At 41.3% G+C, this 60,948-nt stretch overlaps 3 protein-coding genes across 3 annotated transcripts in view; 2 read left to right on the forward strand and 1 right to left on the reverse strand.

The window, feature by feature from the left end:
- Positions 1–9,696, forward strand: part of SPDYA (speedy/RINGO cell cycle regulator family member A) — an 11,656-nt gene extending 1,960 nt beyond the window's left edge. Inside the window, exons 3-6 of the mRNA XM_084624651.1 lie at positions 1–8; positions 3,128–3,299; positions 6,046–6,346; positions 9,416–9,696. The exon at positions 1–8 is cut by the window's left edge and continues 78 nt beyond it. Of these exons, the coding sequence (XP_084480777.1) occupies positions 1–8; positions 3,128–3,299; positions 6,046–6,346; positions 9,416–9,504 (570 nt within the window). The 3' untranslated portion in view covers positions 9,505–9,696. The remainder of the gene's footprint in view (positions 9–3,127; positions 3,300–6,045; positions 6,347–9,415) is intronic.
- A 13-nt stretch (positions 9,697–9,709) lies between these two features.
- Positions 9,710–18,403, reverse strand: TRMT61B (tRNA methyltransferase 61B). The gene is made up of 7 exons (XM_084624650.1): positions 17,172–18,403; positions 16,303–16,405; positions 13,420–13,610; positions 11,965–12,056; positions 11,313–11,551; positions 10,032–10,112; positions 9,710–9,832 (listed from the first exon to the last, which is right to left on the reverse strand). Exons 1-7 carry the CDS (start codon positions 18,051–18,053, stop codon positions 9,765–9,767), a joined length of 1,656 nt encoding a protein of 551 aa, XP_084480776.1. The 5' UTR covers positions 18,054–18,403; the 3' UTR covers positions 9,710–9,764.
- Positions 18,404–22,958: 4,555 nt separating this feature from the next.
- Positions 22,959–58,356, forward strand: WDR43 (WD repeat domain 43). Its single transcript, XM_084623760.1, has 18 exons — positions 22,959–23,240; positions 28,953–29,087; positions 32,489–32,610; positions 40,549–40,669; positions 41,745–41,884; positions 42,510–42,612; positions 43,593–43,657; positions 43,989–44,160; positions 44,673–44,759; positions 48,529–48,660; positions 49,199–49,336; positions 50,800–50,886; positions 52,855–52,886; positions 54,642–54,705; positions 55,651–55,764; positions 56,284–56,353; positions 56,994–57,046; positions 57,164–58,356. Exons 1-18 carry the CDS (start codon positions 23,013–23,015, stop codon positions 57,329–57,331), a joined length of 2,031 nt encoding a protein of 676 aa, XP_084479886.1. The 5' UTR covers positions 22,959–23,012; the 3' UTR covers positions 57,332–58,356.
- Positions 58,357–60,948: the final 2,592 nt, after the last annotated feature.

Below are 60,948 nucleotides of genomic sequence, written 5' to 3' on the forward strand. Positions count from 1 at the left end.
GTTGCTCTGTAAGTATTCTTGAAATATTTTTTTCATTTATTTAGTTCTGTGTTTATTCCATTAATGATTTTGATTTATAAACTAGGATTCTATAGGGGATAGGTTTCACATCACAACCCCTCCCCATATGAGTGGGCTAGAGAAAAATACATTTAATTTCCCCAGGTTAAAAACTTCTTGAAATCTTTTCTTTGAATAGCACCCCCAGGCTTTGGAGCAGGGACTTGAAATTTGGCAGGGGGATTGCCTTTGTATTAAGGGAGTGCCTTTTGCCATCCCTGTGAAAATCTGCTCAAATATGGCCAAATTATAAGCCTTTAAAAATTAGAGTTCATACATGTTGTTCAGTAGACACATCAATGTTAGCACCTGTAATCTCCAAAAATTCTGCTCTCATGAAGCAAGCTCAAGATTCTCACAGCTCCTAGCTGACAAGACTGCACCTGCATCTTCCCCACAGAGCAACTGAGCATGGTGCAGCATAGGGCTACAGAGCCTCAGAACAACTTTCCCTATAATGAAAAGGAGTACTTGTGGCACCTTAGAGACTAACAAATTTATTTGAGCATAAGCTTTCGTGAGCTACAGCTCACTTCATCGGATGAAGTGAGCTGTAACTCATGAAAGCTTATGTTCAAATAAATTTGTTAGTCTCTAAGGTACCACAAGTACTCCTTTTCTTTTTGTGAATACAGATTAACACGGCTGCTACTCTGAAACCTTTCCCTATAATGGCTCCTCCTGGCTTGGGGGTAGGACTGGGTGCTGGAACTGAGAGGAAGGGAGTCTGTCTCGCTCCTGTGCTCTTAGCATGCTCTTCCCCACCACTGCGTCTTTATCACAGTGCCATTCAATCTGTTGGGACCCAGGCAGCATGGAGAAAGATGTCTGATTCAAATGCAGAGGAGACAAACCAGACCTGGGAGAGGGAAGGAATAGATTGGGACAAGGAATGTGTGAGACTGGGATTGGAACGGGGAGAGAAACTGTGACTGAGAGTTGAAGGTGGGCAGTGAGGACTGGCTGGGCAAGGAGATTGGGAACCGAAGAGGAGAGAGCAGGCTCGGACTGGTTGAACTAGGAGGCTGGGATGGATTGGGCAAGCGGACTGGGAACAGGAGCCTTTGGGGGAAATGCTGGGGGACTCGGAGCCAGTTGGCTGGGGAAAACGCTGAGATCAGATGAGGAACTAGGGAAAGCGGGAGACTGGGACTGGCTGGACAAGGAGACTGGGACTAGGAACTAGTTGGAGGAGTGGGAGCAGGAGGTGGAAGAGAGACAGATCTGACAAGGAGCTGGGGTGTGGAAGGAGCATTAGGACTTTCTGGGCAAAGAAACTGGAAAAAGGAATCGGGGACAGGCAGAGAGAGAGACCAAGATTAGATGAGAATCCTTGGGAGGGAGACTGTAACTTGGATACAGCGGGGAGGAGGGACAGACTGGATGAGGAGCTGGAAGGGGGAACTTGTATTGCCAGGGCATGGGGGTTGGGGGGTAAGGAGTTGGGGCTGGATGGGGGAGAGCTGGGACTGTCTGGGTAAGGAGACTAGGGTAAGAAGCCTGAGGAGTGGAGACTGGATTAGGTAGACAGGGTGAATGGCACTGCAACAAGGATCCAGTGGTGGGGAAGAGACAGACAGGGCAGAAGGGGTCAAATTTCAGGGAAATGGGCAGAACAGTCTGTATCTTCTGGAGCACACTCCCTTCCAGAGCCTGGAATGGAACCCATGATTCCTGTGTCTCTCCATGACTCTGCTGTCAGCAAACGTGTGAAACCAAGTGGCAAAGATGGCAACAGTTACTGGAGTAGGGGGACTCAATTCTGGGTCTCCCACAATAGTGCCTTATCCTCCAGGATATAGAATCATTCTCACTCTCTTTCTGGCCTAATGACTATTTAAATATTTATCCAAAATGGACAGCTTCAACAGGAGAAACTGCAAGCAACCCACATCAGAATATCCCCTAGGCTAGTGGCTAAGACACTCTTCTGAGAGATGGGAAATTCCTATTTAAATCCTTTCACCTGATCAGGCAGAGGGGAGAATTGAACCCAAGTCTCACATCCAGAGTGAGTGCTCTAATCCCACTGGCCCTGCAGTGAAATAGGCAGGGGAACACTTATCTTCACCTGGTTAGAGGATGTCACTGGGACTTAGGTGTCCGGACACCTAGAGTGAGGCAGCAGTGTGCATGTCCAGAGGCAGAAACTTAGGCACGTAGAGGACTTTTACAGTGAAAATTTACATGCTGAGTGAATTTAGGTGCTTATTGGGTTAAGTGGCTGCTGAACCAGGGGTTTTGAGGACCTCATTGGTGCCTAAATTTTCAACTTAAGCACCTAAAGTGAGGAGTTAAGTGCTTCGGTCCTTTTGTGGACCTGGATTTCTATATCTGGACTGCTAAACATTCATGACCCTTTAGCAAGCTGTACTGATAGCTGATTGTGGTGGTTTTGTGGCTCTAGATAGGAGGTAACAATATTTGCCTATGGTCTGGAGGGGATAGGAGGGAGAAAACCAAGGAACAAGATATATAATTTTCTGAAAGAATGGAGAAATGTGGATGTTAAAAAAGTGGGTTCCCCTTACAAATGGTGTTGTACCTATTGTATGTTTTTATTTATTTTGCTGCTTTCTTAATGTTTAATATTTTTTGCTGCCTGGTTTCTAAACAGATGTGGTTTAGGAAGTACAACTTTTACATGTAGACGAGGCCTGTAAGGCCTTAGTTTTGAAGCAGATCTATCACTGACATTTTCTTTAAACTTTTAAACCTCAGACAATGTATTTGTGCCTCATATCCTAAGGAGTCAATCAAAAACTATTCATTTTAATGTGAGGATGCCCTGTTGATTTGGCAAAAGCAGTGAAACTGGATTATATTTCATGTATGTGCCCATCTAGTGGACGTTAGTACAAAGCCAATTTTTATGACTTTCACATGCGTTTGTATTATATAGATTGAAGTAAACCAGAAAATTCCTCTCATCCTGGGAGAAGTCTAAACTTTGGTAGCAAATTTCCCCAAACTAGTGGAAGTAAGGAATTATTTTAAAGGTGTATAAAGTTAAAATCGTGTGATGTGATGACTCAAGGTTGGAGATCCTTAATATATATTTTTGTAGGTATCTCGCAAATACAGTTGAAGAAGATGATGAAGAGTCAAAGTATGAAATTTTTCCATGGGCTTTGGGAAAAACCTGGCGGAAGCTTTTCCCTAATTTCTTAAAGTTAAGAGACCAGCTCTGGGGTAGAATTGACTACAGGGCTATTGTAAGCAGACGTTGCTGTGAAGAGGTAGGTAGGCTTTTCATGCATTCGATTCTTGAGCTATTTATACCAGTTGAGGATCTGGTCTGATATATATTAAATACATTTTCTTTAACAGAAATGTATTGATAAACCAGGGATTAAGGAGAACAAAGCAGTTGAAATTTAATGATTTGCCTATTCTGTTTTGAAACTGATTATTTTCCTTTGCATTTAATATGCATTCTTAGGAACTCTGGCCTGGCTTCAGAAAGGGACTTAGGCTTGCAACTATGAATATCATGGCACCTAACTTCTAGGTGCCTGTAAAATCACAGGAATAACACCATAATCCACAAAACCTAAATTAGGTGACTAGGGTCCCTATATAATGAATAGGAAGAGATAGATACCTTAAAATACAATCGACAAAGCTAACATGTTAGATGGGGAGCTGCCTAAGCTAGCCAATGAGAGGGGTATGCAAAATGGTGTCATGGAGATAAGTGCCTAAATCTGGGCTTCAGGGAAGCGCCTATCTCTTCCTAGCAATCCACATGTAGGAACCTGTCTCCTAGGAGTCAGGTGGCTTAGGTGCCTAAATAGTTTTTGGGAGGAATGAGTTAGGCACCTGCCTCACTCTACACAAAATGGCCAGAGGAGGAGATGGTGCTGCTCACCTTATAACTTTTATCACAGTGGTTACATCACTCACCTGGGATGTGGGAAACCCAGGTTCAATCCCCCCTCCCCCCCCCCGCAAGAAGGGAAGAGAGGATTTGAACAGGGCTCTCCCACATCTTTTCTCCCACTCTGGCAGAGGGAAGAATTGAACCTGAGTCTCCCACTGGGTGCTCTTACCACTGAGATAAATGTTATAAGCCAGGCACCACTACCACCTCCTCTGGTAGGTGGCCTATGAGCACACCTTCTAGATTGGGCCCCTCACATGATTTAGGGGGATGAATGTATATTTTCCCCTAGCTTGCAAATTGCTCTGGCACATAGGTAGGAAACAGGTGCCTGGATACCTAGTGTGAGACAGCAATGTGCATGCCCAGAGACAGAAACTTAGGCACCTCGGGAACTTTTACCCTGAAAACTTAGATGCTGAATGAGTATAGGCTCCTACAGGGCTTGGTGGGAGTTTTGTGGATCGCAGCGGAGCCAAAAACTGGGACTGAAGCCATTAGGTGCCTAAGTCTGGGGTTTTGTGCCTAACTACCTTTCAGGTTTCAGAGTAACAGCCGTGTTAGTCTGTATTCGCAAAAAGAAAAGGAGTACTTGTAGCACCTTAGAGACTAACCAATTTATTTGAGCATAAGCTTTCGTGAGCTACAGCTCACTTCATCGGATGCATACTGTGGAAAGTGGAGAAGATCTTTTTATATATGCTTTGTGTGTATATAAAAAGATCTTCTACACTTTCCACATACTTTCCACAGTATGCATCTGATGAAGTGAGCTGTAGCTCACGAAAACTTATGCTCAAATAAATTGGTTAGTCTCTAAGGTGCCACAAGTACTCCTTTTCTTTTTGCTAACTATCTTTGTGGATCTAGGCCTCTGTTAGGGTAAACTCCTGTTTCAAACTCCATATCCAAATTTTTAAAGATTTGCCCACATAGGCAGTCCACCTTGTACTTGGAAAGTTTTACGTTGTGCCATTGAGCATTCACTACCAAAGTTGCTGCATGAGTTTTTGCTGACCAGAGTGCTTGTGTTTTATATAAATACCCTATTTACTATTGGTCCTGAATGAAGGAATTTGCAGCAAAGAAGAAACTGATTATGGAAGTCACCTCATTCAGTTTAGAATTATTTCATTTTTCAAACTACTTGGAAAATTGTCAATTTTCATTATTCGATAAAAATCCAATACTTTGGGTGAAATCCGGGCCCAGGTGAACTCGACAGCAAAACTCCATTTGACTTCAGTGAGGCCAGGATTTTACCTTTTATTTCTAAAAATTAAAGCTGTTTTAACAACTGCTTAATTGCTTTTACATTATTTCATCCTGTTTTCCAAACCTGAGTTTAACAGAGAAAAAAAAAAAGTCACCCTGAAAAATACTGTTTCTTAGTATTCTGTCTGGATTTATTCCTACTGCCAGGAAGGGCCCTGTTATGACATGGGGGATTGAACTGTAGAAAGCAGTGAAATACATTTTGTTTGGATCTGGAAAAGATGGGAGCTTATCTATTTCCACTAAATATTGTGAAACTGCACAGTTACACCCTAGCACAGCGAGAACTGATACCAGATTTAAGACTGAGGAAACAAAACAATTCCCCAAACTACCTACTTTTTCTGTTAGGAAGCTCCATATTGAAACTATGGCATCATCAATTGTTGGAAAGCATGATACAGGTCACACTGGATAAGTGGAATGGCAGAAGACTGTTAAACTGTAAAGTTAAGGGAATTTTAATTGTCATCCAGAGCGGTTCAGCCAGCAAAGTGCACTTCTAACTTCCCTACCACTCTAAACCAATGATGTGTATTTCTCAGACACAGATATGATGGAAACTGAGTGTGGCTTTTCTTCCCTGAATCCCTACATCAATTAGAAATTAGTGATTATTCGGTCACCAAAAATTTTTTTGCACAGAGGAGCTATTTTCAAACTTGTTCTTTCCACTGTAATGTTCAGTTTCATACAGAGGTACCATCTTCCAGGATAAACGTGTACTTAGAAACAGAAATAGGTTTTTCTCAGTTTCAGTTGTATAGTATTTGCTTGTTGTTTTTTCTGACACTGGTTCCATACATAAGTAAGATTTTCTAATCTAGGTAATGGCTATTGCTCCATCACATTATATATGGCAGCGAGAACGTTCCATGCATCACAGTGGGGCTGTCAGAAATTACAGCAGAGATGAAGTGCAGCTGCCCCGCGGACCAAGCGCCACACCAGCAGATTGTTCGCTCTGTGGTAAGAAAGGAAGATTTGTAGGACTGGGATTATCATCCTCATCATCTTCGTCCACTGGGACTTTGGCGATGATGGAGCAACATGGATCTCAAGAATTGAAGGGTATTTTCCCAGTTGAAAAAATGCTAGTTGATCCTTCTCCTTGCTGTTATTCCCAAGGTAGAGTTTAGTTTTGTAAGTCACTTTCATTTAGTTGGTTTAGGTATATATTTATTACCTTGGAATCTGCTTTATCTGTATAGTATAAGGGGCCTCAAACTAGGGGTTGTGACCCCTCAGGGGGTCCTGACGTTATTACATGGGGAGGGGGTCGCAAGCTGTCAGCCGCCACCCCAAACCCTGCTTTGCCTCCAGCATTTATAATGGTGTTAAATATATTTAAAAGTGTTTTTAATTTATAAGGGGGAGGGTTGCACCCAGGGGCTTGCTATGTGAAAGGGGTCACTGTACAAAAGTTTGAGAACCACTGGTATAGCACATTTAATATATCAGCATTTATAAAGCACACACCTCTGCTGCAGAGTTCTGTACAAAGTGGGACTAAATTCCTCTGCTTTTCCCTTCTTCTGTATGTAAGAGATCTATCACTTAACCAACAACTTGATATAAAGTGAGAAACAAACCACTTCATATTCCACTTGCATGTCAGTTTTGGAAAGTATGAAAGTAGTGCTTGTGAAAGGAGACTAGAATCTCAATCGCTTTATTTATCTACAGAACTGGGATAGCACAGATAGCAGCAATAAAAGCTTTTATCTGCCCTGCCAAGGTGGCTTATCTCTAACCTGGAAAAACGCTGGCAGAGCAGTGTGGTGAAGCTTTTGTACTAATAAGACCACAGAGTAGTCTTCATGCCTATTAAATCCTTGGACTCTCTATTAAGACTCAAATTTATGGGAATGGGGGCTATATAGGCATCTAGGCAGAGACTGCCAACAAATGTGCTAATTAGTGCCAAGCATGTTTTAGTTATGAACATTTATTAAATCAATTTTCTTGACGTCCAAGGATTTAGCAGTGTTGTGCAGCCAGTGAACAATCCCATTTGTAACCAGAACTCTATCCAGATTGTGTGCTATTCTTAGTAAAATAAATGAGTGTATTTTGAGTAAACCCTTGTTAGGAGACAGCTCTGAGACGTTTTACTATCAGAAAGCGCATCTGTCTGTTTGAACAACTAATGTTTTATCTTAAGGCATATTTTGCAAAAGTATTGAGTTCCTTCCATGGTTCTTTACATACTTGCAATAAAGAGCAGTATGTTTTGTTTCACCAAATTATTCTGAAGTCGTGTTAGACAAATTTACTATCACAATAATACTATTTTTATGATTTTTGTTGCAAATTACCCTTTCTTGTTAGTACTAATCTAAACACTCTGTGGCTGAATGAACTAAAGATGTTCTAGGTTTATTGAAATTATCCTTGTCTACTTAACTAGATGTTGAAGGGTTCTCAATTCTAACTCTTCTGGGAGTTGACAAATCCTGTTAACTTTTATTCATAACTACTCACTGACTTCAGCATACTGTTGATGAATATATACTACGATGAGCAAGAAGCTGTCCACTATTAATTTCTCAAATTAATTCTGAAAATTCCTTTCTAACATTTCCTGTTTGTTAGAAGCAACAATAAGAATAAATTATGCTTATCTGAGTTAAGATTACTGTTGTGAGCAACACAAGTTCAGGGTTTAAAAAAACAAAACAAAACAGTGCAGCCCTCTATCATATATATATTCTGAACTCGATCACTTGTGAAATCAATTGTGGTGTGTTTTCTAACCCACCTCCCACCCCAAAATATTGGATAGCTTTTATTGTATCTGAGAAGTCTCCAACATAAAGTAGGTATTTGTTCATTTTTAAATTAAGTATTAAGACTGGATCATGCCTTAGATGGTTATCTTTTGGTAGATTCATTTTATAAAAATGTGTAAGGCCCAAATCTACCAAGATTTACACATGCGCTTAACCACTGGGCACTACTCACAGTGTGAAACATTAAATACATGCATATATCTTTGAAGGAGTGGAATTAATTTATCTAAATAAAAATTGGGGACATAATAAATTCTTTTTAATATCCATTTTTCCATTCGTGCAAATAGGATTGAAATTTGGCATTAGGACTCCTACAGAGTTTTATACTTACTGTTTTGATATTGTCCGTAAACTGCTCCAATTCTAAGGGGCTCTTTAAACCCGGAAAATTTTTCAATTGTGTGATATTTATAACAGAAAAGGAATTAGGCAGATGAGTCCAGTAGGACATATCACAGGTTCAGCTCACTATTAAAATACTTTGCACTTACACAGAGCCTTCAATCTGAGACTATAATCACACTTGTCCCAATTTTTTAAAATTTACTACTGTTACAGATAAGAGGTAAGATTACTAAATCTGAAAGATCAGGAAAAAATTTAGTTTATTTACTTCATGCATTTGATAGCACTTTGTATATAGTCAGGTTCACGGTGTCCCTGGAACAAGTAGTCCTTTTGCTCTGCTTGTGTGGGTTTTCCACACAGCTTCAAATGAGAAAAACGTTTTAAAAGAAATTATTTATATACCCACAACTGACAGAAGAACTGAGGAAGGTGGTAATACTTGAAACTATTTCTAATGTATTTTAAGTGGTCTAGACCCAGTGGATGGTTTTCCTTTCAACCTCACAATACCCCATAGGGTAGAAAAATTTTAGCATATCCATTTTAAATAGGGAGAAACCCAGGCACTGATTTTTCCAAAACTACATAAGAAGTCTGTTTCAGGGGTGGGATTAAAACTAGAACTCCTGACTCTTCTGTCCTATGCTTTGTCCACAGTACCATCCCTCCACTTCTCCCTCTAACAAATAGTAGCCGTGCTTTCTGAAATGATGTTGAAAATGATCTGACCACTATCAGCCAAACAATCCATCTTCAGCCCTGATTGACAGAGGTATAGCAAGGAAAATCTTGTCAATAACTGGTCTTTTTCTTTGTGTAAACAGTGCCTTGTAGTAAATAAGTATAATAGGGCCAAAATTCCATTAATTGCATTTCTATTGACTCAATGTAGAGCAGTGCAAACATTTTGCTCCGAAAAAAGGCTATCAGTATTGATTGGTACATAACAATGCAAACAGGAATTGCACATGTAGCAGAGGTAAGAATACAATAGACCAAATTCTGCCCTTATGTAAACAAATTCCTTTCTTTTCTTTTTCTAAATTTCCGGTAGATTGCAACAGCCTATCCACCAAAGGGAGAACGAATAGCTGCATGAATCAAGACAAATCCATGGACTGGTTTACAGGAAATGAAGAGTGAAATGTTTGACCAGAGTTATTAGACATAGCTCAGAATACCAAACTCAGTGCCAGATCAATTAGAAAATGTTTAACAGTATTGTGTAGCTGTACCATAGTTCACTATTTCATTAGCATCCCTTCTTTAGATTGTACATTGAATATAAAAATGTACATTCACTATAAATCAAAGTAGTAATTTAAAAAAAATTCACAAGTCTACAAAATTCAACAGCCATTTACAACATTTAATTTTATTCTGGGAAAGTACAGTAATTCAAATTAGCAGCTGCCAGCTGGAGTAGTGTCTGGATATGCCACTTTATATTTCCTCATCTTGATGAGAAATGCTAGTTGGAGGGGAAAAAAATATATATATATTATTGCCACAGCAACCTCAGTGTGCATTTAATAGATAACTACTATTAGTTATATCATTTCATTATGTCAATGATAAAATACTAGTTTACAAAGAGCGAGTGTTTGTGAAAAATACAATACTATTTAACAAGTCTTAGATTATAAAAACGTTTCCCAAACATTTCTTACCTGTGTGACCAGCTTGCCAAGGGTAAGGTCTCGCAATGTAAGGCACTGAACCATATGGTTCGACATAATCAGAAAGTGATTCTGTTGAATTAAAATAAAAATATATTTCCTGACGGGTAAAAAATAAATACATTTACATACATCAGATGAGAGTGTTTTAAGTCTAAATACTGATTTCCCTAATATCTTGCCTTTCTCTCTTTTGTTCATCTACTCCTGTCAGGCTGCTCTGCAGCCATCCATCAGTACAGACAACCTCTTTTGTTATATTCACAAATCTATAGCTAGAATGAGCTGTACTGTCTGAATTTGCCAGAGCTGCAGCTTGCAGAAATAGTATCCTGTTTTGGTTAATGTCTGCTATACACAGTCCTAAAAACACATCATAATCAAAAAGCAGCAATAGTCTGAACGTGGGAGCTACCCTAAGACAATAGTTCCTGAATTCAAGTTTAAAAAATTTCACTGACTAGCATGATTGGGCTGCCAATTAGAATTTATTTTTTATGTATTTAATTTGCAACTGGATTTATTAAAAGGCCATCTCGTTTACATTTATATTTACCATTAATATTGCTGCCAATCAAAATTTAGGAAAGAGCTTCCCAAAAAATATTGATTGTAGCCAGAAAAAATTAATTTGTAGGAGAAGAGGACTTGGGTGCTAAGCCTGTTCTCCACAACCCAGACTTTCAGCTTCACTACTCCTAGTACTTTTCATAGGAAGTAGTAAAAGAGCTAGGGGTGAGGAGATCAGGAAGTGTCTGAAAAACAGAAAATGGTATTTTACAGGATTAGATTTTAGCTCTCAAAAAACCCTCATGTTTATATGATAAAAGTAACAAAAAAGTGTCTGTTTATGTTTCATGCATAGAGACCCAGATTTGCAGCTTTCAGACTACAGAAAGAAGTTATACTGCAAGCCAACCACACCAACAGCAAGTCTCTGTCCATTAAACACGGGCTAATACTTTTGCATCATGCAACAGCAATGCTTCTGGAAAGGTGTTAGAAAACCAGCAGATGCTGGTATGGACCAATGGAGCTTGCATATATCACAAGCTGATAACTTTGGCTCATAAACGTGGATGATATTTGTACTTCTGAAGTGATGTAAGGAGATTTGGGAGTGGGAGAGGATGGGTATGTGAAATGGTGACAGACTTCTCAGTTATGTCTTGTTCAAAACAGATGTGGTGAGGGAGAATCTCTCTTCAAAGGGCGGGAAATTTACATTAGTCTCCTAGTGCAATACATATCTAATTCAGGGTAGCTCCTTACCAATATCGTCACTTTCTCCAACTACTGCTTGATCCTGAATAGGAAGTTCTTCACCTTCTTTTGGTTGCGGTTCCTCATCTACAATTTGTTGAGGTTCCACTCTTGGGGCTAACCTGCCATCCTTCCGCTTAGCAGGTAGTACCAACCAATCTCTGTGAGTCACCTCAATGATCCTTTCACATAAAAGAGAGAGATTGCAGGTCCGTATTCCTTCCAACAGATCAATAACCTGTGTGATACTTTCAGAGAAATGCAAGAGAGATAGTGTTACATTTTTCTTTGAGATCCTTTTATACAACTGCTAGTCCTGGACCTGTGCATTGCACTGTGGTCTTCACTTCTTGGTGAACTCAAAGCCATCAGCTTTAGTATAACCCAGCAACTGCATTGAAGAACATGGGCAATTATCCTGCAGACATTATTCAGGTAAAACTCCCCCTGACCCGAATGGGAATTTTGCCTAAGGTAAAGACTGCAGGACTTGTACTGAGTGCATCTCAAAGTATTACAGGAAAAACAAATATAGAAAACTGTTAAAAAAATAAACATTTTATATTTAAAATCTATTATGCATAAAGACATGCTTAACAAAACTACAGTTATCTGATGTCTGTATGAAACAAATTTATAAATGCCAGGTTTTAATACTTACTTGGCTAGGTATACAGCACATACACCACCCTGCTTAAGATTTGGATACACAACAGGCAAAGCAATCTGAGGGTTAAGCATATCCAAAGCTACCTATAGAAGAACAACTAATTATTAACCAAACTGAATAGACATAAATCAGTTTCTCTAAGTCAACAAAAGCAGAAAACAATGAATTAGTTAATGGAAAATTAATTTTATTCCAGCCTCTGAACAGATTATGCAGGCCTAAAATCCATGTGTTTAAAAATAAATAAATAAAATCTTGAACTCTTAGACCTTTCAGTTTTACTGCATTCCAAGTGAAGTGTTGAGATCTGGTAGTTTTTACTAAATGAACTATTCATATTTAACCAACATACAGTAGTCGTGGGTTAATGTCAAACCATCCAGCAGTTAAGCTATATCATGCTGGCAAAATAAAAAAAACTAATGCCTGAAACAGATTGCATGTAATTGATTTTTGCATATCTGCTTTAAAAAAAGTTAATATTCAAACCATATTTTGCAATGAAATAATCATACTATTAAATATTAAAATTCAGATGTTTAACTCATGAGACTTCTATCTCAGCAAACTCTGACAACCCCTCTTCAAGAACCTATTTAAACTTCAAATAAAGAATGAGTATGCAAATAAAGAATACCTGTTTTGTGGACTAAAACTGTTATATCCAAGATTCTGAGTCAGATTATATTTTTAGGTGCTGGCCATTTTGTATCTGTGCACATAAACTTGTCAACAAAATTTCATTTATTTGTTTAATCTAAAGATTTATGTTGAGCCAATAAGACTGATATAATATACTGCATTAACTAGCTTCCCACTGTTTATGTTGGAACAATATGCGTTCAAACAATTCTTGTAAAACACATCAATTTAAAAGAATAAGGATATAAAAACCAAAACTGTATTTTGTTTACATACTTTGCATGAAAATATTAAAAGTTACAGCCTTAAGACAGAGGAATTAACAATACCCTTCATTACTTCAGTTTAGACTGTAGTAACATTTTATTCAGGAGCACAGGTGATATAAAAGGATTTTTTTTAAACAACACATTCAAAGTACAAATAACTCTCCAATTTTTCTTGAACTTAATACATACAAAGCACGTGCCTAGTTCAGCAGTGGAAAAATCTATTTTCCCTCTCAACTGTACTACTGCAAATGGAGACTGACAAAGTGTGCTTTCTCCTATAAGACAGAAAGGAGTAAGTGTATAGACAGATCAGTGTTTCTTTTGAGCGTGATGCACCAGACCTTCAAAGACACTTGCTGACAATGGGATTTGTCCATCCCTGCTAATGGAGGCTTGGCTGTTTCTTTATGCTTAGGCTAGATGTGGGAAATCCCACAATGGAGAGGATAAGAAAATTGCTTTTTATTTAATCAGAAAAAAAATATCAGATGCCAATCTCTTTAAGGTACGGAGTTTTCTACTAAAGACTTACTGCATCGAATGTTATAGATTTCATATCCTCAGCAGCTGTTAAAATATCTTTATTAATGAAATCCACGTTATCTGGCCACTCTTCTGCATGTCCTATTTCCCATGCATCACGCCAGCGCCTGTAATTCTTCTTAGCTACCGCATGGTGATCTTTTCTGATTTCATAACTTATAACACGTCCTCGAGGCCCAACTTAAAGCAAATGAAAAACACACTAAATTTACTATTTTTTTTTCCTGATTCAAGTTAACAGGTTAAAAACATCAAAGTAAACAACAGCACGGGTTAGTCTAAAATGTCTCCCTTTCCTCACCCTAGCAAATTATATAAAAGTATCAACTACAATTTATTTTGGTTTAAATTTAAGAGATCCTGTGCATGTAAAAAGTGCCAAATTAATATCTTGGAGGCCGAGATTTGTCTACTCTATGAACAGGTACAGCAGAGGCTGGCAGAACCATTTGTCTCAACCCTGACCTGGAGAGAGCATCTCTAGTGAAAAGAGAGGAACTCAATCTCTATGGTCCTTTCGGTCTCTGATCTCTCTGCTAAAGCTGCCAACAATGGTATGAGCTCGTCTACACTGCTGCAATAAAGTTATGCACTGTATCTCTCCAGGGCAGATGCTGCAGGCACAAACTAAAAGGTTTCCAATGCACATTAATGTAGCCCTCTTCAGACAAGAGAACATTAATGAGAACTAGGAACCTTTTAGTTTATGCCCACAGCAACTGCAGGGCATAGCCTCAGTTATGCCTAACATTGGGGCAAGATTAAAGCAGTGGCCAAAGAGAGACTACAATGAAACCCAATGCACTAATTTTCACTTGTAACCCACATCAGAGTGCAAGTCTCCAGGAGTGAAACAGCAGCCTCACCCAGACACTCTGTCCTTCAGTTAACTCGCTCTGTAGTGGATACAGGAGTTCAGGAAAGATAAACATAGGCACTGGAAATGAAGGTGTGTCTAAGTCAGGGTTGGTTTTACATTCACAGTAACAGAAGCATGGCTCTCTTGCTGAAATTCACCTCTGTGCAGAAGGTCAACACAAGGTGTCTGTGGACTACTTAAGTGTTGTGCCAACATTGCACAACTTGGATCCCCTTTTCTCCCCACTCCTCTGCACAACTCTGACATCCCCTTTTCCATAGGAGCAGCAGCAATTGTGGGGGAAGGGGAACCTGGGGAGCTCATTTTCTACTATTGGAAGCAGAAGAGGGGAGGAGGGGAGTTCTAGGTTCCTTCCTCAAGTGAAGAATGGGGAGTAAAGGAGCTCCTTCTCTATGGCTGCTCCACCAGGCTGGGAGAAGAATTTGGGAGGAATATGGGGATATTTGTAGGGAAGGGGGCAGGAAGGGCGGAAAGCATCAATGGTTCCACTCTCTGGCCGTTATCAGATATGTCACTGGACGGGAAGGTGCCCAACCTTCCCCGCCCTTATGGTTCTATTCTGTCAGCGTGTCTGAGTTCCCAAAGATCAAAGACCACTTTGAAGATGATCCCTTATTCATTGAAATTGTAGAAAAAAAAAACTACATGCCCCTGGTAAATTTTGAGGCCAAAGGGAGGACAGAAGGTTGTGAGGAATGCAGACAGAAGTGGGAAGAGAGTGGAGGTCCAGAATCTGTACCTTACATCTGGGTCCACTGTATAGGGAAGAGGTTCTACATTTCCCTCTTCCTCACAGGAAGCTCATGGAGTTGTGAAGTAGCCCATTCAAGAAATGTTCTCAGCTGAATGAGAACACCCCATGGTGGAGATGATACAGCCTGAAACAATAGGTGTTTATCGGTCCATTCCTCTCAAAGCTTGTTCTTATCCTGCCCTCCTTATCTGGCAACTCCTGTGGGCCTATGTCAAGCTTGCTGGTTCTCAGCTCCTCGCCCTAGCCTCAGCATTGTAAGCACCAAGCATTCCTGTTCTCAGCTCCCCAGTACAGTCTCAGCATTGTGTACCATGCCATGCACTGACTATACCTCACCCTGATCTCAGTGAGTTTCTGTGCCACGCATACCTGTCCTCAGTGCCTAGCGCAGACTTGGTTTATCATTTCTAATGCAGGAGAATTCATCAAGCCTATCCCAGAAAATAAATGATCTGTTCTGGCTGGGACTCTTGTGCTGGCTCTGATGCCATTCGCAATGTGGCAACTAGTTCTTCCCATATCATCCTGGCCCCACCACTGCCATTTCGGCTTCATGGTCCTGCCCTGCGTGACATAGTTCGGCCAACCTAACCCCACACTGTCGATGCAGCTAGGTTGATGGAGGAATTCTTCCATGGACCTAGCTAGTGCCTCTCGAAGAGGTAGATTAACTATATCAATGGAAAAACCCCTTCTCATCAGTGCAGGAAGCATCTATGCTACAGCACCATGGCTGCAGTGCAATAGCTGTACCACTGCAGTGTAGACGTGGCCTAAGCAAGCCTTAACCTTAATAGCAGAGCTACTCCTCCCCTACGATCACGACTTCAGCGATGCCGTCTACTTACCTACACAAAATCAAAGAGGAGTGAGGAAAGAGTAACCCAAGAATAGCAAGAAAGAGGCTAGAAAGGCAATCCAAGGATACCAATGAAGCAATGATAAAAACATGGAGTGAAATTCAGCCCCATATAAGCATCAGCACAAGGCCTGTACACCTCATGACATCAAAATGCAGCTTAAATGGCTTATAGGCTATGTGCTGGCCCTCTGCACAGTGCTAAATTTCACTCTAGGTAAACAGTATATATAAATCTGAAAAGTCACAGCAAATCCTGAAAGTGGACATAGAGAGTGACTTCAAGTTTCTTTTATTAATGGAAAAGTAACACTTGTTATACTAGTATTATCTGTGTTCCTTCTCAAATAAACTCCTAAATTTGCTAAATCTAAATTACCTGCTCTTGATAGAAACAAGCTCATACCACCAGACCCAGTACCAGTTTCCACCACAGTGTCTCCTTGGTTGATATCCATCATCATCAGCATTGCATTAATATCCTAAGGGTTAAAAGAGAAGTAAAAAACCAATATTTTCTATACTGTATATTCAAACAGTAATATGTTGGAATATTGCTTAAATGGATGGCCTGATTTTCAGTGGTGCCCAGTACTCTTAGGTTCCATTGAAATCAATAGGAGGTGTGAGTATGTGGTGTCTCTGAAAATCACTATGCAATCGCATAAACCACCTGAAGCTCCTGCAGCTATTCAGCTCAACAGAGCAAATATTAATAGGAAGAAGTAATTCACTAATACAGGAATGACAGGACTCCTTAATATATTAAAACACAAGAGGCAAATCATGATTGTGAAAGCTAAAATATCCCACTGTAAAACACTGACTTTTTAGTAGTAAGGAAGCTGTCTAAATTGTATTGCTGTTTCCCTAAACTGAAAATGCTTGTATATGCAAATTAACATCAGAAGACTCTCCCTTAGAGACTGCATCTCTAACAAGGTTTTCAATTAGGACTACCCTCACTTTTATATGTGAAGGGCTGCTTAACAGACATCCAAAACATCTCCAGAGCCTGGAACTGTACCCTAATCAAAGTTCCCTAAACCCATGGCTCATCGGACCCTTCACCACCTTAACCCAATGGCTCGGGCACCCATCTTGTAGCTGGGTGAACCGGGGGCGGTCCTGCCTTTTTAAAACCAATAATCACCACCGGCTGCTGTTTAAACCGGTTTTTAAGTTAAAATTGTTCAGTTGTGGCAACATCCATTGCAACAACTGACAACCCGCGCAACCGTGACTTACCTTTGGATATGAGATAGTAGGTCCTCTCTTCATCAACAGCACAAAATCTTCTAAGGCTGGTCTCCTGATCAGGAACTGAAACCCACTAGAAGTCCTAAACATTTGGCCCGGTAGCTTGCCTATGATATCCAGGTGGCTAATAGCTCCCCAATTGCTATTCAATTTCCCGACAGCTGTCAGGTTACGCATATGTTTAAACTCCATGTAGGTTTTTCTGCGAAACTCTGCTAAGATCAAGTCCCCGACTTGGAAAGTCCCATCTTTCGCCGCCGTGTTATGGGTGTCAACAGGCGTATTGTCTTCATCCCTTTGCGGCTGTGCTGGGGGAGCCCTACTGGCAGCCGGCCGCTGGAGCGGGTGAGAGTCGCTGTTTTCACTGCCGTCCTCCTGCCTCGATTCCCCCTGGTCTGCGCGCCGTATGTCCCGGATCTCTTCCGAGAGCAACTCCTCCGGCAGCAGTCGGCTCACTCTTTCCAGGGGAGACAGGGCCCTTTCCCAAGCTGGCCTCCTCCGGCTCCTCAGCACCTGACCCGGGTCCGCCGGCGAGGCAGCCGCCGGGGGGGAGTCCGCGACCCGCGACACGGCGGCAGCGACCTGCTCTTCCGACTCGGCCCCATCTCCCTGCCGGGGCGAGCCGGAACACAGCGCTCTGACCGCCCGGGGACGATGGGCCGAAGGCAGGGGCGGCGCACCCCCTGCCCCGGCGCGATCGCTAGCCCCACACCTGCAAGGCACAAACCCTCCCCTGCCCAGCAGCGCCCGCCTCCTCCCGCCCTGCGGCACCAGCGCGGTCTTCTCCGGGCCCGCACGCGCGGGCTGCTGGGCCCGACTCTCCCTTCCCAGCACTTGCAGGCTCAGCCGCCGCCTGGCACACTGCAGCATGGCTGCGCCCTCCGCACGGCGCCGGGGGCGCTGCACACAAAGCTGCCGCGGCCGGGAGAGGCCCGGGCGCTGCTTGCCGGCCCAGCCTGTCCTGCTGGCTGGCCTCCCGGGGCTGGGCTCACGCGCAGGCGGACTCGCCTTTGCCTTCCCCCTGCAGGGACCACGAGAGCCAACAGAGCGACTCACGTCTGTATTAAGCCTGCGACCGTCCGGATCCACGTGTTTGCCCACATGGCCCAGGCAGCGCCGATCGGATTGGGGTCCAGCAGCTGCTGTTCTGTTCACAGACAGCCCTGTGTTCCTTGGACCCCCTCACCCTAATAGCGTGAGCTTTTGAAAATGACCCATGAAAACCTTTAACCATGTAGGGGAAAGATTTTAAAACTGCTTTAAAATGGATACAGACTGCAAAGATGGTTCCTTCCAAGTAGGAACAAGTGGGCGACAAGGAGCGGATCACCTGAGGATTACCTGTTCTGTTCATTCCCTCTGGGGCACCTGGCATTGGCCACTGTCTGAAGACTCAGGTTTCAGAGTAGTAGCTGTGTTAGTCTGTAGCCGCAAAAAGAAAAGGAGGACTTGTGGCACCTTAGAGACTAACACATTTATTTGAGCATAAGCTTTCCTGAGCTACAGCCCACTTCATTGGATGCGCATCCAATGAAGTGAGCTGTAGTTCAGGAAAGCTTATGCTCAAATAAATGTGTTAGTCTCTAAGGTGCCACAAGTCCTCCTTTTCTTTTTGTCTGAAGATAGGACACTGGGCTAGATGGACCTTTGGTCTGACCCAGTATGTCAGTTCTTATGTTCTTAAGTAAACGAGATTTGGAAGGATTTGAAATACAATCCCATAAACATTCCCATCTATAAAAAGGGGGAATAACTGACTCTCAAATCTGTCCTGAAGATTACAAACATTAATCAAAATCCAGTTAAAGTATTTTGATAAAAAATTGCTATATGAATGCTAAGATTATTATGTATTTTACCCTCTTATAGTTGCTGCCACACACCCCTTCCCCCCCCAAAACAAGAAAACAAAAAACATACCTTGGAAGTAACAACTAATTTGAATGAATATAGTTAAAATCTGGCTTCTTGTTCAGCCAGACAAAAACATGAAACATAACATTTTGATTTAAACAAACTATACTGTAAGTTTATTTTAGCAAAACAGTTTCGCACAAAACATAGGTAAGACAGATATGCTGCTGCAATTTAATATTTTTCAAAAACATACAATCAAAAGAAAATTACAATATGTTGTAAATTTGAATATAACTTTGTCTAGAAGCTTGTTTACATTTACAATGCATAATGGTGAAGAAGGAACAACTGCAAAATCACTAGGCCGGAAGTCAGGGATTGACTACGTTTTCTGAAGATTTAAGGTTTTTGTTTATGCTGGAACATTGTCTTTATTTTTCAGAATGAATTATAAGGCCCCCATCTGCAATGAGCTCAGTGTGGATGGACCGTGGGACCACAGGGAGCTCACTGCAGGACTAGAGCCTAAAAGAGGGAAGACAATGGGAATCCACTGATGGCATGTGTCTATTTCAAAAAACAATAGCTGAAAACCTAAAACTAAGAGAAACTCGTTTAACAATCCATCCTCCCTCCTCCTCCCATCCTCTAAATCCTTCCGTAAAATTAATTTCTGCTGTGTTGTTTAGAAGTCAGTTACTTCACTGAGGAAAAAAATTCAAAGCTTTATTATTTGCATCAGAATCATAAGATGTACACAGGCCCAGAGTGAATTCTTATATTGTTACTGTAAACTATTATGTACTTTCTCATCCCTTGCCATCATCCCTATGGGACACAGACCTTGAGTAAAATTTTCAAAAGCACCTATGTGACTTATGAGCCCAAGTCCTGTTTTTAAAGGCACTTTTGAAAATGTTACTGGTTGTCTTTTCTCATGTTTCTGTAAAGTGACTACCATATTTCCATTGCTGTAAATCAAACAGATAATCATGTTAATAGCTCTTGAAGATCTTCTGGCTGTGAGATATGCATGGTTTTAATGCTGAACATAAGTCATTATACATTTATACTTACAGACTATAAATATGTTTACATTCAGAACAGGTTTCTGGGCTTTTCCTGCTCCCCTCTTCTGTGGAAAACTATTTATGATAGAGACACATTAGTCATTAGCAATATTTTCATTTTTTTTTATCGTATTAATTTTCCCTACGTTAAAGGAAGTAGACAAGAATTATTAAATGAGAGGGTATGAAAAAATTTACATTTGCAAGGAAGTACTTCTCTTATGCTTCTTCTGACTGTATGTGCCACAAGGGGAATATAGAAGATATGTAATCGGTACAGTATAGAAAGGACTATGTATATATTTAATATGCATCCTGAAAATCTGGTGATGCATCTGAAATGTACTTTTAAAAAATAATTGTTTACAGTGTACTGAATTATGATAATCATAAATGAAAATTAATCAGGTTTACATTTGGAAAGCTTAACTGTAGTAGCGAAGTGCTCCTAGTGTGTTTGCAGCTTGAATCAGCAGCATTGTACTTTTGCAAGCATAGTTTATTCTAGCACCACCACTATGCATTCCCCCCACCCCCTCCAAAACAACACCAGGTGAAATAAATTAGACTAGCAAAAGCATAGTTTTACAGTTATAACTGTGTCTACATTAGGAGGCTTCTGCCAGCACAGCTATGTTGGTCAGGAATCACACCTTTTCACACCCCTGTTTATATGTAGACCTGGCCTGATACAACAATTTGCAATGCACTGCCCTAATAATCAGGGGAAATAAGCTAATTAGAGAAATTACAGAAGAAAAATCACTCAGATCATCTAGTCTGCCTCCCTGTAAGTAAAGGATTGATCTCTAGATTACACTTTCTAGTGCTTTTTCCATTCTTGCTTAAAATATCTTAACCACCGGGACTTCCACCACTACCTATGGGAAACTATGTTGCATTTTAATAGACCCCACTGCCCAAGACTTTTTTTCTGATATCCAGGCTGTATTTTCTATTTCCTATCACTCCCACAGGATAATGGAGCAGCTAATACAGAACTCAATTAATGCAGGAGAGTAATATAATTAATGCCAATCTACATGGGTTTATGGAAAACAGATCCTGTCAAACTAACTTGGTATCTTTTTTTTATAAGATTACAAGTTTGGTGTTGATGTAATATACTTAGACTTCTGTACCTTCCCCAGACCTGAAGCTCGAAAGCTTTGTACCTTCCACCAACATAAGTTGATCCAAAATAAAAGACTTTGTCTCTCTCAACTTCTGTAAGGCATTTGACTTAGTACTGCATGACATTTTGATTAAAAAACTAGAACAATATAAAATTAGCATGGCACACATTAAATGGATTAAAAAATGGCAGATTGGTCTCAAAATGTAATTAAAAACAGGGAAACATCATAGACAGGTGTGTTTCTAGTGGGCTCCCACAGGGACCAGTTCTTTGCCTTATGCTATTTAACATTTTTACTAATGACCTGAACGAAAACATAAAAACATCACCGAAAGTTTGGTGATGACACAAAAGTTGGGGGAGTGTTAAATAACGAAGAGGACAGGTCACTGAATTGTTTGGTAAGCTATGTGCAAGAAAACAATATGTGTTTTGATTTAACTAAATGGGAATGTATATGTCTAGGAACAAATATTTAATACTTGGCTCAAGATTGGATGTTTTTCTAAAAGCTCCGCTCTAAGAATTACTTTGGAGACTTTCTATGGCCTGTGTTACACAAGAAGTCGCACTAGATCAGGGATTGGCAACCTTTGGCATGTGGCCCACCAGGAAAAGCCCCTAGTGTGCTGCCAGGCCAGCCGGTTTGTTTACCTGCAGCATCTGCAGTTTTGGCTAATCACAGGTCCCACTGGCTGCGGTTCACTGCTCCAGGCCGATGGGGGCTGCGGGAAGCGGCGCGGGTCGAGGGATGTGCTGGCTGCCCTTTCCACAGCCCCCATTGGCCTGGGATGCCAGTGGGAGCCACAATCGGCCAAACAAACCGGCCTGGCCCGCCAGGGGCTTTCTCTGGCGGGCCGCATGCCAAAGGCTGCCGATCCCTGCACTAGATGATCACACGGATACCTTCTGGCCTTGGAATCTATGAATCCTTTGATCAGTTCTGGCAGAGAGAAAGCAGATGTTTCTGCAGTATTTACTCTTTCCCAGTATCTAACAACGAGATGAATCTTAATAAAATTAATATGCAACAATGATGTCCCAGGCATTGCTTGGTACAGTCACATTATATCCTACATTTGACAGGCCTGCAAAATTAGAAGCCTTAAAAAACCTTTTTAAAAAAAGCTTGTCATACATCTCTTGACACCCCCCCCCCAAAAAAAAAACAAAACCCAAAACAAAACAAAAACCCAGCACACAGAAAGTATCTCCCCAAGCTGTCATATATTCAGCCCCCAGGACACCATCTTTCACCCTTAAAGAACAGGAGGACTTGTGGCACCTTAGAGACTAACCAATTTATTAGAGCATAAGCTTTCGTGAGCTACAGCTCACTGGTGAGCTGTAGCTCACGAAAGCTTATGCTCTAATAAATTGGTTAGTCTCTAAGGTGCTACAAGTCCTCCTTTTCTTTTTGCGAATACAGACTAACACGGCTGCTACTCTGAAACCTATCTTTCACCCTTGATACTCTCATAACCCTCCCCCCACCAGCCTCAAAATACTATTTGAACACACATCACACCCCCTCTCCTGCCACACTCAGCCTCCCCCCCACTACTCCCTCTCCTGCCACGCTCACCTCCCGCCCCCAGACTCCCTCTCCTCCCGCACTCAGCCCTCCCCACCCCACCGCGCGCCCTGCAGCTGAGGGGAGGAGCGGCGCAGGGGGAGCCCGTCCCCGGCCAGTGCGCCTGCGCGGGGCGGAAACACGTGGCCGCGGCGCCGCTGGCCTGGAGCAGAGGCCGGGCCCAGAGCGCCATGGCGGCGGCCGGAGCAGCGTGTGGCGGGGACGCCCCGCGGGCCCCCTGCGCCTTCTCCCCGCGCGGCCGCCGCTCCCTGGCGCTGTGCGGCCCCGACGGGCGCCTGCGGGTGTGGGACACACCGAGCAGCCGCCTGCAGCACGAGTACGTGCCCTCCGCCCACCTCAGCGCCTCCTGCACCTGCCTGGCCTGGGCCCCACCGGGGGGCCGCCAGCCCCCGAGCAAGGTACCGGGGCGGGAGGGAACGTGGGGCCGCGCCGGGCCGGGCCGGGGGGGCCGCCGCCCGCACCGCATGGCCCGCTCGCCCAGTGCGGGGCCGGGCCTGCGCCGCCCCGGCACCATGTGGCTTCCCCGGGGAGAGCAGCCAGCAGGCCCCGAGTGCGGGGGGGGGAGGAGGAGGAGCCCCCCCTACAGCCGGGAACAGCCCCCGTGTGACGGGGACGCGGTCACAGCCCCCTCCCCCCATTTCCTGCAGGCCTCCCGCCTCCTGCCCGCAGCACCCTGCCGGGCAGCGCGACGGCAGACGGGCCCCCGGCAGCGCACGTGGGGCACCCACCCCGCTCGGGCCGAGGCTAGGGGTGGTGGGGCCGACAGGGTCCCCTTCCGGTGGACCGCTCCAGCGAGGGGGGCCAGTGCGGGCAAGCCCGTGGGGGAAGGGAAGAATTACTGATGAGCCCAGGCTTGCGGGTGGGGAGAGCATGGGATGGGGGAATCTTACCTCCCATCGTGTGTGCACCTAGTGGTGAGGCAGTCCTTGGGTGGCCCAAGCTGGTGTTGTGTGTCCTCTTTACACAGAGTTTACAGTCGCTGTGTGTATGGTGCTTTGTCTGTGCCTGTGGGTACTTTATATATGCCACAATAACACCTGTGGTGTCTTTCAGTAGCGAGCCAATAAGCACTTTAGAGGTGTTATTGCACTAAAAGAAAAGGAGTACTTGTGGCACCTTAGAGACTAACCAATTTATTTGAGCATGAGCTTTCCGATGAAGTGAGCTGTAGCTCACGAAAGCTCATGCTCAAATAAATTGGTTAGTCTCTAAGGTGCCACAAGTACTCCTTTTCTTTTTGCGAATACAGACTAACACGGCTGCTACTCTGAAACGTGTCATTATTACACTAAGACTTCCAGCCCCTTTGTGATGTAGGTAAGCATTTTCTACTTTTACAGGTTGGGGAAACTGATGAAGGGAGTATGTGTCTTGCCCAAGGTCACCCAGTGTCCGAAGCTAGGAAAAGAACTCAGGAACAATGATTTATTGTATCTGCGGGACACTTTTGACATATACCTAGTACAGACCCATTTATCCAAAATGCTTGTGTAATCAGAAATATCTGATCCAGATAATTGGGGGTGGAGGGAAGCATTTGGGTAAGCCATTCTCATCTGTGGCTGTGACAGAATGATTTGGCTGACAGGTAGTTCTTCTGAAATAGGTTTGTATTAGCCAAGTAAATTAATTTGAACTGTGTGTATGTGTAATAGCTGTAAGTATGCCTTGCTCAAAGAATGAATCATATTTGCAACATGCTGTCCTTCGTATCCGCTCTATTGGTAAGATACTCTTAAGGAAAGAGTAATGGCATTAGGAATTCATACACTATTAATTTATGTAGAATTCAGTCTTTCCTTTTCGGATAATATCCGCCTCACCATTTTTGCTCTTTGCAAGTCGTTCGTGGAGGGAAATTTTTCCAGGATTCAGGAATGCTTTAAATAGGTATGAGTAACATTCAGTGATTTCACTCAGAGCAGTCATTCTGGAACTTGGAAATTCCAGTGTTGAATTTCAGAGCATTTGTCTATTTTTTACAGTTCATTACCAAACCAAAGGTGTGATCAGAATTCAAACAACAAGGCACTAGCTCAGTTAGGGCCTATCTATACTGAGATTTGAAGGCACCACCTCAGCCATTTTTTTTTTTTTTAAGGATAAAAACAGTATTTGAACCTTGTTCTTGTTCAGAAAGTACAGTTTCCCCTGGCTAGTAGTATAGACACGGCGTAACAATATTATAGTGTGTATTTCTATAACATCTGTATAAGGATTTCAAAGTGCTTTATATACTTGTTTAATTTATTCTGAGAGTACTCCAGAGTATTATCCCATGTTACTGCTTGGGAAATCGGAGAGATTGTGAATTGCCCAAGGACACAGGATTTCTGTGGCAGAGAGAAGTAGTTCAGATCTCCTAACTTATTGTCCTGTACTTTAATTTGCTCAATTATAACACACTTTTGAAAACCATATTTATAATTTGGTATCTGTGCTGACTGAAGAAACTGCAGGGCTCTCTCACCTAGTATATTGTATGTTGGGACACCATTTCGTAGCACAGATTTGGTTTTGCCTGTGTGGATGGACCCAAAGTATGTTATAACCTGTAATATAGCTTTCAAACATTGTTATAACATGGTGTCCTGGCATGATACAATGTGTACATGAGCTTCTTAAGCAGCTTTCTAGCAAGATCTATGTTTGAAAATGGTTCTTCAGAAGAGGGCTAACATGTTTTTAAAATCTAGGTGTAGACGGGGCTTTTTATCTTGTGTGAGGAACTTTGTCGAACACTGGGTCACATCTTAGTGCTAATTATCTCTTAACATGTTAAACTCTGAGCATTACTTAGATTTCAGCATGTTCTCTTGTGGAATTGGTAACTTTTTATATCTTGCAGTATTTATTCTGTGTAGCTTTGCAACTTGTTGGTTTGGCTCAGATTGAATGAGCAGGGAAATAAAAAAAAGCTTAAAGCTCTGGTAGGTGAACCAACTAAAGGATGCTTGTAACATAAGTTTTGGTTTTTTTGCACTGGAAAGCTTGCTGTTTTCTGCTCATGTGTCATATGCTTTAAGAACAATCATATGCCCAACTTGATTATCACACGCATTGTAAGGAGAGTGATCACTTTAGATAAGCTATTACCAGCAGGACAGTGGGGTGGGAGGAGGTATTTTTTCATGCTTTGTGTGTATATAAAAAGATCTTCTACATTTTCCACAGTATGCATCTGATGAAGTGAGCTGTAGCTCACGACAGCTTATGTTCAAATAAATTGGTTAGTCTCTAAGGTGCCACAAGTACTCCTTTTCCATATGCCAGTAGATGCCTCTAGGTGGTGTTTGGCCAGGTTCCACTTACACAAAGGCAGAGTATGTTCTGGACTCTTGCCACTTCAATGATGACCACACGTTTTTTGGCCAGTATGGGGATGAGTTATAGAAATTGGTAGGATCTTGAACTCTAATCCTGGGAATTCCTAGCTCTGTGATAGCTGCTTGGAGCACACATCTCCCTAATCTCTGTATATGTGCTTGTAGTGTGGGAGGTATTTTAGCTTTTGTTATGGTGACACTATTTTCTTAAAGTGCTGGTCAGTAGAAAGTCTCCCTGAAACAGACCCTTATAAAAATCTACTTTTTATGTGAGGATATTAGGGAAAAGCATGCCCTCTTAAAAGAAACAAATCAAATTATTTTACCATAACTGCTTTAATTAAAATACTAATATTCCTCAGTCAAAATCATAAATTAATTCTAAATATTTCTTCAATCCCTAGCATCTGAAAAAATAGTAAGGCACTCGTAGGTGGCAGGATCAAGTTCTGTGTCTTGCACGTGAAAGCCTAGATGTTGTCTGGTATCTTAAGGCCCTGATTCTGCAGTGAGCTCCGTGTTGGGTTGCAGTGAAGTTAATAAGAGATATTGCCATGTGGTGATCATTGCAGGACCAGGACCTAAGACTGGTTTGTATTTTAGTTCTATGGATTTTTTTTTTGGAAGGGTGTGAGTGAGGCACTTTCTAGATCAATATCTAATTCTCATGTTTGTTTAGCACCTTTTATTCCAAAGTCACCATACCCAAATGCCCTCATTAGCCAGGCTTTTGGGAGCATTTCAGCAAAGATATAAGGTAACTTAAAAACAAGTTCCCTTTGGAGAATCTTTGCTACTACCTGGCTTGCTCATTCTGTGACATCAGAAATGCTATGAGTTGGATGGACTTCGGTAAGACTTGCTTGTATTTGTAATGTGGTCTGGAATGGTGGGGGAGGGGGGAAGAGGTGATGGGAGGGAGGATAGATTAGTAGGTGCTTCTGTGCTGATGGCTGGTTGCTTGCTATTTCAAGGGGAAAGGGTTTTCAGCACCCATCTGTGTTTAACTGGTTTCATTTTTCCTTTGCAGTTCATCTTTAGTATGAAAGAGTATTAGTAAATGCAGATAGTGTTTAGGGTCTTCTGGTACTATCTGGGCATCCAGTGCAAACATAGGCCTGATCTTCACTGACCAAAGAACTGTGTTTAAACACAGCTTTAATGTGACTGTCTCCAAACAAGTTTAGTTAGTTGGTTTAATGTTCAGACCTAGTATTGATCATGACTTTAAACCTAGATTAACATGCATTAGACCTACTTTGAAATGTTTAGTTCCAGGTATGAACGTGCTTTGGGAGGTGTGTTATAGTTTTTGCTGCACTCATGTTTTTGATGCATTTTTTTAAAAACTCTTCCTTTGTCTCTGAAAATGAAGCCTGAAAGTATGTTCCTGACAAGCAAAGACCTCAGCTTTCTACTTAGGTTTGGCTTTATTTGAAAGCTTTTGGAATGGAGTTAGATATTTTTTAAACTGGCATAGAGTTAACTTCAGCTAAAATTATTCTATTTTTGCTTGCCAAATATCCTACATTTAGCCCTGCATCAAAAGTTTTTAAAGTACTGTATCTTCAAGGATCCAAAGTCTGTCTCTCTCTCTCTCTTTTTTTTTTTTTTTTTTTTTTGGGGGGGTTGCATTGTTTAAAATTCAAAACTTAAATGTGTAAGCTTCCAGATGCCCTGCGGCTCTCATATCTTCGGGCTTGGGCACAAACTAATTACATGCTGCATGTCACCTATTGTAATGTAAGAATCACACCTATGTAGGTGGAGCAGCAAGGCTGTCACAGAGTTGGCTGCTCTTCTTTTAAGCCCACAAGGAGTCCTTTTTGCGCTTCCTGGCAGTGCATTAGTGCAGATACCCTGTTCTGTAGAGGAAACATCATTTTGTGTCTGTGGATAGAAAGTTTTTAAAAATGAAATCTGAGATGACCGAGTGTCTACATAAGGTACAACAAACTCGGCAGAAAAATGTTTTCCTTTTGCTTGCGGTTGGGGCTGCTTTGTTCTTCTGAAGCCCTTAAAGAGGTGAGTATGAACACAGTCTGACATTAAACCCTTGTGAGCAGAAGTGTGGTGGTGGTGGCGGCGGCCTTTCCTCCTCTATTCTTTATGGTTTGGCATCCTGAAAAACTGATTTCATTTACCTAACCTGGCCATCCCACCACACTTCTGGCCAAAGAGGACAGGCTGAAACTCTGTGTAGAGATTGTCAGTGGCTCTCAAACTGAGAGCGCAAGGGATTAAAGAATGGTCTGAGCGTGGGAGCCAGGAACTATGAGATATAATGCCTGTTCGGATACTGTGTTCCTTTGTGGCCTTGGGCAAATCACTGTGTTGTCCTAATTTTCCCCAACTGTAAAGTGGGAATAGCACTTTCCTCTCAGGAGAGTTGAAGATTTATTTAATGTTTGTAAAGTGCTTTTAAAAATGAAAAGTACTATAGAAATGCTAAATTCTGTTATGGTTTTGATCTTCCCCTTTGGGGATGAAGCATACTCCGTGTTCTACCTTTCAGCCTGGCTCTGGGAATAAAGCAAAGACTAGAAAATTACCTTGGGATTTTCTTCATGGAGCACCAGACTATCTTTGGGTTTGTCTACACTAAGATTTGTAACCCTTTTAGTTGACATATTAAAACATGATCGTGTCCTGTCTACACTAGAATTTACACACATTTGTTCCCAATTGTGTTTGAACTCTAGGGTTACGGAACCCTTATTTGGGGAAGCTGACCAGACTAACTTGTTACCTTTTTTTTTAACCCTGCTCCCAATCTCTTTTCAGGAGGGTCCTCAGAGGAAAAAAAGGAAATCTGAAGCTGCAGAAGCTGGTGAACAGTTTGACCTGTTGGCTATTGGTACAGCGGTTGGCAGTATTTTATTATACAGCACAGTTAAAGGAGAATTACAGAGCAAACTAGTAAGCATCACATCAATCTTTCTGCATATTTGTAAGGTCATATCTGTTGCTCAAAGGGGTGGGCTAAGCTAGTTTAACAAAGTTTTAAATTCTGCATGGTTATGTAGTTACACATATGAATGGGCATGTAGTATCCACAAGAATGTCAGAATGACTCTACTTCTAGTGTTGCTAGTATGTATAGGCTGAGGAATTACTTTTTCTAGGCTAGCACAACATCATACGATTACATGTACATTTGTAATTCTTGAGTTCCTTTTAACTCAAGAGAATAGTAAGGATTTAGACACCATGAAATTCGTCTTGGGTGTATTGCGTCTTCAACAATTAGACAATATTCTGTGTCTGAGAATTAAAAAAAAAAATTGCTTTGGCTAGCATGGAGATGCTACTTGTACTGGCATGTTGGCTTTTGTATAAAAGCGTGAATCACAGACTTAGCTTTCCATATAAAGTCTTATGTGAGTCCTTATATTCTCAGCATATGGTTTTCCCAAACCCATCAAGTGATGGTTCCATCCTGCTGTCATTTTTCCTTCTTAACATCACCTCTTCTCTTCCTTTTCATTTAGCCTTGATTTGTAACAAAAGAAAGGAATATAATGGTTGATATCAGTGTTAATAATTTGGAATAGACATACAAGACTGATTTCCTGCTCCTGGTTCTAGACTATTAGTCATGTGGCATTGATGCACTGTGTGTATGTATTACATATGGGAAAGCATCTTTGTGCCTTGTTAAGTTGGGTACTGGTTTAACAACATTAGCTTAAAATTGATATGGTGAATGCTGAAACTTTGCTGGTGGCATGTCTTTATTTTAGCCACAAAGTTCATGTTTTTTGATGGGTCCACAGAAATGTTCACCATTTTTCTTTTGTTAGTAACAGAATAGTGGCTTGTATTTGGGGTGTCATTATTTAAAAAAAAAGATATTTAGAATTGCAAGAACATTCCTCACTCTTTCATAACTGAAAAGTTATTTTTGGTTTTGAAATATATCAAATTAAAAATTTTCTCTGCCCATATTTAAGCATAATGTCTTGCTGTGATGATACTTACTTGGTTTCGCTCACTGCTGACTTGCAGTGAAGACATTTTCATCTTGGCTGTCTGAGCAGGCTGGTGCTGAATTAAATAGTAAAATTCGGTAAATTTACAAGAAACTCAAATTATGACTACAAGTGGATTAGCGATGCTCTTACAAAACTTTTCTAGGCATGTGTTTCATCCCCTCATTCTGGTTAGAACAGTCTTAGTTAGATGCTGTTGTTGCTCCTTTGGTAGCCACTTGAGTTCTAATACGAGGTCTCAGATTAAGTATAATCCAGTGCATTTTTTCCCCACACTGATAAACTCCCATGTTTGGGACACATGATGCCAGGATTATTCAATGACTTGACTAATGAGCCCTGTGATGGGATCTCTGGGGTGCAGCCTGGGACTGTGGGACCACTGTGCCCCCTGAGCTCTCTCCAGCCTGGGCTGCCTCTCACAGTGCCTTGCTAGTGACCAGCAGCAAACACCTCCAGTTGCTGTTATCGTTCAGCACAACAGCATGTGGAGCCCCACACCCAGCTATATTGCATGAATGCTCCCAGAGCCACTCACGAATCACACAGAGAAAGGCACCAGAGCCAAATTCCCTCAGCTCCCAGCACTGCATCTTAGGAATATACCGTCTTGCACTGCTCAAGATGAGCAGTGCAAATTTATTAATCGGTTCACTACTTCATCAATGGAATGTGCATTTGCAAAACCTGAGCAGATTTGCCACACACTTTATACAAACTCATTGGTAAAGATAAACAATAAAACAGATTTATTGACTATAAAAGATTGATTTTAAGTCATAGGCAAAAAATTAGATTTAGTTACCAAAAGAAATAAAATATAAACACACAGTCTAAATTCTCACCCCTATTAGACTGAGCAACAGCTAGACTAAGTAGTTTTTCTCACCCCCCACTGGATATTGCAGTTCATAGTACACAGATTTCACCCTTGAAATCTGGGCAAGTCCTCTCAGTTGGAGTCTTCAGAGTGTCCTTGTTGCTTGCAGCATGGTTGGGTGAAGGAGAAAGGGGCCACATGCTGGGCCTGGGTCTGTTTTATACCCTGAGTCCTATGAGCCGGAGTCTCCAGGCAAGGGTCTGAGCAATTCCCCTGGTGTGGCGTCATGCAGGTGAGTCATTGCATTGTAGCTCCCTTGCTGGACAATGGTTGTTGATGGGTTGATTGACTACTTTCCTTGCTGTTGTCTCTGGGGAGCTAATATCTGGCTGATTTCCCAACTTACATTCTCTTACATATGAAGTTATGAGAATTGTGTTGTATGGTTGTCACTGAAGCAACCAGGTTTCAGTGACAACCATACAATACAATTCTCATAATTTCATATGCATTAATGATATACATATATGGATAGAGAAATTACTTTCAACTGATCATAACCTTTCCCCTGATACCTTACAATACATGCTTTATATGTAAGATCACAATTATATAAAAATGAATATGGGGGGTTACAGGACGCTCTCCTAAGGTATAGAATGTCACAACCCCAACCTTCTCTAAAATCTCAGAGCTGGAAACCCTTCTGCTAGTGCCTCTGGTTTTCATCCTCCTGCCTTTTCTCTTTCTTTTCTGCCCCTGATCAAAAAACTCCTTGTGTAGAGTATCAGATTTAGCTGCCTTTAAAGATTACATTGTGACAGTCCCCATTTTCTTCCTTGTTTGGTCTAGACTCTATTTAATGTTGAGATATTCATTAGAGTGTTTAGTTATGCCCATCCAGTTGTTTTCTAGGCCTGTGAGCTTGCAGCCATTTTGATCACTTGATGGACAAGAGAGGTGGCTGATGTTTCTTGCTGAGTCCTTGGGTCGGGTTGGGTCTGGTCTAGTGATGGCTCCTTCTGAAGTGCTCAATACAAGGAAATGGCACTTATTTAGCAGCTTGTTTGGACAGGCAGGCTCTGAGGTGTCCATCTGAGAGATATCTGTATGGTCAGGGAAGCAGGCAAGCAAGATGCATAGTTTATTCAGAAGGCTGTTTGGGCTGTATTTATGTTGATGTGATGAGGAGGGGGATGGTTTTCTTTATCTGTGACTTTAAAGTGCTAGCCAGCTTGAATTCTCTCACTAAACCTTACATTACTTAAAGACTTTTAAAGGTGTAACCACTTACATTTCTAGCATCTAGATGTATGTTTGTGAGACCAGCTTAAAACTGCAGTATAGTCCCGTCTCTCTGTTTGAGTGAATAACCCTTTTCATATTTTCCATAACCTGATTTAGCTTCCCAAAAGTGGCCTGTTCTGTATGCTAATTGCACAAAAACTCGTTAGCCAAGGCCCTCTTCATTTGCCCATTAACAATTAAACCTTTTGTTTCTCTTGTAGGATGGTGGTCACGACAATAGAATAAACTGTGTACGGTGGCACCAGGACAGTGGTTGTTTATATAGTTGTTCAGAAGACAAACACATTGTGGAATGGAACACACAGACCTGCAAAGTGAAGTGGTGAGTGAGACTGGTCTGCAGTCAGTAGTGTCAGCATTTCTTTTACACATGCCCTTTTTCCCCTCATCAAAGCATTTTGGTCAGGTCTAGTTGGAGGTGCCATATTTTGCTATGCAAGGCGTTTGGACACTGAGCTTCATGCCAGTAGGGGCTGGTAGCCAGTCTTCTGTGCTGAAGGGAAAACTGTCACTCTGCTGGGCTTCGAAGGGGGGCTGTTGTGGCTCTGTTAAGGGCATAAAGGATGCTCTATGCCAAGAAAATGATTGGGTCTGGCATTTCTACAAAATCAATTATAAAAAATATCAGACATTCTTATCACAAGTCTCAGCAAAAATATACATTTGAATTCTTCGAGTGCTTGCTCATGTCCATTCCACATTTGGTGAACACCAGTTATGGAAAAGGTTTTATCTGTCTTTTATTCAGAACTGTGTTTAGGCTGTCTTCACAAAACCAGATTTCACAAGCATTTAATTTAGAACATGTTCTTGTATTCTAAAGTAGGTCTGTTGAAACTCTAAAATGTGCTGTGCAGTACACTGTCTTCATCTAGTATTTCACAGTCACGTAGTTATGTAAATCCGTGTCAGCCTTTTGAAATGCAGGCCAAGATTTTCAAAAATATTGAATGCCCAGCATCTCCTGCTGACTTCATTGGGTGTGCGCTCATTGCTTCTGAAAGTCAGACCACTTGTTTGGATGTTTAAATACAGATTCAGAGCATAACCTCAGGCACCCATTTGGCACCCATTTTTTTTTTTGAAGGTCTGAACTGAAAACTATTGAAGTGGTAAGACCATTGCAGAAAATTCATAGATTAAATTGCTAATATGTAACCACAACAAAACACATACGTTCTAGTATAAAAGGGCTAAATATTTAAACATCTCTGAAATATGCCCATGACAGCAATCTTAATTGGCTCTTGTTCTATTGTATGCTGTGTGGAAAGCAGCTGGGGTAGCAATATTGTCACAGATCATTTCCAGTAAGGTACAGTAGCTGGCAGCCTGTCAGATTGTCTGCATTATACACAACCATATGCTTGTACAGTTGTATGCCACAGTTAAGATTGTCGATGTTAGATTATGGATATCACTAACTGTCAGGCAACCATGCTAGTGCATAACCTGTCTGTAGTATACATAAGGAGTTGGTGCTTTTGTTCACGCTAGTGAGGGAAATGATGCTGAATGTCTGTTCTAGCTAGTGTAGACTGTATGCAACTGTGGCAGTCCATGGCAGATTTGTAAAATGGCTTACACTGCAGCTAGTGGTCACCCCAGGTAATATAGACAAGACAAGTTAACCTCATTTCTTGCTAGAACTGAAACCTTTGAAACAGAACCAGCTTTAAAAAGTAGGAAATCTTAAAAGGAGGCTTTTTCCTCTCTGATGAAACAGTAAGTATATTACACAGTTTTACAGAACATCATGGAACTTCACTATTGGCATAGTGTTCAATAGTTCATTGGTTGCTCTGACTTCAGCAGTATGTATGGTAGGATTGCTACATTGGTGTGGAATCTGGTTGTGGGAGACAGACATCACAAAATGTGAAAGGTTGTGTAAGCCTTTCTTTTAAGTAATGCACAAAAATGCCCTTTTAGCCTGACTACTGCTGAAAACATTCTCAGAACTAAATTTGATGGAATTCCTCAGTCCATGGGACAACTACTTTCTATACTCCAGCATCCTCTTGGTTTAATAGCCTCATGTGTGTTTGTTTCTGTTTCCTGTTGCACTGTTGTAACTCAGCCACCACGCAATGTAAGATTGAGAGGGTGAGTTCAGGTGCATGAGAAGGCTTTTTATCTGCTGCTGAAACTTTCTGTATAAAAGCTTGACCATTGTTAAAACTCTTGTTTTTATCTGTCTTGCGTTGTCTGTCTCAAGCCTTGTCTAATTGTGAAAGTTGTACTTACTGATAAATCCCCTTGAGTGTATACTCTTAAATTGGTTTGAGTGAATTATATTAATTTAACTTAAGAATATTCCTCACCAATGTAAACTTAAATTGATACGTCAGTAAGGAATTGACTTATATTAAATCAACATCAGTCACTCTTAAATGGATTAACAAGTGTTCATCAAAGGTGATTTGCATAGATTTGACCAAACATCTCAACTGTGTGTACACAGTGCCTCGGTTTACGGCTGCTACAAAACCGATGGAGTTCACTAATTTTTCTGAGTCCATAGAAATGTCTGTTGGCTTTCAGCAGCAGAATAGTAGACTCTTGTGAGATGTCTCTACAATAGCTATTTAGGGTAAAATTTTCAAGTGCCCTAAATGATTTAGGAGCTCAAATACTGTTTTCAGAAGTGACTTGGGCACTTAGGCTGCTACCTCATTTTGAAAATAGGACTTGAACTCCTAAATCAAAAATGTGTTTTGCCCTTAACCCCAAACAAACCTGATACTCTTTGAAACACACAATAGTCCTGTTTGCAATAAATTATTTGCAGTAAAACTTAATATCCAAAACTGATTGAGTTTCAGGCTCATGTGATCATGAGACAGTCAAGATGATATTCTTGTGCTATGGTTGGATGCTGATGCACATCCCGCTGAAGTGAATGGAAAGAGTTCTGTTCACTTCAGTGGGCATTGGCTAAAACCCATAGATTGGGCCACATTTTCTTTTGTGGTGAAGCAGCTTTGCACATCAGCACCAGAAGAAAGCAGTCTGAAAATGACTGACTAGCCATGGGAGAGTCACATCAGTTTATGGGAATCCTCTAGAGCCAGCATAGTGGGATATGGGTTTGGGTAAGGTAGAATACATGCATGAACCTGAGCAGCTTCATGAGCCTCTTACAGAAGTTAGCAGTCATTAAAGATTAGAGAAGTCTTCAGACAGTTCTAACCATACACCAGGGGGACTGACCAAGCCTTTTGCACAGCCAGAGCAGATCAGGGAATGCAAAGGTGGTTTAAATCCACATTTGCCATTCCTTCCTGAGCTGTATTGTGCAGTCCTCTGCTGCAGGTGATATTACTTGAAGGCTATTGTGTTCTTAGATGCTGAGCCATCCACAAACACCCTGCCATTCCAGACCCCTGACAGGGATGAGTGGTTGTATGGCTGGGGAAAAATGACCTATTTAACATGACCTGGTATCCAATTACCTACATGCTTAAGACACCCTCATTTGCCCTCCTGTAGTTTCTCAGGCACCACTTCTTTTCCCCCCATTCCACTATCGCTGCTGCGATTCGGTACAGAGCAGGGAGGGAGTGGTGAGCTGGCCATCTTGTGAATTCTCTCCAAGTGAAGTTCTTTTTGGAATGACTCGTTCTGCAGATGGTATTTTCTGGTTGACGTGGTAGTTCACATTGACCAAAAGTAGCACAATAAGACATCATATGAATCACAACATCATCATCATCACATGCACTCCAGCATATCCCAGGTACTTATCTATTGGATCAACCCCGCCTATTGTTGTGTTTGTATTTCATTTTGTTCAACATCAGTATCTATCTTCTAAGGACCACATCTATTCTCCTGTTACAGCACAGGAGGTATGTGACCACTGGAACCATGCTCAGCTACAGATGAGTGGGCTCCTGCCCTATGACCTGCCATTGTTGTGCTGGGTTCATCATTGTCCATGGCTTTCCTACCACTGCTGTTTGTGGCTGGCTGATTTGAAAATCTTATCAGGCACAAGAATGTGCAAATGATGCCGACAGCTATGCAGTCCTCACCACTGTTGGTTTGTTGTGTTTCATGGGCATGGCCTGTGGATTTTTTTTTTTCCCCCCAAGCACTCTTTTACTACTTGCTTTTTTGACATGCTAAGTCTGGAATCTTTGGAAAAGTGAGTGTGATGTTTAAACTGCTATGTCACTTACGCACTTTTGAAAATTTTACCTTCGGAATCCAAAGGGCGTTCTCGCACCATGGTGTAAAGTCAGGAACTGATATCCTGACACTGTAGCGTTTGTTAAATCAGTAGTCTTTGCCCATTCATTAAGCAGAATGCCTTGCTATGATGATACCCACTTGGTTTCGCTCACTACTGATGTGCAGTGGGGACAACTTCCTCTTGGCTGTCTGAGCAGGCTGGTGCTGATTGTAATAGTGTAAAACAAAAGCTGAAGGCAGCAATTGCTAGAGGGTCAGAGTAGCCATTTGTTTCTTTTTTAATTTTGCAAAATCTGCTTTGAAAATTAAAACACAAACCATATCCTCTTGACTTCGAAGTGCCGTCTTTGATAAAGCTAGCACTCAGTAGGACACTTGTAACATTGCATTATCGTTGGTGGAGCTCCACTGGTGGTGGCGGCAAGGGTAGAAGTGCTAGTGCAGACTTGCCAGCAGCAGACTATTCTAGCGTTACCACCAGTGGGAATTGGAAGAAAAATGCATGTGTGGACACAGCCTTAGGTCGTGACAGGATGTCTCAGATTCTGCATCTCAGTCAGTGTAGTGCTGTATTGTCTTTAAAATCGCTCTGGTTCCTTTGTTTGACCACTGTTGTCGTCTTGTCAGCTGGTACGGTCATTCTTTCAATATCTAGCTCACAATGTGTTTAGAGTACAGAAAATGATATAAAGGCTTTGCCAATGTGCTGGTGTGTGTTGGGAATTATGAAACTTATCTGGAATGGGGAGTGAGTCTCTGTGAAGTGATCTTAGTAAGAGAGGGTGGGACTGATTTGGCCTCTCTCCTTTTGCTGCTATATGCCGCTCTGACAACATGGCATCGGTGCAGGTAGCTCTGTACTACATATCCCAGTGTATAGGGGTGGGAGGAGGAGGTGTTCCCATAGTGCTAGGTGCTGCACAGATTCTAAGCTGCTGCATAGCACTTATTTAGCACTGGGGAGGCTGCCATAAGTTACAGAACCACCCAGGGCTGCTTGAGCCATTTCAGTCCTGCAGCAGCCCAGAATCTGAAAGAGACAAAGGTAGCATAAAGCAGCCTTTGCCCTCCTTTTCCCTGGTGTGCGCCTCGTGGGTGGTACTGCACAGAATCTAGCCAGGTGTGTTTTGAAAGGAAATTCTCAGGGTATGTCTGCATTGCAGCCAGGACAGTGAGTGCCAGCTTCTGTAGATCTACTGGCACTAGCTGTATTCGAGCTAGCTCACTGAAACTAGAAGGGAGGATGCCGTGGTGTGGGCTTCACAAGCCTGCCTGACTCCCCTGAGTACATATTTGCCTCTGCAGCTTGCATTGAAGCTCTCACCACTGTGTCCTCTCTTCTATTTTTAGCAAGCTAGCTAGAGTACAGCTGGTGTGGGTATGTCAACATAAGCTGCCATTCACATCCCTCACTGCAGTATAGATGTACACTCAAATATGGTGACCTGTAAATTTTATTCTTCTGTGCCATTTCCCTGAAATAATTGTCTTTAATAGTTTAAACAGAATAGTTGACTTCTTACAAAAGATTAAGAGAGTTCTGAGTAGACATAATTAAAAACCCTCAGTGTTGTGGTGAAAGAACTTAACAGTTATAAGTAAAAGTAGGTGGTTATAGAAGATTTTTTGTTCTCAGTAAGTCTCTCAGCCCATCTCTTCTCAGATAGTTCAGTTGTTAATGCAGCAGGAAGCCTGTATGTTTCTCCTAATTCTTTCACTGGAATCCACAACTATTGTTTTTGGGAATCTGCGAAAGCACCGCCATCTAATGATTGATTAGTACTGTGCAGATAGGTCTCTGCTTGGTTTAATGCTAAATTTAAAAAAATCTTGTCAGAAGAGGAAGTTGTCTTTCTCTTCCCTGGATGACTTTTTGGCTCCCCCAGAAGGGGCTGGGTTGCTCATGCTCAGTGGGAACTGATCTGTATTCGTGTATTTGTTCCTTAAAGAATTTCCTTATGGTAGCATTGATCTCAGTGGATTGCCCTGAGTCTGTTTGTCACTGAGTTCTCAGTAGCTCACTAAGCCAAAATTACCACAGGATGTTTGATTTAGATGACTTGCATGGAAGCAATATTAGCTAAAGTCTTGTTTTTGTAGCTCCATCGCTGGAACCAACACAGTAGTTTGATCAATGCAACCTGTGGATTTGGAGATGCCTTGAAAAATCACCGCTAGGGGCCGGATTGTTCATCGGTGGGGTTTATCATGTGACCTGTATTCAGTGTCTCAGTAGCTGCTCAAAGCATTTAACAATGGTTGCCTTTAACGTTTGAAAGAAACCATGTTCGCTGCAGTTATCTGCCTTTGTAGATAACTACAGAAGAAATTTACTTAATTAGAATATATAAACTGAAGGCACACCAACCACATAAAAATCACAGTTCTGTCTGAAAATCCCTTACCTGCAGTTGTTACAAGTCACACTTAATGTTACTGTGATTGAAAACTGGAAAAAAATATTTTTCTTTATCCTGTCGTATTTACTTTGTGTAGTTGATAGCTCTAAGGTACAAGAATTTTCCCTGTTTCCCCTGGTTTTTTGGAGTATTTCACACAGTAACGGGGCAGAGAAACATTTTTTTTCAAGACCTAGAAAAAGGTGATTGTCAAACTGTCAAGGGTCCTCCTAGAATGATCTAGGGACAGGTATGGCACTTGAAACTACTTTAAACTTCTTAAAATGGAGTTCAAATTTCGTCCTTTTAAACAAAGATTGTGAAACTGTATTAAAACAACCCACTTGAAATATGTTTTGAAATCTCCACTGATATGAATATTGACTCTGTGATCCCGGTGGGTATCCATTTTACTAATTCCAAGGGGAAACACTGCCCAATAACACATCTTTCAAAATCAGAAAGATCAGACACAGAACAGCAGGAAACTTCCTCACTTCTTTTGGTAAGAAATTAAAGCATTGAATGGGTATATACACTGAAATGCTTTTTTTGGGGTGGGGAGGGGGAGGAAGCAGTGTTAGAGAAGGGGGTTAAATACCAAACCTACCCAAAAGAGCAGTGGAAAACTTCTGCTCTTCTGTCTCACCTGCTGTAGCTGCTTATTGTCTGACTGCATCTTTGCTATGTGTCATCAGTATCACAATATAGCTCTTCCTTGCTGTATAGTTCCATATCTAAATATTTTATATGGCAGGAATCTTTAAATAGTAACTTATGATTTTTAGACATATTTTATATTTATTGGTTTAAAATTTTTTACATGGGCCCAGAGCAGAATATTTAAATAGATAAGTGTCAATTTGGATGCTGTTTGCTTAGTCTTGTCCTTTTCCTCTTTGGAAGAGCATATGAAACCAAAGAACTCTGTTGAACATATCATTACCTGTGAAATATACAGGCAATGAAACCTGTTCCATTTAGACTTTTCTGTTGGATTGTCAAGGATAGTGTAGAATAAACTAGCATGGTTTTGAAGATATTCAATCTTGTGAATATTGCATTGAAGCATTTCAGAAAAAACGGTCTTAAAATTGTAACACTGAACCAAATGTTTATGATGGGTTGCATGGGTCACTTCTTACACTGAATGAACTCCTCTTGCAATTTAGTGGCCTGTGTGAAGCGTGTTGGTCACTAACTAGTTCCTGGTGGAGACAAGTGTACGTGGCAACGTTTGACGCTTTTATAACACCTTTATTCACCTTAATATGAAAATGTTAACAAAAGTCCTTTAATGAACTAAGCCTCAATAATGGCACACAGCAGAATTACACTGTTGGGAGAGTCTGTCCAGAACAAGTTGAGCACACTTTCTGGGGTCTAGTGCAGTAGGAATCATGTACTACTGTGCTCCATGCTACATCTGTTTTGGGTGTAGAGGACTTTGGGGCAGTCAGTTGATGCACATTAATAATTTTGTGTGTAAACAGCTTTGGTTGTGGGGGGAGAAACAACTAATTGCTGTGACACAACTTGTAGCTTCTTAAATCTATTGCATTTTTCTTAGCCTCTTCAACATTGCTGCTCTGAGTTTGAGATGTATTAACTGGTGTCCCTTTCCTTTCTCACCTTCCTCTATTCCCTTGCAAACAAAAATCTAGCAAATGGAAAGGAGACAACAGCAGTGTTAGCTGCCTGTGCATCAGCCCAGATGGAAAGATGTTACTTTCAGCTGGTCGAACTATCAAATTGTGGGACCTGGAGACCAAAGAAGTCTACAGAGTAAGTGAATTTTTTTAATACTGGATCTAAAAAAATCCTTCCCTGATTAAACTGACCTCGTGTGGCTAGTATTTCCTGATGCAACATGTCCCAGTTGTGTTGAGTATAAAGAAATAATTGTCAGTCCAGGGGCTACTGGAAGTTGCTGCTATGATGATACCTTCACACTGTGGTTTGACTTGCTGACAGTTGAATGAGGACACTAAATTCCTTGGCTGTGTTTTAGTGTGCTGTCAGTAGCCCCTGTGCAAGCCAATATTAACATAAGCTTCATATGGTTCCTTTACACTGGATGCATTTTTTGCATGTTCTCCTAATTCTGACTATAGAGATGTAAAAATAGACCGAACCAGCTCCTTTCAGATGTGACAATGGACTCTGCCAGCAGCATTCAGCAGAGACCCAGTGCTATTAGACTTCAGACAGCATCTTTCCAATCTTAATGTAACCGGCTACATTATTAATCTGTTACCTAAACAGGTTGGGAGGCATAGTAGCAAACGTCCTGTTTGGTACACAGACCAAAAACCTGGTCTAAACACATGGAACTTAATTATTCGCTGGTAATCTCCAATTAAAAATAGTAGGTGCATTGACTGACCAGAATGCTCAACTGTAGGCAGAAAATGAAAACAGGAGTCTGTTTTCTTGTAAGCCCCATGAGAAGATGAATAGACGGGGAAGTAACTTTGGGCAGTAACAGCACTGCCTGTGTAACACTGCCTCACTGGGTAGTCCCGCAGGGGACTTTGTAAAATACAGAAGGTTGTTGGGGAGGATGACTTCTTTCTCTCTCAATTTTTTTCCCCAACCTGAAATTCCACCTATTAGTCTCTCTTTTCCTTGTGTAACCTCTTTCATTTCTCTCTTCATGAATATCATGATTTATAAACTCAAGGCAGCTGGATTCTAGTTCTAACTGAAAACACTGCAGAAATGTCTTGACTTATTCTGTAATACTTGGATTTGACCTGTGCAGCTTGCATAATGTTCTTCGTCGCAGCTTAAACATCAAAATTTTACTATATGACTGCTCCTCACCATCCCATCACAAGTAAAATTTCATTTCCTCTAGAATTTCACAGGCCATGCAACAGCAGTTTCATCATTAATGTTCACCACGGTACGACCTCCGAATGAAAGTCAGCCCTTCGATGGAATTACAGGACTCTATTTCTTGTCTGGAGCAGCATGTGACCGGTTACTCAGTGTATGGTATGTAGGCTTTTCTTGTGACAATCTGTTGATACTCAGTTTGAGCATAAACTTTTCACAAAAGTATTAATTGTATTCTGTTGCTCATAGATAAACAGAGGGTTATTCTGGTTTGATGCAATGATGATTCAACTGTGGTTTCAATTCACTGACAATCAAATGAGGATGTGAATTTCCTTGGCTGTGTCTGAGCATGCTACCTGTAGACCCTACTCAGGACTATAATACATGCTATGAGCATGTTACATGACTGACTTCTTTGCTCTTAGTGTCTTTTTAAAAAAGTGTGTGTTTAAAAATTCACATTTTCTTTGCACTTGGATAGTTTTGTACAAGAATCTTGCCTAAGTGTTTGGTGTTTTTTTTTTTTTTTTTTTAAAGTAGTTTACGGTTTGGGGCTAGAACACTTAGGAGTTTAAGAGAACTTAATATGATTGGCATGGTCAGCTTTGAATAGTTAAAACACTTTTTAATAGTTAAATTAATCCACATAGAGCTGGGTTGTAGATGGTCACTGTTTAGGGAATTTATAATATTGTGCTCTCCTTCAGTGATGATGCAGAGGGTAGCAGAGTAATTAATGTTTTTTCTTACTACACTAAATATGTGCTATTTGTGTCTCCAGGCAGATCAGATCAGATAGGAAAGACAAGAATGCTGTGATGTCTTTTACTGTTACAGATGAGCCAGTCTTTATTGACCTAACAGTGTCAGAAAGCAAAGAGGAGGTAAGAGAAGTAGTTTGCACTTGTACGTTTTGGTTTCAAGTTTTCAGTGCTGATTTCTTGTTAATGTTGGAAGAAAACACTTCGGTGTGTGGTAAGCAAGGATGAATGTTGAATGCGAATTAATGGGTTTGTTTGAGAACTGATGTTACAGACTAGGGAGCTACACAGTAACAGCATTCAGACTTCCCTCCCTTAAATGTTTTTCAGCATTCTTGTTAATAATGTGAAAATGTTAACTGACTTATAAAATTGAAACAATTTATTATCAATCAGTTACTTGCCACATCTTGTAGCACAAAATAAGCATGTTTCTTTCCGAAATAGGGTTCAGGTATTGCCATGGTTTTCCTGAAATGAGGAGGCAAGGACAATCCCACTGAATTTTGAATGAATTACAATTTAATATGTTGTATCAGATATGCATTCCATAAGTCAGATTTTTAGCACATTACGATGTTCTGCGGGAAACTTCTACATAAAAGAATCGGGGAATTGAAACACATCTTATTCACAGATGACACATCTGAAGCAAGTTCAATAACATTTCAGTCTCTATTTAAGCCACAATGCTCTTTCCTACATCATTCACTTTCCTTCTTAAAATGCAGTACGTCAAGCCAAGTTTTCTACTTTTTCACCCATTACTGTAGAGATCTCAGACAGAATATGATATATTATATGTATACCCGTTAATTGGCCAAAGAGGCATGTATGGCTGACTTGCTGCCTCGCATACATGTTCTTCTATAGAAACAGCCTCCATGTATATATGCTGAAAATCTTGCTTTATTAAACAGGTACCAAACCTATGCCTCTCCACTTGAGCCCAAGCCATTTTAGTAGGATTGCCCATATCCGTGGTACTTCAGTAGCTTTACTTTAAGTTCCTACCATAGTAGCATATGTTAATTTCTCATGATGTATCAATGACTGGAAGTTTGTTCTCTGATCTAATAAAAACCATATGTTGTGACTTTCAGCCGGTGAAGTTAGCAGTTGTATGCAGAGATGGACAGTTGCATTTATTTGAACACATCTTAAATGGGTAAGTTGGTATTTAAAAAATACACGATGCTTGTTTCTCAGAAATTGTGTTCTATAAAGTTGGCACCTTGCATATGTAACTGTGGGAGACTGTTATCTAGTGGTTAGAGCAGAGGACTGTGAAAATTAGTTTCTTGCATTCTACACTTAGCTCTGCTATTGACTATCACATTAGACAAGTTGCTTAACCTCCTTGAGCCTCACTTAATCCACCTTTAAAATTATAAACTGTTGAGATTGAGTTGATTGGAGAGCTGACAGAAGGTGCTCTAGAAATGCAAAGTATTATTGTTTTTAGCTAAATCTGTTTTGATTAAATCATTTCTTTTCAGATACTGCAAAAAGCCCTTAACATCAAATTGTACTATCCAGATAGCAACGTCTGGAAAGGACAGTGATGCCACACCAAAACCAGTCCCTATTCTAGCAGCTGCATTTTGCTCCGACAAGCAGTCGTTACTGCTTGTGTATGGAAACACCTTACAACCCATCATTGAGAGAGTGGTATGTAAAGCCTACTTGATTTGGAACCTAATGTTTTGTAAGCATGTAACACAAACTCCCAACTACTCTCTGAATGGAGGAATTTTTAATTTGGACTTGCGTAGCGAGGTAAAGCCACTCTTTTCTGTGGTGTGTTCAGTGCCCTCAGTACAGCTGTCTGAAAGGAAATTTTGATCCTGCTTTCTTTTATTAAATACAATATAGCTAATGTTGGGGGTATTTCCTGCTGTTGTTCCAACAGGCATTGTTGAGCACTCCATTTCAGCAACGTGAAAACTGGTGTTTGTCATTTAAGCTTCAGTTGAAGGTCCTCCATTACCTGAACAAGTTCCCTTGAAAGGCATAGAAATCTGGTGACTTGGGGAAAAGCAAAGCAGCTGCTTTCCTGAAGTAACCGAAATTTCACTTTACTGATAATGCCTGCTGAGTTATTTCTAACCTGTTGAAGTAGCTTCATGAGTCACAGTGGTGTGTTAAAATGATGTGGACTGTTTCTTTTCTTCCCATGTTAGTCCTTGAACACCGCTGAATCTCACGTATGCTTGATAAGGGACGTTCAAAAGACCATGGCACTTCAAACAGAAATGTCTGTAACAAAGGTGAGTGGTCTATGAAACATCATCCTAGTCCCTGTTCCGGTTTTATATTTATCAATACTAAACCTTGCACTTTAGCAGGGAAGATAGGGTTCTACACTGGTTACTTCTGAGGAGAAATTCAATAACAAATAGCATTCCTTGAACAAAATGCATCTCATTAGCTTTTTACTGGTCCTAGCGCACAGTGCTTAGATGGAGATAGGGTATTGCATACTAGGACTAGGACTTCATCTCTGTATTTAAGAGGAGGTATCTCCAATTTTTGCCAGTTAGGTGCAGATCCTTGGGTCATGAGAAGTTGCTCTTGCAGCTCTCAGTTGGGCAAGGTTTGGGTGCTCTTGTTTTAGCATTTCTGTAAAATTAATCCTGCTTTTTTTGTAGATTCTTAAATCTGGTGTCCTGGCTTTTCTCTGCGGTGGCCTTCATATGTTCCAATTCCCCAGAGATACAGCACCTGGGAATATGAACTTGAAATCTTACACAACAATGTCTGTTGAGACCATTTTCCACCTCTGGCCCATGTGCAGGGTTCCCAGGGTGTTAAAAGGGGAGGCTACCTTGAGATACTTATCAGTAAGTGGCTTTTGGTGAAGGGTGTTGTCGCTGTATAATCCCTGCCACTGCCTTTGCAACTTTGGAATCTCATCTTTCTTCAGGTTAAGAATTTCTGAATTAGTGGAAAGAACAAAAAGGCAGTTGAGGCTGCTCCCCATTTTGTACCCTGGGAACCCTGTATTATGGTATGAGTTGGCCCAGTTGACGCTCTGCTCAGAAGATTCCTGGCTTGCAGACTCAGTGCACTTATCCCACAAGTCTAAATGTATAGAGGCGGCATTTTCTCAGACTACACTTACTGATAACTCTGAGTTGGCACACTTAATTTTGGTGTGTGAGTTGGCTTATTGGGTTTCGGACTACTACTACATCTATGGGTTTCTGTGAGCCAGATGTGGGCTTGTGTTCTTTTGTAGTCATGAAGCCAATGATAGATGCACCAAAGTGAAAGCTATAGGGAATCTTGGGCTTGCTGTGATGACCTTCGTCTTGGTTTCGCTTATTGCTGAATTCCATGAAGACACATTTCTCTTGGCTGTCTGAGCATGCCTTCTGGAGAAGAGTTCCATGTGTCATGCACTTGGCACTGCCCTACAAATATCTGTAGCTAAAGTAGGTTTCAAAACCACATCTGCTGTACTGTAACAACGTGAAATTGGAGTATCACATTTTGCCTACTACATCTAAACCTTACTAGAAGTGAGGTGATAAATGAAATTTGCTACAGTCGTTATAGTAGTCTGTATTGGTGTACTGACAGCTAGTGCTGCTGCTTACTGGGAACCGGTCATATCTTGAAGCAAGAAGGATTAGGTCGGGTCAGTGCTGGAATGGATGATCTCTAAGTAAACAGGTTTCTGCAATAAGTGATTATTGGAGTTTTGTATGTGTCACGCTTCCTTGCATCCGCACTGATCCAGCGTGATCACTGTGCTGCTGGAGGTGCTGACTTCCAATTGAGACTTACAACTTAGTTTCCTTGTGTTCATTAAAGATCCCGTGGCTTTTCTTTGTGTGATAAAGGGTTGCTTATTCAAGCATTCTGGTCTGATTTAATTACTTGTATTCTGCCTCCCTAAATGAGAACCACTGCTCTAGAGTGCAGACTTACTTGATTGCACACACTTCTCCTCCCCCCCCCTTTGTCTGTTATAATTTATGCCCTCTCTCCTGTTGCACAAGTACATATACAATAGCTCCTTGCTTAACGTTGTAATTATGTTCCTGAAAAACGCGACGTTAAGCGAATCCAATTTCCCCATAAGCATTAATGTAAATGGGGCGGGGGGGGAGTGTGTTTTTCACTGGACAAAAGACGTGTGTGTGTGTGTGTGTGTGTGTGTGTAAGTGTACATACTTATACTACACACACACGCAGTATAAGTTTTAAACAATTTAATACTGTACACGGCAATGATGATTGTGAAGCTTGGTTGAGGTGGTGGAGTCAGAGGGTGTGATATATCCCAGGGAATGTTTTGCTGCTAAATGATGAGCTAGCACTTGGCTGAGCCATCAAGGGCTAACACGTTGTTGTTAATGTAGCCTGACACTCTACAAGGCAGCCCGAATGAAGGGAGGAGATATAATAGATGCATGGCAGTGGCTACAAACATTCCCTGCAGAAACTGAACATAATAATAATGAACCCACACTATCCCACTGGAACACACCACTCCCTCCACTTTCAAAAGTGCGGGGGGGGTGGTGAGTGTGTGAGAGAGAGAGAGAGAGACGCACGTTGCCCATTTAAGTATGCTGACCCCACTCTAAGTACACTGCCTTTTTAAGTAGATCAGCTGCTGCTGTCAGCAAGCTCCCTCCATCCTAGTCCTGAGTGCCGTCATGTCCCCACCCTGCTCTGTGGAGATGGGGTGCAGGAGGAGGGGGACACCCTGACATCAACACCCCTCTTCCCCCACCCCCTGCACAGCAAGCAGGAGGCTCCTGGGAGCAGCTCCAAGGTAGAGGATAGGAGCAGCACATAGCAGTGGGGGGTGGGATGCCTGAACTGCCCAACAATTAATAGCCTGCTGGGAGGGTGCTGCACAGGGAATGTAAGGGAGCTGATGGGGAGCTGCCGACCAACCCTGGTTCCAAGCCCCCACCAGCTAGCTCCAATGGGCTACTCTTCAGGCAAGCAGTGGACAAAGCAGGTAGCTGCCAAACAATGTTATAAGGGAGCATTGCGCAACTTTAAACAAGCATGTTCTCTAATAGATCAGCAATGTTACAATGTTGTCCCGATTCACCTTGTTTCGTTGAGTGAGGAATTACTGTACCAATAAAAATAAATCAACATGCAACTCTCACTAAATATTAAAAACAGTAAATTATTGATTCAAACAGCCAACGAATGATCCATTGTAATAAGAGCAAAAGCAAAACTGCAGCTGTGGTTGATGCTTACAATTAAATATGCACACCACATCGTAGCAAACATATTAACATACAGATGGCAAGGACTTTGTATAATGCTTTGCAAGCTTAACAGAAACCCATCAAAATGCACACTGCCCTCTAGAGTCAAATGCACAGCGCCATCTAGGCCCTGATGTGTCTGGAGGAGTCGATGTCGCTAGTTATGCATTGCTGTGGGTAAAATGTGTGCAGGAAGTCTTTAAAAATTTTTTCCTCTAAAGCTTATCAGCCCCCCCCACCCCTCCCGCACTCCTTCCCCCCAGAATACATGCACCTCCCCAAGGGGTCCTGCCCCCCAAGTTGGAGAACCTTTGCCCTAGAGATCCACTAATTTCCCTAAACTGTTGTATTGTGCTGCTGTTAAATGGTTGCTATCTTTCAGTGGTAGATAAGGCAATCCCTTTTTGAAGGTGTTAGATTTTCTACACTTACTATATATATTTCCAGCAAAGATGCAAGTGTTTCTGTTGTCAAGTGTAATTAGGAAACACTTCGTCTAGTTGAACACCCTGGAATATAAATAAATGAATCTCACTTGGTGTGTAATTTGCCCAGTTACAAATATTAACTGAGTTAGTTCAGCAAATGGTCTACTGAGATCAACCTTAAACTTCATTATAGGGCTTTCCTGTCTTAATACTAGACATGGATTCTGAGAAGAGATATTCACACGTAGCAGGGAATGGTTTTACCGTGTGTGGGTCTGAAACAATAAACCAGTGTTTTGGACGACAGAAAACAAACATGAACATGTTTCCTATTTTTGTGTATGTGGCTGTCTCTTTGTCACTAGGTAAAAACGCCCATTGTGAACAAAGAAGCCAAAGTTTTAGTGCCTGGAATTCCTGGACATAGTGCAACCATCAAATCTCAGTCCTCTGGAATGCAGAAAATGGAAAGCAAAAGAAAACCTGGAGATAAAGAGGTAATCAGTGCTCTTACCAAACAGTAATAAGCATGCCAGATTGGACTGTTTTCCCTTTTTGGCCAAAATAATCATCCAGAGCTAACTGTTGTACTATCACTTGGTATGAATTGGCTTCATCTGGGATGAGCTCCCCTGCAGCTGTGAATGATAGCAGTCTTGCATCCAAGTTCTAGATGTTGCCCACAAATCTACCATGTTGAAGAACTTTGTATTCTTGCCTTCTCTCTGCTAGAGCATGTTGCTGGGCTTTGAACCCCCACTTCTCAACACAGATGCCATATTCCCCTTCTCCAGGTCTGCTTGCTCCTTCCTTCCTGAATGTCTCTGCTATGCCATGAGAGATAAGAACTTGTCCTGCTTAAAAAATATAGCAAGATAGGACTCGACATCGAGAACTGTTGCAGAGGGTTCAGTACCCTGCTTCAGCTGGTGGCTCAAAAAACACCTCTGAGAAAACATAACTGATAGTCCAAGCCTTATATATTTGGTTACAAGTTGGTTTAAGTGACACTGCCCATATTTATTTCTTCTGCAGGATAGCATTGAAGACCGTCTTGGTGCAATGGATATTGACACTGTGAAAATAAAAACAAAAGGTGGCCTTCCACAAACTGACAGCTTTGCAGTGCTTTTGGTTCAGGGCTTGGAAAGCAATGATCCTGATATCTTAAATGTAAGTGTTATAAGAGCACCACGTGATGCTCAAGTTATTCTGCTTAGACTTGTGAAGTGGCTTCTTGTGCATGCTAGGCTGGATGACTAGTGTTTAAATTTGCCACTTCCTCTCTCCTGCTTTTTGCATTATCCCACTGCCTTGCAGCATAGAAACCGTAGTTCCATTATGTTTATCTGTCATATACATTGCTTTAATTGATAACATTTGCTATATTTTTTTCTATTTGATCTGCTTTGCAAGATGTCTTCTGGATCACCCCCCTAACTGAACTCCTGGATTTCAGAGCTAATCGGTTTGTTGTATATAACATAGAAATGTAGGGCTGGAAGGGACTTTGGAAGGTCTTTTTAGTTCATCTCACATTGAGGCAGGACCACATATGGTATACCTAGACCATCCCCAGCATGTGTTTGTCTAAATTATACTTAAAAACCTCCAATGATGTGTATTCCACAGCCTCTCTAGGTAACATGTTTCAGTACTTAACTTTCTAACTATAAGGGTAGTTTTTCCTAATATGTAACTTAAATTTCCCTTGCTACAGATTAAGCTGATTGAGTGCTTCTTGTCCTACCTTCAGTGAACATGGAGAACAATTGATTACCATCCTCTTTGTAATATATTTGAAGACTGTTATCAGGTCCCCATCAGTCTTCTTTTCTCAAAAATAAACATAACCTTTCCTCACAGGTCAGGTTAAAAATGGTTATCTAACTGTATAAATTCTCTAATGTCACAGTTCACCTGTTCTTCCATTAATATTAATAATGTGTCACTTTTTCCTTTTGGGTTTGATTAGAGCATGGTTTCTGTTTAGACCCGACTTGAGATCTTCTGAGTGGATATGCTTTGGATAAATAAGTATTGGAGGGCCCACAAGTCAGTTGATGTAATAAACCTGCTGTTGGGGATGTGTAGGAATAGGAGGGTTAAATATTTAAGAGAACTTGGTGCTGCATTAGCAGTCCTGGGAGTCCTGAATCTGAAGTCCTTTATCCACAGGACAGATGGAACACCGACAGTAGCAAGGAAAAGTTCCTGCCTCCTCTAATGTGCCTCAACCTTAACATGGAGAGGCTACATGATGGATGAAATGAAGTTGTCCATGACCCAATCATTTCAGTATTTTTTTTCATGAGCACTAAATTTACTGAAAAAACAGAACACCTCTGTAACGTGCAAACATGCTAGCAGCTTTTTTGCATATCCCTCAAAGAACTTGCTTGTCTCTTTAGGAAGTGCCTCATTAAAGATGACTCTGTGCTCATCTTCTCTCTAGCACACATGTCCTCAGACTTTACATACAAGGTTGAGATGTGAGTGTCAGAGCTACAAACCTCATCTTTTTCTGTCTCCTGTTGTTCTGTGCCCTGTAGATATGTCTTTGGTGTCCTTGATTATATACATATGTATTTATTGATGAATTTTTCTCTGATCTCATATTTTCCCCCTCTTCACAGAAAGTACTTCAAACAAGGAAGGACGCTTTAATAAAGAACACAATAGCTAAAATACCTGTACATGCTGTCATTCCATTGCTGCATGAGGTAGGAGAATTACTGCTGTAGAACTTCCGCTGTTGTAGAACAAGTTAACTCTGGGAAGTCCAAATATACACCTGCTTTTACTCCATAGAATCGGTGTGGAGGTTATCCAGTATTGAAGCAGTTTTTGTCTTGACTCTGACAGTTGTCTCCTGAGGCAAACATATGGAAACCGTGTCATTCCCAGAGTTGGGCTTAGCCTCCTGGTTGTGTTAACGGGGTATTGACCTCATACTAGTGTGGGCACTTAGCAGAGGCCAGCTTTGACTAGTCTGACTTGTTACTGAAACGTTTAATTCAGGAGAGCTGAGTCAGGTTCTGCGTTACTCTGAAACCATGCAAAATAACTGCACATTCATTGGACTTGTCTCACTGTCAGAGCTGCTAGGGATTTTTTCACAATAAAAACTGGAAGATGGTTTTGTAAAGACACTGGCCTAGGACTCAGCACAACCAGGAACTGAACTCTGATCTCCTGTCCCTTCTGTGACTTCCTTTGAGACTATTGGTGACTTAATGAATATCTGCACCTCAGATCCTCATGTATAAAATGGGGATAATGATCCTACCTAAGAGGGTGGTGTGAGAATAACTCCATTCATACTCAGAGGCACTCAGCGATACTACAATGATGGGGACCTTATATGTACCTAGTTGGCATGGTAGCAACAGTGTTACATTGAACTTGTACTTCCAGTTGAGGGTGAAAATTTTGTTTGCAGTGCTTAAGTCCCATTGTCAGAAGTGACTTAGGAGCCCAAGTCCCATTGAGTTCCAATGATACTTGGGTTCCTAAGTACCTTGAGTCACTTTTGAAAATGGGTCTTAGAGCCTAAATCAGTTAGGATAAATGTAACACGCTTAATTCTCTACATGTATTCAACTAGATTTGAAAAAAAAAACACCTTGTATTTGGACTGAAAGTTCTCATGTGTAGCTTTACCCAGAAGTGGATTTCTGTTTTGAACTGATAACCCATTCAATCACTCGAGTTACCTGAATGTGAAATAAGTCCATTTTATTTAAAATTAAGGCGTGTTGTCTGCTTTTTAATACAAATGACTTAGGCTTGATGAAAGAAAAGGAGTACTTGTGGCACCTTAGACTAACCAATTTATTTGAGCATGAGCTTTCGTGAGCTACAGCTCACTTTGAATCCGATTCTGTAGCTCACGAAAGCTCATGCTCAAATAAATTGGTTAGTCTCTAAGGTGCCACAAGTACTCCTTTTCTTTTTGCGAATACAGCCTAACACGGCTGTTACTCTGAAACCTGTCATTTGGCTTGATGGTAACCCTGAATGAGGAATGCTGACTGCCTTGTTTTGAATGTTAAACTTGCACCAAGCATACATGCTGATACGTTGATTCTAAGTAGGTACGGAGATGCAGTGTTTCTAATATAGACCCCTCTTTATTTGAGTGATCACACTTTCTGATATGTGCATGTTCATTTGACAGTATTAATCGGCGAGAGGAAAAGACCTTCACTTAACAAGTATATCCTTTCCAGTACTTGAGACTTTTTACTTGGTGCTCTGCACCCTTTTCCTGCAACAGTGGCTTGTCTTATCAACGTATCACCTGTGCAGCAGGTGCTGTAATAGATACTAAATAGAGTGAGATTTTGCATGCACAGTAACAGAGGGATTCGGTTCTGGTTCTTGCTGCCATCTATGACTTGGTTTCCATGTGCACTTGTAACATATAGTTTGACTCCTGTTAGCTTCAGTACTGTTACTGTAATGAAGCTCTGCTTCCCCAAAAGCAGTCAGTGCGCTGAACAAGGACATAGTGCAACCAATATGAGGTTCAGAGTGTACATTTTATTTATCACTGGTGATTTCTAGCAGACTTTAAATACCTGAAGATTTTTGTGCCCCGATTTCTGGGCTGATACACAGATGTAATGTCAGGATGAGAACTATCATGTATACCATACTTCTAAGTGACCTGATCTTTCTTTCTTCAGATTACAAAGAGGTTGCAAGGCCACCCGTACAGGTAAGAGAAATGATTCACAAGCAAGTTTCGCTGACTTTTAAAGGAATGGTGTTTTTTCATTTGTTTGGAGGAGGCCCACGGTAGTGGTTAAAAAAAAAACTATATAGCTTCATGAAAGGAAATATCTGACTTGACTGATGGAGGTTCCAGCTGTTTGCGGGTGTTTCTGTCTGAACTTATTCTGTTGAGAAATCATTGCATACATCAAAATGTAAGAGAAACGGAAAAGGACATCTGAGTATGGAAACAGTATTCCCATAACTCATTACCCACTGGAGCTCTGGCCGTATCAGCAGTTTATAATTAAAACAACTTCAGTAGGTGCCTTTATTGCCTTAGAGAGAAATGGCTGAAACGTAGGCACTCTCATTTTTGTTAAAGAAGCAAAATATATGGTAAACGCAGTGAGATTTTTGAATGAATATAATAGAGTAGTATCTCTGAATAAACTTTATACTGAAATTTTTTTGATTGTGCATTTTTATTGCGTTAATAGAAGAGACATTTTGCCCAGTGGACGGCTTCTAAAAATCTCAGTTGAGTTGACCAAAAATGTTTGTAACCCAGTGGCCTTTTAATGTTTCAGAGACTCAGTTAAAATGCTTAAATGAATAGGTCAGCCATTAAGAAAGATGTCTTTTTTTATATATATATCTGAATTATGAAGCTGCTCTTAATAGTTGGGTTAAACAAGCTGCAGTTAGAATATACTTGTTCACTGGCTTTCCCAAATAGAACTTCCACTTATAACCTGGAGTGGGGGCGGAGAGGGGGGCAGAAGTGTGTGTGTGTGTGGGGGGGGGGGGGTTAAGTTATCTCAGATTTAGTTTCTGATTTCAGAATTAAAATCATATATACAGTGTGAATATTTGTATAGTTGTCATATTGGGACTTACTATGTATGGTTTACAAAGATAAATATCATAGAGGATAATCTAATCTGAATTGTATATTCACCCATAAATCGCAAAATAGTAAAACTTGTTCATATTGAGAAAAGAATTGTTATATATTTACTACATTAGTCATCTCAGCACTGTGTAGAACCTGTTCTATCAGTACTGGGACCATTTTAGGACTCCCAGGGCTATCTACCCTGTTCTTATGTTGGGAGACAAGTTTACTCCATAATTTGAAGAAAAAAAAAAGAGAATGCTTTAGATCAGGGATCTCAAACTCAAATTACCAGGAGGGCCGCATGAAGACTAATACATTGGCCTGAGGGCTGCAACACTGACACTGTTCGCCTCCCCATGCTGCCCCTGGCCCTGCCTCTTTCCTGCCCCACCTCTTCTCCGACTCCTCCCCTGAGCAAGCAGCTCCCCGCTCCTCCCCCCTCCTTCCTGGAAACTGCCAAGGCTTGGTGGCGGGGGAGGGGAGCTTGGTGACCGCAGGAAATAACTTGGGGGGTGGGGTTTGCAGGGAGCTTGGTGGGCCGCAGCAAATATGCGGACCGCGTGTTTGAGACCCCGCTGTTAGATCTTTGATCAATCTAAACTTGGCAGGGAAGATATTGGAAGCAACCACAAAGAACAAATTTAGTATAACTCAGACACTTAAATGACTATTCCAGTTCTAATGGAACTGTTTAAGTCTCCTATCTGTGTAGATGAATTGTTTTTATTTCTAGCTTGGCTTCTCTTTTCTAAAACAAAACACTGAAGCATTTTGATTTAAACCATTTTAGTGGTAAAAACACAAGGTGTTCTCTTGGCTATGCTCATCTTTGATTTATTGTGTTCTTCTCTCCTCCAGTGCCTCTCAGATGGTCCGGTGGTTAAAGTCTGTTTTCACTATTCATGCATCCTACCTTTCCACAGTAAGTATCTTGCTCTACAGTTGATGCTTGTAGCTAACTAAAATTTACCTCTGTTCTTGTTTTGCTATTGCTCTCCCATTAAGTCAACCGTCCTAACATCCTAATATGGTGCTACTACTGTCTAAATGAATCTCCCCAAAAGGATGTTTCATGTCCTGTGCAACACTTTTTTTTGCCACAACATGCTATAAATCACCTGGTAGTGGGCATTATCTAGTACAACCATTGGTACTAATTCAAACTGAAGTTGATTAGCATGCCTCTGTTAGTTATGGACCCATGCACAGAGCTGGCTGAATATATGATGATCTAGCCTTTTTGGGTGAACTTCCTAAACAGAAATTGCCCAAGTACTTTCCTACTGCAGACTGACCTGAGGTTACTGCATAAAAGTATGCTGGAAGTGGAGTATTAGCTGGGTGTCATGGATAAGCTAATGCAGGAGCATTTAGCCTCTTAGCTTCTGACTTCAAAGCCTACCATCCTTCACAAGTGAAGGATGAATTTGGTCTTGACCTAGTGATAGAAACCACTAGTTTGGCACAGTTGGCTTTCTGTTCCAGAAAGGACCAGGTCTACAGTGTGGGAGTTTGTGGATTAGGATTGATGTGCATTGACATTCCCAGACTCTTGGCTGATACTTGTGCCGTTCAAATTCAAACTGGCCCTTCCCATTAGTACTCTTAATGCTGTAAACCACAATCAAGTGAAGAAGGAAAACTAGATCTGCATGAGCTGAAAGTGGATGAGAGTTCATGCTTTTTGCCTAGACAGGCATTGGTTTAACAGATTGCCTCTCGGACAAAATGAGAACTGAGATTTCACTATGTATGAACGATTATTACTTCAAGGACCCTCTACGCAGCCTAAAATGCAGTTTAGAATCTTCTTATGAAATGGAGGATGACGACAAAACAGCCTCATTCTTGTGCTTTTTCTCTCAAGTTGCCAGACCTGGTTCCCCAGTTGGGTATGCTATATCAGTTAATGGAGAGCAGAGTAAAAACATTGCAGAAGCTCTCTCGCCTCCATGGAAAACTCTATCTTATCATCACCCAGGTGAGTTCAAGCTATAAACATTGAGGTATAAGATGGAAATGTTGTTGGAAATGGTGGTTGTCTTCAAATTTGATGCGACCAAACCTGCCATCGACAGCTCAGTACAGTTGATGGATGGTCACACTGACAATGCTGAAGGCAGCACAGTTGATTAACAAGCATATTGCTACTGACCATATTCTTCTAAACTGACTTAATATTAATTGGGGATGTGTTTTCATTGAAGGGTCAGTCACATTTTTCCTTCTGATTTATATGCTGACCCTCAATCTTTTTAGACTGGAAATAAGCAGGAGAATTTTAAACCACTTAAGGTGCATCTCTCTTCTCTTTAGTATTGTAACTTTTCTGCCCATCCTAAATACTCAGCTATTTTAAAACTACAGATATGGATGGAAGAATAAAATCCAGGCCTAATGGAGATTTCACTTAAATTGTGATGAGTTTTGTAAACACTTGGTAGGTTTTAAGGTTGCATTGCATGACTGCAGTTTGTTGTGATTTGCAAATCTCTTTCAGGTTGCAGCACTGGAAAAAATTCAGGATGCAACTAATATTAATCAGACTGCAAAACTAGTGTATGAGGAAGGTAAGCAGAAGACTTCCTGTAGGGTTACCTTAGGAACCGATCAAACCATTGTACACTTGGTGTAGCTCAGCTCGTTCACTAAGGTTACAGCTAGCTTTTGCCAGCCATCCACATTCCAATTCTGTGCCTCTCGCTGTGTGATCTGCCGTGGAGGATTTGCTCGAAGTCAGTGGAGGGGAGAAGGTGGTAAGGAGTTGTCAAGTAGCATTTTGGTTGGTTGGATTTTTTTCCTCTCTAGTTATGAAAACCCTGGTGGTAACTGCAAGTCCGGCATACCGCTTAACTCTAGTGCCAGCAATCCAGATTTGTTGGCCCATGTCTCTAGTGCAGAATGCACCTTTCCTGAAAATGAAGTCACTAAAAGAAACTTCCAAATCTGTCCAGAATCCAGAGGATTTAAAATATCTGTACACCTGAGGTTTGGGTCTTATGTAGACTGAAATATTGTCCATAGGATGAAGATTGAGGAACAGTGCTTGACTTATACTGATCAAAATAACCTAAAGTTCAGTTCTGGTAGATGTCTTAAATGTCAAAGCCAGTTAATATGTAGTGGCACATGATCTTGGATTTCATTTGAGCAAAGACTGCATCAAACCTGTTGTGTTCTCCTGATTTATGCAGCATTTTCCATTTACAGAATCCTCTGAGGATGGTTCTGAAGATGAGATGATTGCAGATAAAGATTCCGATGTAAGTAAAATTCTCTGTCCGGGACTTCTGTCCTTCACTTGACTGATTACAGGAGTATAGGATTGTAGAAATGCTTGCACCAAATATTAAGCTGTTCCTGGTTTTTTTTGGTTCCAGGAGAACTGGGATGAAGATGAAGAGAAAGGGGAGCAATCAGATGAAGAGAAAGGGGAGCAATCAGATGAAGAGAAAGGGGAGCAATCAGATGAACGAGAAATGGCTGTTGAAAAAGAAATCAATGGGGAATCTGATTTGGACCCAGAAAATGAAAGTGAAGAAGAATAACAGATGGTTTTAAACAAAAGTGAAACCCCTGTTAAAAGAAGTGGGCTGCCAGAACTCTAAAATTCTGGATCACCTTGCTAAAAGTTGCTGTAGTCACATAGCCAGGCATGAGTCTGCACTCGCCATGTGCAGAGGCACTTCTGGGCACTGTGTGCATTACCGAATCCAGAATGTTTAACCATGCCAGCCTTCTCTTGCCCCATATCCCTGAGCTTATATATAACATTTCTGCCATCTCATGATCAGATTGCACCCATCTCATGGACAAGCATATTTGTATTCAAGTGAAATAAACCTGCCACCGCCATTTGTGTGGTAAACTTGTTGCAGCTTTACATTGAATTTGTTTAAAATATAACAGATCAAAGATAGTCTATACCTTCTCTTCTCACTTCAGTTAGTGATAGCAAGTGGGCATCCTGCTGCATTTTTTCAAAAAAAAAAAAAAAAAAAGAAAATAAAAAATATTTTTGTAATATTTAAATTCACTATTGAATTTCTTCATTTTCTCCTCATAGGTTCACCCATGCCTTGGCAATGTCTGAATGCCAACCTGGTTTAAAACAGCTTTTTCTTTTTTAAACAATATTGGACTCGACTTTTATATGTATGTATAAATCTATGGCTTTTTTTGTGCTTCAGAAGGACATTAGAACTATCAGTGGTTTCTAATTTGTTTTAATTGATCCTGTATATAAGTTTAACACTGACCCGTGGAGAGGCTTCATCTTGAAGGGGAGGGGGAATGGAAAAAAATTAGGGGAGAGGGAGGGGGAATGCTTGTGAATATGTAACGCAAAGTGTATACATTTATTACTGATTTTTAACCTCTCAGTGGCAGAACAAGGATTGCTATTTGCTCAGCTAATGGAAGCTGAAGTGGTATAAACACATTTTTAAGAGCAAGATATGGTAAAGGTTTGAGCCATTCACCAGTATAATGTACAGTATATTTGTCTATAAATGGAGCTGTTGCAACTAAATACTGCCCTCTTTGTAAAGTGAATAAATATACATCTCCTTTACCAAGTACTTGTTCTGTAATGTATGTGGGGATAGAAGAGGTTGTGTGCCTGAGGGAGTTGTCTCATAAGCAGGTATCCAGGGGAAAATGATGACCATGTTCTGGGCTTGAAGCACATCCAGTGGTAACTCAGATTCTCAGCTCCCTATGTCTTTAGCTGTGTCTGCTGGCTTCACTGACACAAACAGGCTTTCACTAAGCTTGGCTTCCAGGTGCTCAGAGGGAGAGCAAGTTGGATTCTCTCGTGTGCTGCATGGCATTGTCCGCCAAGTTCACTTCAAAATCTTATAGGTGAAGATGGAAAGCACAAGAAGCATGGCTTGGTTTTCCCAATCCTAGGTGGAGTTTGCAAGTATTGTCAATTGGAAAAGTCTCTTTGGTAGTGTAAACTAGGCGCATGTGATACCTGTGCCATGGAGAGAGGGTAAATACAGAAGCCCCGAGGCCTTGCCTCCACACGCTCCATTACCAAACTAAGCTAAATTGATATGACCATTGTTAACCAATGTGTGTTCCTATGGAGAGGTCTGTGCCATTTTAAATCAATTTAAAACAGATTTTAGTGAAACCATTGCAACTTTTGAGGGTTGGTAAATCCAAACTCAGAAAATCCAGTCCCATTTCAGAGCATAATGGCACTTTTACTGTTAGCTTTTCTTCATATCTGTTGCATTGAATGAGCAGTTTGTATTTAAAGCAAAAAAGGTAGTAGCAGAATGCTTATGGAGAGACACTTCCAAGAGTGGTGCATGCTTAATACATGACAACTGCCCACAGGTGGCTTTTAAAACTAAATGTGAAGTCTCTCCCTCCTTCCCTTTCCTACCCCCAATAATGGGACCATTTTACTATCGCTGCTGTTTGTGGTGCTGGCGGTAACTCAGGTGGTGGTGATCTGCCAACTGAGCAACTTGACTGGCTCCGTGATCAAATCTGATTTATGCTCTTTGTGTAATATGGGATTCTGAATGTATGAACCCCATCCAGGCTCCTAGGAACTGAATGTGCTGCCATAACTTACATGAAAGGTAATTTTCCTGAGATGTACTGTTGTCTCAGATTGGACCTATGACATATATCATAGGAGTTCAGTCTTAATGAGTTCATTGGCTGGGTGCCTTCACTAGCATCCCATATTTAAGCTTTGCAAAGTTGGATTGCATGTAATTGGTTTTCCTGCATTGTGATATATCTGTCTCTTACTTGTGTAGCTTTAGGGACCCTCTGTGGGAGTCCTGAGTTTGATACAGGGACAGGAAAACTCTGCTTCTCTGCAGTACCTTGCTGTAATTTTTGAATGAGTGCCAAAAAAAAATTGCTTGCCCAAATAATTAAAGGGCTAATACCTTGTGATCTGCCACAGCTAGAAACAAAGGCTGTAAACCATAGAGTCTCAACCTGGCGGGGAACACAGATCCAGAGGGATGACCATCCCTTTCTAGATGGAAGGAGGGTCCTGAATAGAAAAAGGAGTCCTGGTACGGAAAAGGCTGAGAACACTGCTGTAAACAACTGTAAAAGTAAGGCCTGGTCTACACGGGAAAAGATTAACTGCTATACCTATGCCGGCAAACCCTCTAGTGTAGACATAGTTATACTGATGAGAATGTTTTGGGGTTTTTTTGGTTTTTTTTGCAGTGTAGATTATACTGGTTCAGGGAACAAAATAAGCTATACTGCCAAAACACGTTTATGCCAGGACAATTATCTACACTAGAGTGCTTTACTGTTATAGCTATTTACTTAGCTATAAAAATAAACACCTGTTCCAGGCTCTAGGTGCCTTACATAACTAAATTAAACCTCAGCAGCATTTAAATCAGTTCTACAGGGATTCCATCACCCTCCAGCTATCCACTTCAGCCTCTAGGAAGTGGTGCACCCTGAGCATTCTTCAGAGACCCGGTCAAAGAGATGCCTTTTGCAGCCTTCTCAAAGTCTCCAGATTTGGGTTATTATGGACCAACCTGTGTCCTAAAAAATCATATCCTTAACTAACATAGCTATGCTGGCAAAAAAACAAACCAAATCAAAACAAAAACAAAACACACTCGAGTGTAGACCTGTCCTATGGTTCCAAGATTTCCTGAAACACACAGAACTAATACTTTGCGTTTTTAGAACACCCACCATTTGACAATCTCAGTGCTTTACAAACATTAATTAAGCCTCATATCCTGACAAGTTGTACTGTCCACCATAAAAAACGGAGGAAACCAAGGCGCACAAAGTGTTTTTAAGTGCCTGCCCCAGATTTGCCATGATTGAGCAAGGCACTAGAATAGAGCCTAGACTTTCCGATTCCCTGTTTCAACCACCAATAATGCTTAGCTCTTACACATTATTCATCAGTACATCTCAAAGTGCTTTCCAAAGGTCAGTTCTCATTGGGGAAACTGAGGCACAGAGGTGCAGTGACTTGCCCATGGTCACCCACCATACTAGTGGCAGAGCCTTGAATAGATCCAAGGGGTGCTGAATGCCATTCCAGGGCTCTATCCACTAGGATACATTACTTTAAAAAAAAAAAAAACTATTTAATTGACTTTTATAATGCTAGAATTGAAGTTGTGGAGAGTATGGGACTAATCCA

Source organism: Lepidochelys olivacea, assembly GCF_965140295.1.
Source record: "Lepidochelys olivacea isolate rLepOli2 genome assembly, chromosome: 3".
Classification (NCBI taxonomy): Eukaryota; Metazoa; Chordata; order Testudines; family Cheloniidae; genus Lepidochelys; species Lepidochelys olivacea.

Coding starts and splice junctions, on each gene's coding strand:
- WDR43 (XM_084623760.1), top strand. CDS start 23,013: ATGGCGGCGGCCGGAGCAGCGTGTGGCGGGGACGCCCCGCGGGCCCCC. Junction 49,337..50,799: donor ATGATCCTGATATCTTAAAT/GTAAGTGTTATA, acceptor CCCTCTTCACAG/AAAGTACTTCAAACAAGGAA. Junction 55,765..56,283: donor TCTATCTTATCATCACCCAG/GTGAGTTCAAGC, acceptor AATCTCTTTCAG/GTTGCAGCACTGGAAAAAAT.
- TRMT61B (XM_084624650.1), bottom strand. CDS start 18,053: ATGCTGCAGTGTGCCAGGCGGCGGCTGAGCCTGCAAGTGCTGGGAAGG. Junction 16,406..17,171: donor CTACTATCTCATATCCAAAG/GTAAGTCACGGT, acceptor TTTAACCCTTAG/GATATTAATGCAATGCTGAT. Junction 11,552..11,964: donor TGTGCTGTATACCTAGCCAA/GTAAGTATTAAA, acceptor TTTCTCTGAAAG/TATCACACAGGTTATTGATC.